Here is a 72089-nt window from a genome sequence, read left to right as displayed (position 1 = left end):
AAACTAAATTCAGTGGAATTATCCATCTTTGCCTGTCCACCTTGCACAGGCTGAATTCAGAATCCCTCACTTGAGGGAATTCTTGCCTTACTTTTTCAATGAATTATGTCTCTGACCATGAGGCTCAACTATTTTTTTTTATTGTTGTCACAGCTGCATAGAAAGACAAGAAAAAACAAGAGATACAAACGTGTAGGAAAGAAAATGCAACATACACATATCACTCATTTATGGTTTTAGGCCTTTCTACAGCACAGATGTCTGCAAGGACATATTTAAAATATGTGCTTGTTACAGCTGAAATATGCATGCTTCAAAAAAATGTGTGTGTAACAAAATGTCACATAAAAAAACACGGAACCAGTGATAACGACATGGTAATAGTAACATTACCTTTCAATGTGCCATGAGTATTATAGGGTGCATGATGGCATGATATCTATTAATTTTTTTATTTTACATTTCCTTTAATGACAATTTAAGACAATTAAAAGTCTTAAATTCTTACGTCTGGACATATAAATTATGTCCCGTCCATCTGCAATCAGGCCAACTCGAATCTTTACATGGCGGACTCTTGTTGGCTTGCTCACCTCGGAACATCCTCAACCTAAAACACACAAAAGACATCATACAAATGTTTTTTTGTTTTACATTGGTTTAGACTCCATGCATTCCAAATGTTATTAGCATGTATCTGTATAACTTGAAGATCACTTGAGGAAAGTGACATGCCCCTATTGACCAGGCTAAATTACTAAAAAGCATGAAAGCATGAAGCATGAATTAGTCCTGTTAATTAAGTAAAGTACAAGTACCTCAAAATTGTACTTAAGTAGGCCTACAGTGCAGTACATTGTCTGACTTATATTAATAAGCACACAAACATTGGTTCTGCCACATATTCTTTAATGTTCATTTCATACATATACAACTGGACATTAAAAACCATTAAAACCCAACTGAACTCTGGAAGCTTTCAGAATGATACACATTAGTTCCTTGAAGAACCTCTAGGTTACGCCAAGAACCTAAGGGCTGCTCCAAAAACTCAGACATTCCTCAATGCTCTTAGAGGTACCTGCATGAACTTTTGGGATTCCTCAGTATGAAAACTGGGTCCTCAGAGAACCCATTTCAATTCAGGTTCCTAGAGGATCTTTAGGCTACTATATTTGGATATCCTATACTGTGAGGAACTTTAATTTATCTCACTGAAATAAACCAAAGGCTTTCTTCTCCCATGTTTTTGAACTGTACAATAAAGTCAGAGAAAATTGGCAACTGAATATTTATATTTCCAACATTAATAACTGTACCATGATAATAATAATAATAATAATAATAATATGATTGAATATTATTATGAATATCAATAGATTATTATTAGATTATTATAATGGACTAATAACCGCCATATTGTATAGAATGAACGCAATAGGCACGTTCTATTCCTCAGTGCTTCTGTATTGAGAAACTGGTGCATACAACTTCCTTTTGCCAGTAATGGCATAGACAAGGACACCCCCCACCACCAGACACAAACAGACAAATGAGGCTCCATAATGTTGTCATCCACACCTGGTCTGTGGGTTCCCTCTATCATATAACATGGTCCTGGAGACCAATGGACAACTGCATGGCCATACATTAGATTTTTTGAAAGGCAGGGTGGGATATTTGAGGTGCTGAGAGTGCTGTCTGTTGAAGAATGCTATATAAAATATAATGCATGCCAGATAACCTACATTGATTGATTTTTATTTTTTTATTTTTTGTGGACTGTGTAGTCTTTTATGTTTAAAGTGTTAGGCCTTAACTAGGACAAGTGAGATTCCTTACATTGTCATAAAAAATATTGGGATTGCCCTATTTATTACAGATATAATATTGTTAAGCCTTTGTCATTTTTCAAGAAAAATAAGCTTGTGTGGGCTACAATGTTCATTCCCATTAGATTAATGAGTATAGAAACTGGTCGATAGATGGTGCTATTCAAGTTTGTGAACTTCAGACAGGTCATAGGCCAAAGGTGGGGTCACGATGTTGTCATACTCTTGACAACTGCGCATGTGTAAGCAAAAGTGAGCACCTCCCCGGAGTGGAGCAGTTAAACGAAAGCTAAGAAAAGAAAAAGAAGCAAGGGGAGCAGATGTTTTAAATTAACTTCCTCGCATTTCCATCTTTTTCAAAAACATTCAAACGAGCAATGAGAATAACAACATTGCAGAGGCTCCTGAGCCCACCGTGGGAGGTGGTGAGGAGGAACTGCCAGTAAGCAGCAGCACTTCCAATACTGTACCACCGGGGCTACTGTTGGTGGGTGAGGAGGAGCAGACCGGTGATTCTAAAGAACAGGGCCAATGCTGTCTGCTAGCACAGAGATTGATTGATGATTGATTAATGTGGACTCCTGCGGACTGTTTGGCCACAGGCAATCTTTACGTTGAGATGTGCGGAGTGTTATTAGTTTCCAGGGAGACAGACACGAAGTTGGGTGTCACAGTGTTTAACATCTACGTTAACTCTAGCTAAATATGTCACAACTTAATATTTTTGAAGTTGAGTTTGGTTTTGATTCCATCTTAAACAATAACATCACGTTAGTGGACAAAAAAAACATGTAACGTTAGTCAATACATGCCTAGTTGCAAATAAAAACCCACTTCTTCAAATAAAAATTACATTTTAAATCACAACGTGATAGCTAGTTAGCTAACTAAGTTCTTTTTTTAGTTAAAAGGGATACAAAAGTGCCCAGCAGATGCTCTTTATTTGGGATATTTGATATCATTCCTCTTTTCAACTCAGCTGTAACTTAAAATTCAATAGCCTAGTTATAGGCTATATTTTTTTGTATGTAGGTAAAATATGGAAGTGGCTGGTAGATTTCAGACACAAAACAGTAATTTTCTAGTGAGTGGCTGGGAAATTTGAACATTTAAATAGTTAAATGCTAGTGGCTGGTAACGTTAGATGTTCCCATTTTAAGAAGTTTTTTTCCCACCCTGAACCCTAACATGACCTTACAGTACCGTTTTGCTTTGACCTGCCAGTGCCCAAAGTTAACAAAAAAGCGTAATGTCACACAGCCAACGTGGAGTTCAGAGAATAAATAATAATACTAAATGTATCTGAATTGAGTTACATAAACTTAGCTTACATCTATTTCCTTGATCTTGATCTTCTTTGATTTAAGCATGCACTGCAGCCACTATCATACAAATAAATCTTTAGATAACAATTCCTGGTTTTCATTATAGATGTAGATGTTTTTCGTTGTGTATCTTGACTTGCAATTACGAAGAATTAAGACTTGACTTTTGACGTGTCTCAAGTCATTTGAGACCTGACTTTGACTTGCACCAAAAGACTCAAAACAGCTCTGTAATTTACACTACATTTTTTTAATTTGTCCTTTCTGACTTGTTGGAATTCCACCCTGGGACATTGCCCAGTAAGTAAGAAATTTCCTGTGCCTTTACAAACATGGTTTATCTGTGTTGTAATGATGATGGAGTGGACCATTGAATGGATTGAAGTTCTTTTGCTTTCAGGATGTAATTGTTACTGTTGACCATCCTAAATGTGAGACTTAACTCTAATGTTCTCTCTCATAAGTATAGATAGGTGCAGTAGAGAGTAGCTACAAACCAGAGGCCCACACCTTGCTCGTGCAATGTTAAGAATTCATCTGTGATAACAGAAAAGAAAATGAAGGTCTGCATGTTACATTTGCATTCACTTTACATTATGTTTGTAATGTATGGAAATAATAATCTTTTAGATTTTCTCTGAAATTGAGCACATCTGTAAAGTTCAAGAGGTTGCTGGAAGGCTTTGGAAAAGCAGCAGACAAAATTGTTGCAGAGGCCAGAAGGAGGAGCCTGGGCGAGGAGATTCTAGTCTCCAGAGGGCACTCAGCCAGGAATGTGAGGAGACACACAAAGGTATTTATAACTTTATTTGAGGTTCTTCAAATAAATTTTGCCATCATTGCTATGAAAACTGATCCAATTTTTTATTTTTTTCCCCCCTTTAGCACTCACAGTCGGTGCTGCAATACTCCTGCTCCCCTGCCTCTTCGACAAAAATCCAGACAAGCTTTATGTAATTGACAATTACATAGATAGCCAAAAAATGGCAAGTATTTCTCTACCATTAAATCAGAGTAAGCAATGCATTTCAAAAGGATAATTAGTGTTGTTTAGAGTTTTCCCCACTATGGGGCATTCTACCAGAAAGGTACATTTCTATTTCAAAAAATCTTTGGGGGGGGAAAAAAGATCTTATTCTTGAATCTGAACGTTAAGTCATATGGAGAACATGTCAAACTATGAGAAACACATCTCATGCCATCTCAGCATGTTTTTATGATTGAATAAAATACATTTTTATATGAATTTCATCCCTAAAATGTCAGGCCCTGTCACAGACAAATTTGTATATGTTAGAATGGTTTCCTAATGAATTTCTTTACATACAAAATACAAACAGCATTTTCTCATTGATCACATGTAATTCTTATAAGAAATATAAGCAACTTTTCAGTCAACTATAGTGGATGGTAAGCACAGAATACCCGCCAGGCACTAAACATATAGTTGTAAAAAAACTACCTTTACATAGGAGAATTTTACAAAAACATAGTGGTGGATATACATCCCCACCTTCATCTACACAGTTAAAGAGATTAATTCATAATTTCCTGTGTGACAGGACTGACCGTGGTGTGACAGGACTGACGGTGCTGTGACAGGACTGATTTTATGGATTTTGTTGATGCAGAAAAAGTTACGTTTTGCATTCTTTATTTAAATTTTGGTAAGCATTCTAATTTTTAATTATTATTATGATTTTAATGTAAATGTAGTATTAGACTAATATGGTAAAGTTCAGCCAAGGACATATAATAAGGACCTAATTCATTAAAATATGACTGACAACTGATATAGTCCAAACAGCTTTTTAATTCAATAAACTAATTTCATAATATTTCAATACAAAAATATATTTCATTTAACAATTCATTTAATAATTAATTAAAATTTAATTTAACAATAACAATTAACATTAGAATCGCACAAACGCAGACAGGGGTGAAAACAATAACCCTGTCTTGCACTACGTGTTTGCAGGATCTCATGTTGACGGGTGGTTACAGGCTGAGGAGGAGAGGGAAGAGACCCTAGATATTTTCTGTTGCTCTCTCCATAATTTGCGCCTCTGTCTTTGGTCTTGCTCATTCAACTCGTGAATAATTTTCCTCCTTCCCTTTTTCTGCCTCCATCTCTCCCTTTCTTTCTGAAGATGTTTCTCCTTTCTCTCAGGGTCTGCATTTCGTCCTTTGTCTCTCAGCTGCACTAACTGGAGCCATCTATCTGCAATCTGTATGTATTGAAATAATTACATACATCATCATTACTCCAAGCTAATAAAATTACAATTATATCTATATATGTATTAAAATACCATTAATATACAAAGTGCAACCTCAAAAGCAGTGCTACATAGGCCTAGGTAAAAGAGGGACCAAATTAAAAAAATTTGTCTATGAGCATAAAAAGCTTTAAATTTACAGTGTAGTGTCAAATAATGTTTTACAATGGCATACATTAAATACATATTATATGCAATAAAAGTAATAAAAAATAACAATGCCATCAATTGGAAGGCCGTGTCACAGGGCTGTCAGGCCCTGTCGCACAGGGAATGTGACCCTTTAGCTTGTCCTCCTCCTCCTCAAAAAAAAAAACAACATACAAAAACAAGCTTAAAATCATCCAAGTTCAATGACAGAACTCACCCTTGATCAGTGTCAGCTTCAACATGGTCAATTGATGTCACTTCATCTGAGTCATAACCTTAAAGATGTATTGCACACATTTTATGTAGTGTTTCATGTAAACGTGACAGGACTGATCGAAAAACGTGGTTTGGTTTAGAACCATTAAAAACTTCACAAATAGGAAGGACAACGTTTCATTTGCGTTTCTTCAAATGCTATATTCAGTGACTGCATATCTTATTTTGAGGTTCTTTCAGTGAGATAAGTCCATTTATCGAAATAGGTTAAGGTGTAATTCAGTCCAAAATTTCTCTACTAGAAATATTACCAACTTATTGTAATTTGTCAAACTGGGGAACCAAGAAAGCAGGAATAGGACCTAAATGCAGACACACAGGCAGAGGTACAGTTTTAATCATTTAATTATGAACAAGGCAGGCAGTGGTCGTAACCAGGGAACAGTCCAACAAAAGCAAGTCCAAAGGAGCAAACAATAACAATGGGAACACAGGAAACAAAGGCCAGGACGCTTGACTCAAGACAAAGATGAACTGACAAAGAAACAAGGGAAGCACAGACTATATACACACAGGTGAGGGCAGAATAACTAGACCACTAAAAGCAAAAAAGCAAACAAAGACAGGAAGTAAAACTATGAAAGGCACAATGGTTTGATTTCACTTTCACTTGGGGCAACATGTGATCATTTTGTACTTAAGTTAATTTTCAACATTACATAATGACAAGGTCTAATTTCTTCAAAAAGCTTTTATAAATGGTTTTCTACAATAGAACCATTTAAAACTTCACGAATATGAAGAAAACAACGTTTCATTTTCATTTATTCATTTCATTTTCATTTTCATTTATACTGGTGGCAGGACAGAAGCTGCACTGGTGGTACAATGAGCTGAAAACCTCAGGCGGACAGCCTGAGGGCAGGACAGATGGAGGTTGACAACAAAGGCGAAACCCCTCTGGAGGTCATACTGGAGGCCGGCAGCGAAGATAGAAGGGAGAAATTTGAGGGTGACTAAGGGGTTTATGGGTGTAATAGAATTTGACACTTTGACTAAAATATGGTTTCACAAAGAAGCCCTGAAGCCCTGTGATTATGTTGTTCTGGGTTATGGAGGCACTAGATGTTCCTAACCTAAGATAGAAGTGTAACAGAAGTCTCTGTTCTTTTTACACTGATAACTTGGGAGATGGAGACAGTCTCTTTGTTTGTCTCATCTTTCAATGATGTAACCTGTAAACCATCACCCACTGTTCTGGTATAAGATGCAAAGTTAAGTATTGTGTTGGCTGTGCCCATGTATACATGCTGCCACATTGATACTCTGTTGACAGATTTGTTTGTAATAAATCCAAATATTCATGTAACGAGAACTGAGGCTCAACAAGTTATTCCTTTATTCAATTGAGGACCATCTCTTCAGTACAAGTTTTTCTTCAATAAATTGGCATCATGAACAAGGATTCCAACACAGACGGACACTGGGTAAGTAAAAGACAATTTTCTTTTCCTTTTCTTACCATGTGTGCCTCTTGACGGAATTGTAAAGGAACTGTGTATTTTCTGCATTGGGCTAAAAGGCATCTAAGATCAGAATAAGGTCTCTTTAGGCCAAAATAAGGTTAGGGGTCAGTGTGGGGATGAAAAGTCCTGGCTGATCTCTCTGAGAGCGTTGCTTGGAACGAATGTGTCCTACAAACCTCTTGGTGGATGCCAGAAAAGTCTATGAGCAGAATATACAAAAATGAACAAAAAAACAACAACAACTGTGCTGAAATTGAACATACCAGTTTTGTGGATAGCTTGTAATTATTTTGCTGACTATTTAGACACTGACAGTTTGTGCTCAGAGGGAATAATTATTCCACACTTCTAGTGCGCATAAGCACAGAACCCAGTCTAACAGAAAGAATGGGGGGCAAAAGAAGGTGTGGTTAAGAGAATAGAGGCAAGGACCCCATAGTAGGCCATAATATAAGATCCACATCCCAAATTCCAAATTAAACTCACGAAGCCTCGAGTTACATTGAATATTTCGAGATGTTGCATTGTTTTGTCTTATGTTGTATTTCCAATCTGCGTACAAATAACATGGTTTACACTTTCAAATTGCGTGCAGATGATACGCCAAAGGCCAATTTTTCGTGCATATGATGCTTTTAACCCATAGAATTTGGTCGTTATGCGTTAACACGTCGGATAGATTTTCTACGTCTTAAGACGTCATGGTTTGGCTCCTTAACCCACAAATACCTATCACAGCCAACGGGTTGTCCATTCTTGTCTAATAGGGGTGTTAGAAAAGAAGTCAGAGGCACAGCAATTTTGTTCCCAGCAGAATAGTTCGTGGAGAACACAAACCAAAATTTTAGGCTAAGCATGACACATTGAGTTCCTGCAGTTGAGTGCATGATGATGCACTGTTTATCCCATTCAATTTCAACTTCTATATGAGTTACAATAATTTCCAAATCTGTACTTGTAATGTTACCAGTCCTACCACTAGGTGTCACTATGCACATTCACATTTGTGCCATCAGTGAATAAAGATGAGTTACCAGCAAGTATGAGCACCCATGTATAATGCAGTATGCTTTATCTTTAACATGGAATTCCACTTTATATTGATGATCCTGTAATGTATTGCTATGTACTTATCAGTGGGCTACATATGCATCACAGTATTTCTTCAGAGGAAAAGAAATTTAGATTTTTTTAGAGATTCTAACATCCCCTATTTCCTGGGGCTCATAGATGTTACAGATTAAATAAATTATCAGAATCAGTATCAGCTTTATTCCGAAGTAGGTTTGCACATACAAGGAATTTGCTTAGGTATTTTTGTCCAAAACAGAAATATAAAGCAAGTACTACAGGTTAAGAATCATAAATTTAAAATATAGAATTGACAATAAGATATTAAAGAATATATATATATATATATATATATAAGGAAAATAATAAAGAATATGTACATATTTATTATTTAAATTACAGTTTGTGCAGGGATGTGCAATGTGCAAAATATTTACAAGGGAATGTGCAAAGGTTTACAGTATGAGTAAACTGTACACTGTACATGACAGGCAGAGCACGGCTGTTATGCAGGGATTTTGTCTGAAATACTCAGCTCAATGTATACAGAAGAAATTAATTAGTAGTGGATGGCAATCCTGAGTGTTAAAGAGTGGACATGGAGGTTGTTAAGGTGGCTCACTTCCTTATCTCACTTTCTCAGCACAAGTTTCAGTCCAGCGACTGATATGGAGGGGTGAAATTTGTCAGTGGCTAGTAGAGGGGAGGATCACATATTGAAAGACAACATTTATGGCACATTAGAATATGAACATTAGAAGTAGAAGTAATGACTCTGACCCAACATTTAGGTTCTTACTTTATCAGGGATTCTCAGTTATGCAAGAGCTGTGAAAGTGAACATTTAATTCACAATTCTTCAAATGTGATTCCATTCCACACACACACACACACACACACAGTAGCTATGTTTACAATCATTTTTTATGCAGCCTAGGCCTACATTTGTTTCAAAAGTTTGCACCGAATGGCCAAATGAGTTTTGGGACATGTATAGTTTTGCTCATATTTAAAAGAAGGGGATGCTCAAAACAGGAGCAAAAAAGATTAGTTAGGAAGTGTTCAGTTTCTGCTGTTAGTGGCACCCACCACATAAGACGTTTTGATCTATAGGTCCTGAAAAACTGCTGTATGGCCACTGCATGTATACTGTTAAAACCACAAGATCCTTGAAAAACTTTTGGAGGTTCTTCTTTTTTAAACTGTGGAGGAACCTTCAAGAAAAGGTTCTTAGAAGAATCTGTTCTTAGGGTTACCTGAGGAACCTTTTGAAGCTCTGTGAGAAACCTTTTAGAAGTTCTGCTGTAGTAATGAAAATAATAATAATATTACATGCTAATAAATGATAATGATGAAACAGCAGCTGTCTTTATGCAAGGTTTTATTTACATATATTAGACTTTTGAAAAGTTCAACCATAATGATTTTGAGGGTTGAGCATTTATAATTTGCAAAAATAAATAAATACAAAATATTACACAGGAATAAATACAATAAACATTATATAATGTCTGTAAGAGCCAAGTATGTTGTTGAAATAACCAGAATGTAATTATTTCCTTTGTGTACCTTGGTGTCACTGTGCTACTATCAAGGACTCAGGTTTAAAGGTAGGAAGTCACTGTTGTCGTCGTCAGTGAGCAGCTGTAACGAAAGAGTTTCCCCACGGAGATCAATGAAGTATTTCTGATTCTGATCCGATTCAGATAGGTGAGTACCACAACAAACTCACTGTGATGGTTGTAACGTACGGAGCCCCCTAAAGGTCAGGTTTTGTGGACTACTATTGCATTCCCTTGCAATATGTTTTGTGTTCCCTCGCAATAAATTTTATGTTACCTTGCAATACTTTTCTTCTTCCATTCCTTCAGAGCCATGTCTATTTCCACTCAGCTGTTCCCAGCGCAAAGCAACAGTATATCAGCTCATTGAACTTTACTTTTAACTGGGTATTAAGTATGCTGATATGGACAGTTTTACTAAAAAGCATGCATGGTTATGTGAACGTAAAATTAAACAAATTCTTGGATTAAGAGGTCTCTCCAGAAGAAAGCAGTAATCTGCAGGATGCCGTTGGTTTAACGGTGCCAAGTTAAAAGGAGTTAGTTAGCATGCAAAGACTGTCTGTGTGGAGCATAACATAAACTAACATCAACTTAGCGGTGGCTGAGAACTACAGTTTCAATAATAACCTCATGTTAACCATGGAGAAGATCACAACAATGAAACCTCAATGAAAACACATCAGTAACGTCACATGTACAAAAGTTAAACAGTCCTTTGTTTATGTAACCCTTTTGCCAACCAGCTCATTATTAACAAGGAATAACTACATTATATAGACTCCTTTAACTTCCAAATTAAACACTGGCAAAAGAGACATCCCGATGTATAAAACCTTTGTCTAGGGTAAAAGTATGATTCTAGCTTCAAAATAAATGAAAGGATTCTCAGGTATAATAATTTATAATTAGTCAATAAACAGGTACCTCTAAATGTAATTGCCTTGTGGTTATTTTCCTTTTACAGTGTTGATTTTACAGTGTACAAATACGAGACTCACACAGTGGATACGTTTTATGCTTTTGTATTTAAAAAGGTTCAGTTTTAAATCAAATGTATTCATTATAAGAAATTCCCCCGACATAAGTTATTTACCACAAGTCATTCCCACCATGAGTGCACTCGATTTTGAGTCAGCAAGCTTGCGTTTCGTTGGCGCGCGTTAGAGCTCAAATCCTTTGGAAAGTTTGGAATAATCCTACCAGTCTGCAGTTCACCGTTACGTCCAAAAAAATGGAAGGATGTACAACGTTAGATGGGCACACGGAATCCGCTCTCCTGGCTGTCGTCCTCAACGCAGGTGAGTGCAGGTGTTCGTCCGGTGACCACGCCGTCTCTCTCTCCCGACTGGTTCCGAGGTAAATTAGCAAAGACACGGTGCTAGCAACTTTAGCTTAGCTCTTCCAGCTCATTCTTCAGAATTTAGACTCGCCCCAGGCTGCACGAGTCGTCTGCGAGTCCTCCGCAGTCCTCCGAAACAAGGGGAAGCTTTCCAAGCGTGCTGAAGCGCGGCTTTTAAACACCTTTTCTAGGTTTTGCGAGCTCATGTAATGTGTGGCCACTGTCACTGCTGCTCAGTCCTTCGCGCTTTTCGTGTGTACTTTTTTCTCTCTCTCTACACTCTAGTGTTGCGTCATTACGTACACTCCAGCTAATCAAATAATAACAAAACAAACATTACTGGGTTTCTTTCCTATTGAATTCTTCGTCTATTTATAAACTTTTAATACTATGCAAATGCATATTTTAACTGTATAATAAACAATGAAATTATTTATCACAAATGAAATTACAATGCCTCAATGCAATTATAATAATGAAATGGTATACATTCTCGTAAATAAAAAACACAAAATACCCTGATATACTAAATAATCAGGTTATTACATTTAGCTATATGCACCGTTACTCTATACTCTGCCCAGTTGTTACATTACCCGTCAGTGAGAGGGAAAGAGAGGTGGCTTTGGTGCTGCTGTTAGCTGGCGGTCAGTCTGTTGTAGTCGAGCCAAGCTGGGAAGAATGGTGGTTCCGTTGTCTTTTGCTGTGCAGTGTCCGCTTGTAGAGATCGGAGGAAGCTGGTCGCTCCGCCTGTGGTTTTCCTTACAGAGTTAACAGCTTGGCGTTTACTTGCTTTGTGCTCCTGTTAGCATGTGAAGTTAGTTGGTAGGCTTTGTGTGTGCCAGTTGTTCGCGCTAAACTTTGTTGCAGAGATCTAATAGGCCTTCGCAGTAGTGATGGGATTTATGGCTCTTTGAGGGGATCCGGATCTTCGCGATCCGTTCCTTTCAAAGAGCCGTTCAAAACAACGGCGCTTTTGGCTCTTTTTAAATATTTAGTCAGTTTTAAGAAGCCAGCTTGGGGGCATCTCAGTTTATCCTGGAAATAATCACTGGGAGGAATGATGAGGTGAGATTTGTAGTCAAATAATTAAAACTCGGATATCACACACCAATATCTTTGCCTGGAGTTTGAATTATTCTGAAATATTGATTATTACCTCATTTGTCATGTGTGGACTATATTCCATAGGGTTGCACAAATCCCTCTGCTTAGACAGTGACATCACTATTTTGGATTTACCTTTAGTACAAAGTGTGTGTGTGTGTGTGTGTGTAAAGCTACGTTGACTTATGTTATTCATACAATACCTACTCACAAATAAACATCAAAAACAAAGCCGGCTGCAATGAATTTCTGTGCAAAACAGCTTTTACTACAAACACTTCCACACAAGAACATTGTTATCACACAAGAACATTTTGATAGAAAACAAAAAATATTTAAAGTAGATAAAATTAGAATAAATAAAATGGAAATGTCTACATACTACATACTATTACTACTGTAAACTTTGTTTTGTAAACTTTTTAAAAGAACAAGTTTTAAATGAACACAAAATGCAATGTAAATAAATACAAAGCAGTTCCTTACTTTATGGCTTTTTCTGCCTCTCTTTTTTGTCCTTGGGCAAATTTGCATTAAGGAAGACAAGAGCTCTGACCTTTTTGGGCTTAAGGCGACTTCTCCTCTCTGAGATTATCTGTCCAGTTTTCGAGAATATTCTCTCAGAGGGAACTGATGTCGCCACAACACAAAGCTTCTTGGCCATCAGCTTGCTAAGCCTGGGGTAAACAGGGGCTCGACTCTCCACCACTTGAGGGGATCCTCATGTGTTGGAAGAAGAGGCTCCTCCAGGTAGGCTCGCACCTCCATGACAGCATCAGCGGTTGGATTCCTGGCTTCCACTGTTCCAGCTACCTGCTCATAGGCGTGGGAGATATAACAATGGGAGATACCATTTTTATGTGATTAGTGTAGATTAAATTATATTCAACTTTTGTCATTACACAGTGTAAGAGAACAGAGTAATGAAATGCAGTTTAGCATTTAATTAGAAGTGACAATAGTAGATTTGCAGCTATTGGAAGTTTTAGACTGAGATATCAAATATCTAAAAAAATGTGACTTATTGTTGCCACCCTTACTTACTCATGGAAATAGCTCCAAACTATTGATCCAGCACCACTGCCTGCTCCTTCCAGTCCTTCCACAGCTGGTTGCTGTTGGATGGGTTTGCCACTGCTAATTCTTGCTGCTGCAGTTGACAGCCTTTGAAACGTCTCATCTGCTGTTCTGCCATCAGGGAAGGCCATCCTCTTAAAACGCGGGTCAAGTGCAGCAGCCTCTGCTAGTATGTGGTTGGCATGAATCCTGTGGAATCGCGATGACATACTTGCACACAGACTGTCGATCACACCTTGCGCTACCGCTGTTGTAGTTTTTCGCCGGAAATCAGCTGTGGCTCTTTGAAGTCCCCTGGCCAGCACTATGACCTTCGAGGCTGTCAAGTAGCTGGTGAAAAAAAGAAAAAAAACTTTAATGTTACAATTTTAAAGCTGAAACAATGATAAATATTACAATGTATTAAACAGATATCTATTGTGGTATCAAATATCCATAATTTTTTATCAGGAAATTGGCATGCAGGATACAGAAATCTACTGACAATGATATATACTCCAGTGTATTACACAGATTTCTAATATATATAAAATATACATAATTTACTATTATGTACTATGCATGCATGCTAACGAAATATACTGCTGTGCAACTGAGCAACATACCTTTCTGCACTCAGTTCCACAGTGACTTCCTCAAATGGTTGCAAGATTGTGCACATTTCTTGCACTGTGGTCCATTCCTCCTGGGACAGGTGGCGGACAGGTGCATTGGTGACGGCCAGGGTGGAGATATAATCTCCATCCTAGCATTTTTAATGGCAATAAAGCTTTTCAACATGTAGTAGGTGGAATTCCACCTTGTAGGACAATCCTGTTTTGGTCGGAGCTCCTCCATCTTCATTTGTAGTTGAGTCTCCTTCAGTTTTTGTGCCCCCACGGTGCTTCAGTGAAAGTATTCCACTGCCTCTTTCACCTTATCAATGATGGGCTTTGAAGCTTGCAGGGCATCTCTTACCACCAGGTTAATAGTATGGGCCAGGCATGGTAGGTGCATCCATCCAATGGTTTGTATAGCCTTAGTAACATTTGCCGCATTATCAGTTAGGCAGCACACTACTTTCTTGTCCACCCCCCACTCTGCTGCAACACTAAGCAGCTGTTGTGCAATGTTGTCTGCTGTGTGCCGCTCACTGAATTCAAAACAGTCCAGGAGACAGGAGGCCACACGGAAATCCTCGATAAAATGGCAGGTTACAGACATATATGATGCTGTCGTTCTTGAAGTCCAACAGTCTGTGGTTAAACAGACAGCTGGTACTTTTGACACCCTTCTCTTCAAAGATGCTGTCTCCCTGTCATACATATCCGTGACCTTCTGGGCTAGTGCCTTCCTACTTGGAGGAATGTAGGAGGGGTTGAGCGCCTGTGAATATTTTTTGAATCCTGTGTCCTCCACTATTGAGAAAGGCTGGAAGTCAGTGGCTATCATCTTTGCCAGCTCTTCGTCTATCTTCTCCTGTCTTAATGGGGTCAAGACAGGAGGTAAATATTGACTGATGGATGTCTGCTTTCTTTTTGGTCGTGCCTGGCCAGGCAATGTGGGTCCAGTGGGGTCAGAGGCTGCTGTGGCTGCAGCTGCACTTGATGTGAAGGCAGAGGAGGCAATGGACACATCAGTGTCACTGTTGTTGTCTGAGTCTGGCTCTGCTCTCAAACCTGTGACCTGCAGTGTTGGGTGTTGAGTCTTCAAATGCCTGTGTAAATTATTTGTTGACCCAGACTTAAATGAAATGACTTTTTGACAAATGCTGCATTTAGCTTTACTGTTTTCTTTGCGAGAAAAGTGCACCCAAATGCTGCTCCTTTTCCTCTGGCTCATTTTCAGATGTGTCACGTGTGTGTCTTCTTCCTTTCGAAGTCCGAACGACCCGCTATTACTGACGTTGGCACTGAGACAGAGAGGCAATCGCACGTGGTTTTTTTAGTTTTTATTTTTTATTTTTTAACTGGAGTAAGCATGTGACGGCAGCATGCACACGTCATGGCTCCGCTCCTACCCAATGACAGAGGAACGCAGGGTTTTTTTCCACTGGAGTACTCACGTGAAGGATGCGTGCACAACTAATAACTAATATCATCACGCTATAAAGGGTTGGCCTGCGCTGGGTGCGCCCCTCCCCCTATAACTGTTCTGTCTCGCGGAGGAGCTCATTTGTGTGCATCTGTGTGAAACACGCATAGGAAAAAAGAACGACAGAAATAACGGCTCCCCTCCAGCCGCGACTCGGCTCCCATCGTTCATGTTTATGAGCCGTTCAAAAGAATCGGTTCGTTCACGAACGTCACAACTCTACTTCGCAGCACTTTGGTAAATCAGGAGACTTTGGTTCTGCTGCGCATTTTTGCTCCGAGCAGAGAGAGGAGAGATTTCAGATGGGTGCGGGGAACAGCCACAGCCATTTAAAAGTTTTTCCTTGCCACTGTCGCTAAGTGCTTGCTCATGGTGGAATTTGTTGGGTCTCTGTAAATAATATTATAAAGAGTAAGGTCTAGACCTGCTCTATAGGAAAAGTGCAATGAGATAATTTTAAATAAAATTTAATTGAATTGAACCGAATAGTCACAGTACCAATTCTCCCTTGGAAGACATGCACATGATCTGCTCACATTAGGTTGAAGCCTTATGTCTGTCTGCTTCTCTAAACATCAGGCCTTGACATTGTCCACAATTGTTGCCCGTATTTCATTTGACACATTTGACACACATCTAGTTCTTCTTTGATGGCCATGTCTAGTTCTCCCACCTCTCATTTCAACACCCCTACTCCTGTGTCTTCTACTGTCTCTGCTTCGATTTTTTAATTTGGGTGATCAACCTGGTGTGCCTCTTTATGTGAGACTTAGAGTTATTATTTGAATGAGCCTACACAGCTCCAGCACATTTATCTTCATTTGGAAAAAGATTGAGACTACTGTGACTGTCAGTCAGGCTGCACTTGTGTTAAATGTTCTGCAAATTGTGCTCTTTATGGGATAGCTGTGTGAAAAGTGAAGAGAACTGTGTGAAGAGAACTATAAATCATAAAAAGTTAGGTGGATGCATTCGATGGATGCTGTTATCACTGTATTGGTTAACATAGAGCTTTGATTTTCTTGGATGGTATTAGAGCCTCTCCTGGACTGCTGCACTACTTCACATTGTCCAATATGACACTCTAACGAAGCTGTGCAATTGTTGCAACTACGTAAATATTCCCACCCCTACATCACATCTGCATAGTTTATAAATGTCCAAAAAAAGTGGGTACACGTCATTGAACAGACCAATACAAGGATTAACCAAATAGGTACATATTTTGTTGTAATTGTTTTAAATTATTTTATGAGTTGGATTTGATTTACTTTTTATTCTTTGTTGTAACTTTTTGTAACTTTCTTTTTGTATGCTGTTATACAAATAAAGTTATTATTATTATTATTTTTATCATATCATACAAATGATATCATAAAATGTCCCCGGTACTTAACTCAGACCCTGCTCATAATTAATGCGGAATTGCAGCAATAGTTTGAAAAAAATACTCTTTCCATATGTCTGTATTGACTTTTGTCTGCTGACATGTGCAAGGCTGGACACTGCTGCATTGGTTTGTTATTAGAATCAGTGTGAAAGTCATGGGACAGGCACGGGATTATTCCAAGAGATACTGCCCATCACGCTGAGTAAAGGCCTAACAAGTCCAGATTCCTAACAAAACCTTATATTCTAAAGTGGGCTAGGATGCTAGAAAGCAGTAATTATAACATGAAGGTTAACAGTAAACTGATATCTCAATGAAAACTTGTGTTGACCACTTTTCCTATGCACTTTGAATTTGTGACATCGCTGACAGGCTGGGTTTGCTATTTGTGAAATAGAAATATTTATCTGAGGATTTGGAGCAACAAACACTGTCAACATCAGCTCACTGCAAAGTAAGAGATTGCACTGGCCTCTATTTTTCTGTAAATTGTGCCAACTTCTTTTACTGGAAGGTACCACTGGGGAGTCTGTCCACATAGACTACGTCTTTTTCCTAACATAGTGGTCTAGAGAAACCAATACAGTGAAAGAAGACGTAGAAGAAGAAGGAAAGAAGGGCAATGACACATTCTGTTGTTGTTGTGTTGATGGCTTTGTACTCCATCATATTATATTCGAAATTAAACAATGACAATGACTTTAATTTTTGTAGGTGTTTTGGGGTACATTTTGGGCCCTTAAAGACCCCGTAGAGATCACGAAGGCTTATGAAATTAGAAATGGATGGAAGTTTGTCACCAAATTTTGTGAAAACTGAAGATTTGAAACCAGATTTTACAGGCTATGCATTAGTGCATTGATATAATAACTAAGTATATTTACTGAAGTACTGTACTTAAGGTGAATTCTGAGTACTTGAGCATTTATATGTAAATGGTAAATTGCCTCTATTTGTATAGTGCCTTTCTAGTCTCCTGACCACTCAAAGTGCTTCACACTACATATCACATTCACCCCATTCACACACTGATGACAGGTGCCAACTGCTCATCAGAACAAATAAACTAACTCAGTCACCCACACCGATGGGAGTGTGTGACTGAGAGTTCAGTGTCTTGCCCAGGTACACTTTGACATGTGGGCTGGGGGAAGCCAGGATTCAACTGCTGACCGCTCAACCACCAAGCCACAGCTGCCCACCTTTTTTTTTTTTTGCAATATTTTTAATGATGTCTCCAGTACTAATGAACAGAATTCTGATTTTGGACCCCAAAAAATAAAGAGGTAAAAGAAAGGGAGACAATATAAAATAAATTTCAGCAAAGAGCTTCAAGAGCTTTAGTTAACGAAAGAGTGCAGACATGTCAAGGAGCGAGTGGACAGACGCAGAATTACGTAAATGATGGATTATCAAAACTAGTTCGCTATTAAATTGCTATCTGCCAACTAACTGAATAATCAAATTATCAGCTCTGTGAAATATGATGACAAAATTAAACTTTAAAAAACATTAAAATGTTGCTTATGTCACGGACACGCCAGGCTCCATGATCATCCAATCACAGAGCACTCCCTCACCAGAGTACTAACCACACACCTGCTCCCCATCAGCACTTCATCACCACCAGTATAAAGGCACCCTACTCACCTCCGCCATTTTCCTGGTCTCGTTAATACTAAGGACTTGTCCCATTGATGAAAAACGCTTTTTGGATTACTTCCTGTTCCTACACCAGTGTGCACTTCCACTCCAGTGTTCCTTCGACCCATCAGGAGTTTTCCTGTCTCCAGAGTGTGTTGCTCCGGTTCCCAATCTCCAACCCCATTCTACAAGGACGGTATCAGTATTCCACTCGACTGCTCCATCGCCCCTCACTTGCCGGCATACTGTTTACTCATTGCTGTGTTCAATAAAACTACATCTGTCTCCACCTCGGTGTCTCCTGCCCTTCTGTCTGTAACAGCTTACATGTTAATTTATCAGTAATGCTGATCCAATAACATTTGCAAGGGGGGAATTGAGGACTTAAACTTTTGAGATTTTAAACAAAAATGATTTATTTTAATAAATACTGTACTTGTAAACATGTAAACAAACTTAAAACATTGAATGCAAGACTTTAATTTGCAATGGAGTATTTTCTCAATGTAGTATTTCTACTTTTACTTAAGTGCAGGATCTGAATACTTCCTCCGCCACTGGATGTAATCTATGACAGCTGTATGAGTCTTGAAAAAAATAATTTATTTGTCAGCTAACCAGGGTTCATATATAATGTGTAATACAACCAGCCAGTTAGATTTAGTTCTTCAGTTTAACCCCAGAAGCATCTTTTTTTTTTTAAGTCTCTTTATTTTTTGAATCATCCAATAAAAAGTTGAAAAATAATTTAACATGACTAAATGTGCTTTATTTTCTCATTGTTCTTTAGCAGTGTGATAGGCAAGAATGTCCTGTATGAGAGCAGACAGCAGCTGGTCCCATGTCTTATCCAGACATGCAGTTCATCCAGAAGATCAGCCAAAACTGTGAGTTCTTACTGTGTCCACGCACACACTGCAGAAAACAACCTGTTAAAGACCAGATCACTAGTAAATGCCTCTACACATGAATTAATCCCCCCCAAAGAGCTGCATGTTTTCTGAAGTGGTTCCTTTTCTCTGCATCTGGTCAGATCAAAAGTCTCCTCTAACAGCTGGGGACGAGACAGGAAACTTCAGTGCTCCAGGAGAGGCTGTAAGTACTGGCTTGGGTCTTTGCCTCCTTTTTCCTAAAATCAATAATCAGCTCCTTGGTTTTGCTGACATTGAGCAGTAGGTTGTTCTCTGTGCACCACTCTGCAAGATTGTTGATTTCTTCCTGATATGAAGTCTCATCGTTGTTTGCAATCCGGCCAATGATGGTGGTGTCATCTGCAAACTTCATAACAGATTTGTCTCCATGTCAGGGGCTGCAATCATGGGTGTACAGCATGAACAGGAGGGGGCTGAGCACACAGCCCTGGGGGGAGTGGAGGAGGTGTGACCGCCAATTCGGACTGTATGGGATCTGTTTGTAAGGAAGTCCAATATCCAATTGTTGTTCTCAAGGTGTGTGAAGAGTGGAGGGCAGTGGAGATTGCATCCTCCGTGGATCTGTTGGTTCTGAAAGCAAACTGGTGAGGGTCCAGGCCGGATGGGATGTTGTTCTTTATGTGCTGTAGAACCAGTTTCTCAAAACATTACATCAAAATAGGGGTGAGAGCCACAGGGCGGTAGTCATTTAGACTAGACACTGCAGACTTTTTAGTTACAGGGACAATGCTGTCTTGAAGCAGATGGGAACAATCTCCTGTGACAGTGATATGTTAAAAATGTCAGTAATAACATCAACTAGCTGAATGGCACATGTTCTTGTACACGGCCAGGGATGTTATTGGACCCAGCAGCTTTAATCATATTCACTCTCAGCAGGATTCTTCTCACATCCGCTGTGGATACTGACAATGGCCCAGTCTTCTGGAGGTGGAGTAGACTTTACAGCTGACTCTTTGTTGGAGAGATCAAAACGAGCATAACATGTGTTGAGCTCATTGGGTAATGTTGCCTCACACATAATGGGGGTGCTCCTGCTTTTGTAGCCTGTGATGTTTTTGATCACCTGCCACATATCTTTGGTGTTGTTGGTGTTGAGGTTTTTCTCCAGTCTCTCCTGATATCTCAGCTTTGCCTCCTTGATGCCAGCTTTCAGTCTTGCTCTAGTGGTGTTGTATGCTTCCTTGTCTCCTGACCGAAAAGCAGGTTTTTTAAGTAGAGTCCTTACCTCTCCATTCATCCAGGCTTTCTGGTTGGGGAAGGTAAATAGTTCTCTTTGATTAAAATCACCAGCTACAATAAAAACACCATCCAGTTGTTTTGTCACGTCACTGCTGATGACCTCCTGAAGTGTGTTTTATGAATTCGCATCTGGAGGATGTAAACAGCAACAACAAAAACACTGGTGAATTCTCTGGGCAGGGCTCTCTTTCCTCTCTTCCTGTTTCGGTCACATTGCTTGTGGTGCCGTTTGACCATGTGGTCTGGTTGTCAGGACGGGAGATGCGGTGAACAGTGATCGTCTCAAGGTCCACTGCACTTAATCCAATCCCTGCACTTCCTTTTCCAATGTTGATGAGTATATTACTGTCACTACTACGTGCTTCAGTAATGAAGGCGAGAAAATAACAAATTAAAACAAAAATGTAGCAAAGTTTGAGGGAGCTACTTATTATAAAGAGTACGGTCTAGATCGAGATAACTTCTGTTATGAATTGGTGCTATATAAATAAAATTGAATTGAATACTTTCCACTGCATCTAAATGTGCAGCCGTTGCCATGGTTTTATGTACTGTTGGCAACTATGCCTCCTTATCCGAAACTCTGTCTTGTGGTGTGTCCCAAGGTTCAGTCCTTGGTCCTTTTCTGTTTGCCTTTGCTTCCCCTTGGACAGATAATAAGACACTTTAATAGTATCTCCTTTCGCTGCAGCGTAGCAGATGATATTCAGCTATACATCTTATTTAAGCCTCAAAATATAGCTAAATTGTCAGTTTTAAATAACTGCCTAAACGCTATAAAAAACTGGATGGCAGATAATTTCCCACAGCTAAATGCCGACAAAACAGAAGTCCTTGTTCCTGCTCCACCCAGTCTTGCCCCTAAGATAATGGATGATTCTTGGGTTTCTTACCTGTTCTGTTAAATCCTCCATAAGAACTCTAGGTGTCACTCTGGACCAGGCTCTGACTCTGGACAAACATGTCAAGTGTTTGATTAATTCCTGTTTTTTCCAGCTGAGACACAAAACTCCTATTGTGTCTCAAGCTGAGATGGAAATTCATGCTTTTATCTTGTTCCATCTTGACTATTGTAACTCCCTCTTCACCTGCCTCAGCAAAATATCCCTGGAAGTGGTCCAAAATGCTGCTGCTAAGCTTTTGACCAGGTCCTTCAAAAGGTCTCATGTAACACTGATTTTGATTTCTCTACACTAGCTCCCCATCAATTTCAGAATCCAATTCAAGGTTATTGTGATCAGTTATAGAACCGCTCAGAAGATCATTGGTACCTATTGGTCAACCTACTGATCATCAGTGATATCAGTCAGGTAGGGTGCCTGCACAGAGCCCAAAGGAAACTGAAAGAGACTACCCACCCCAGCCACAGCCAATTTACCCTGCTGCCATCTGGAAAGAGATACAGAAGTATTCGCTGTCAGACCAGACTACAAAGCAGCTTCTTCCCTCAGGCTGTGAGACTACTTAATTCATCATCTGCACTCCACCATGTAAAATAACTTTTATTTCTGACTTACTTATTATATATTCACTAACCCCTCTATATAATTTTTGTACATAACTAAAATGATCACTAAATCTATCTACACTGTTAAAACATCAAGGTCCTTGAACTTTGGAGGTTCTTCAATTTGAAACTGTGGAGGAGCCTCTTAAGGTGCTTTGAGGAACCTTCAAGAAAAGGTTCTTAGAAGAACCCATTCTTGAAGAACCTTTTGAAGCTCTGTGAGGAATCTTTAGAAGTTCTGCTTTAGTAATTAAAATAATAACATTAATAATATTATAAAATAATAAATGATGCCAACGAAACAGCAGCTGTCTTTAAGCAAGGTTTTATTTACATATATTAGACTTTTGAAAATTTCAACAATAATGATTTTGAGGGTTGAGCATTTATAATTTGCAAAAATAAATAAATAGAAAACTTAATAAACAAAATATTACACAGGAATAAATACAATAAACATTATATAATGTTAATAACAATTCAATACACAGGACTTGACTCAGAGCTAGAGAGTACGTGTGCTTGTGTGTGCGGGCTCATATATGAGGCTCACTTTTTTGTACTTGTTCCCATAAAAATATGTGCATGTACTCTAAATGACAGTATAATGCCTCAAAATAAAAGTGCCAGCACTCAGAACTCTGCAAGGCAACCTGAAAATGGTCAAACTGAAAGCTGAAGGCTTAGTTCCCAAAAAGTTGATGTTTTGAAGTTTTGCCATTTTACCACTTTGTTCAATTAGTTTTTTCTGCATTTGGTGAATGAAAACATTCAACAAAGGGCTTTGATAGACCTCTAAGGTTTTTGTCCTGTCAGTTCGTACTGTAGGAAACACCACCAGAATGACGTTTGGAGCTGGAGTCAAAGCTGACTGTGGAGTCCACTCGTCCAAACTATCTTAAATCAAATAATCTACATGCTTAGATGTATTTTGTATAGCTGGGTTAGGAATAGGGTTAAAGGCACAGTTTGATATTGTGGTAAATATAGCTATTCGCTTTCTTTTCAGGGGTTAGATGCGAAGATCAATGTCACTCATATTTGTAAGCTAAATACAGAGCCAGCAGGCTGATAAAGTAAAACAAAACAAAAACATGATTGCTCTGATGGCCTAGGTGTTTTATAACTGTGTACAGAGCCAGGTTAGCTGTTTCCTGCTGATTCGGATCTTTATGTTAAAGGGACAGTTCACCCCAAAATCAAAAATACATATTTTTCCTCTTACCTGTAGTGCTATTTATCCATCTAGATTGTTTTGGTGTGAGTTGCCAAGTTCTGGAGATATCGGCCCTAGAGATGTCTTTCTTTTTTGAATATAATGCAACTATATGGCGCTCAGCATGAAAAACTCAACAGTAATGTCTCTTTCCAGAAATCATGACCTGGTTACTCAAGATAATCCACAGATTTGTTGTGAGCAGTTTCATGTGGAAACTATTTTCTTTCTCCCGATAGTTCCTCCATGAAACTGCTCACAATGAAGAAGAAGATAATCTGTATGTGCTAAATAAACATTTCATTGGACAATACTGGGATGTTAAAACCCGTAAAGACTAATACTTGCTGAGTATCAGTGTGAACTTACTGCAGCATGTGTGCCTTTCACTTTATACAAACTCTCAGTTCCATTGTTACGATGCAGCACAATTTGACAGCCCTCAAATATGTCTTCGCTATTTGGCAATAAATGTATAACTTCATGTGACACAGATTGTAATCATCAGAAAAAAAAGAAATGACAGTTTAGTATTTTTAGTATTTTTCCCATGACACCAATGAAGGTAAGGAGTAAAGAAACTCCAGTACAGCTAATATGGACAACAGAACTTTGGGTAACACTTTATATTAAGGTACATATATTCACCATTAACTAGTTGTCAGAATGTCAGAATCGAGCAATGGAGAATTTTTATGTATTTTTCTTATCACTTTCATCAAAATCAGAAGTATACATACACTAAGTTTATTGTGTCTTTAAACAAAAAGAAAGATGATCCAGATGATTCCATTCTGATCTTAAGAAGCTTCTGATAGGTTAATTGATTCCATTTGAGTTAATTGGTGGCACACCTGTGGATGCATATAAAGACACACCTTAAACACAGAGCCTCTTTCTTTGACATCATGGGAAAATCAAGATAAATCAACCAAGACATCAGGAAAAGAATTGTGGACCTCCACAAGTGTGGCTCATCCTTAGGTGCAATTTCCAGATGCATGAAGGTCCCACGTTAATCCGTTCAGACAATAATACGCAAGTATAAAAAACATGGGAATGTACAACCATCATACCACTCAGGGAGGAGACGGATTCTGAGTCCCAGAGAGGAATGTTTTTTGGTGCCAAATGTGCGAATCAACCCCAGGACAAGAGCAAAAGACCATGTGAAGATGCTGGCTGAAACTGGTAAGACAGTGTCATTATCCACAGTAAAACGAATCCTGTACCACCATGAGCTGAAAGGTTACTCTGGGAGGAGAAAGCCATTACTTCAAAACCACCATAAAAAAAAGCCAGACTACAGTTTGCAACTGCAAAATCTTAATTTCTGGAAACATGTCCTGTGGTCTAACGAAACAAAAATTTAACTGTTAGGCCATAATGAAATGGTATATTTGGAGGAAAAAGGGCGAAGCTTTGAAGCCTCAGAACACCATCCCAACTGTGAAGTATGGGGGTGGTAGTATAATGTTGTGGGGCTGCTTTGCTGCAGAAGGGACTGGTGCACTTCACAAAATAGATGGCATCATGAGAAAAGAAAATTATGTGGATATATTGAAGCAACATCTGAAGACATCAGCCAGGAAGTTAAAGCTTGGGCGCAAATGGGTCTTCCAAATGGACAATGCATACCTCCAAATTAGTTACAAAGTGGCTTAAGGACAACAAAGTCAAGGTATTGGAGTGGCCATCACAAAGCCCTGATCTCAATCCCATAGAAGATTTGTGGGCGGCACTGAAAAGTTGAGTGCGAGCAAGAAGGCCTACAAACCTGACCCAGTTACACCAATTCTGTCAAGAGGAGTGGACCAAAATTCCAGCAAACTATTGTAGAAAGCTTGTGGAAGGATACCCAAAATGTTTGGCCCAAGTGAAACAGTTTCGGGGCAATTCTACCAAATACTAAGATTCTATTCCCAGGATAACAAAGTCACCACAAGAAGAAATATTTCCTTTATTAATGGACCGCTTCAGAGATTTTCAAACACATGTATTAAAATATTTTTTCAAGTTTCTTCAAGACTAAGAACAAATATACTGCCTAAACGTGATGTATACATTTCAGCTGACAGAGCTTTTTGGTGTATAAAGGATCACGCAGATTTTCTATTGCTCAGAGACAGGGTCCATTTAGCACCCTAAATACCACATCATAAAATCTTGCTCTTTTGTGGCTAAACTAGCATTTTCAATATTTCATTCACACTTCTAGTACAACATAATTTAACAGAATTTTAACTGAAGAAAGTAGCTAACTAGCATTTTCATACTTCATCAACAAGGGAAGGAGTTGGCCTCTGGATTTCATGTCCTCTATAATAGTCTTTTTCTCAGGGATAATGTGGGTGTCACATTTCTTAGCAAAGCACAGCAGGGTCTCATTTGCAGGATCAAACTTCAGGCCCTTGTAGTTATTGGCCTAGTAGTTGTAGGATATAGTCATGCGTTATAAGGTACAAATAAGTACTTTATGACTAATAAAGAGCCAATATGCTGCTAATATGCATGCTATTAAGCAAATAGTTATTGGTAAATATGTGTACCTTAATATAAAGTGTTAGCCAAATTTGTTTTGCAGTAGTTTAACAGTGGGCTTTGTGAAGTTAATCCATCCTAGCTGACTTATCCCATCTTCTTCTCAGACAAACTGATGACTCCCAGTACCTCCTATATTTTCCCATACCATGTTAAATTGTTGTTCTCTAGCAATACCTTAATGTCTATATCCGAAAAAGGTTCTAAAGTATTTTTGTTGCTTCACTTACATATATCATGATTGTGTTTTCACAATACACCTGACATTTCTAAAAGCTGACAATGACAACATTGCTGGTGCCACTTTACTAAAAAAAAATATATTATATTTAGTTTAAATATTGTTTAATTTTTTTCTCTTAAAAATTATCCACTTTGCTTGTTTCTCTTTATTCGTGCTGGAGTGTGAAAGTTGCTCCATTATATCTAAGAGGGAATTTGTGTCACTATGTACCAGCCAACAGTGGACCTCTGTCCTTCCATACAATACAAGTGTGGACCTTTTTCTGTAATGCGAATCGACTAATACAATGAATTCCTATAAATATAAACTGAGGACAAAAGTACATTGTAAAATTAAGTCCTGTGCTTGTAAAATTTGGTCAAGAGAATTTTGTAGACTGAAGCATTTCAAAGGTCTAGTAAAAGTCTAATGTTAGTGATTAAAATGAAGAGAAATTATCTTAATACTTACATTTTATTTGTAACTTTATCCTGGTTGTTTCTTTTTTACTTTCTTTCTGTATTTTTGAAAATAATCATTCTGCTGCCTTCTGGGTAGCCCTTCATTTTAATACAGTCTGTAGCATGAAACTAGTTAGAAAAGTTGAGCCTTCCTGTTTAATTACAAAAAAACATAACATATCATGTTTCAAGAGACTATTGAGATTATCTTTTTCTCATAAGTATTAGTAATTTTGCTTGTTTCTTGTATTCATCCTTGCTGGAGTGTGAATACTCCATGCTATCCAAGAGAGAACTTGTCTCATTATGTACCAGCCAACAGTGGACCTTTTTTCTGTAATGCGAATCACCAAATAAAATGCATTCCTATAAGTGTAGACTGAGCACACAAGAATCATGAAAAATTGACTGACATCCAGTGCTTGTGAAAAATGGTCATACTTTTGGGAATGAACAATTTTAAAGGTCTAGTCAAAGTCTGATGTCAAATTAGTTTTTAGTGATTAATTAAAACTGAAATGACGACCATTTTATTTCTAATTCTATTCTGGGTGTTTTTCTATTTTTCTTCCATTTTTTAGATTCTAAACTATTACTCTCCTGCCTTCTGGGTAGCCCTTTATTTTAATAGTGTTGAGCTTGAACCTTAAGACATCCTAAAGCTCAGCCTTTATATTTTGTTACCAAAACATCATAACAAATCATGTGTCAAGAGAATTTCTTCACTCAATAGCCTGTTTAATAGCCCCTCTACAGTCTGAAAGACTGCAAGCCATTCACACTGTGGAGTGAAAACAACGTGTATGAGTCAGTCGTTAAAATCCCTGCTCCACGTGTGTATGTAGGTGCACTGCTGAGTATGGACTTTAACACTCACATACCTGCTGGTCCCCTCTTGGCTAAAGTTTAAAAAAAATCACAAATAGTGTTGGTGGTCTAGATGAGTGTGTAACGACGTCAAGGTCCACTGTTGGATAGTGTGCACACACACAGCTTGCACACAAAACTTCTCAAGATGGCACATGACAGTTATGAGTTTATCTGACACAAAATTAATGTGTGGAGACAGGTTTCAACTGGGAGACGTGGAATGTGGGATGGATCCTCATGTGAGAGGGGAGCTTGAGCTGGACAGCAGAAGGTTTAATGACAGACTTGATGATATAATGATATATAATGAGGGGAGTTTAGGCAGAGCCACAAAGTGTACCATTTTAGAGAATCACAGGGGTGAAGTGAACTGTGCCTTAAGTTCCTTGAAGGCCGCCTCTGCCTCCGGGGTCCACACAAAAGGAACTGCTGGGGAAGTGAGTCTTGTCAGGGGTGCAGCCACCTTACTGTAGTCACGAATGAAGCGGTGATAGAAGTTGGCAAAACCCAGGAACTGCTGGAGCTGCTTAACTGAACTAGGTGTGGGCCACTGTGCCTTCCTGGATCTTCTCTGGACCAGTCTTCACCTGCGCCCTGTTCGATGATGTAACCCAGGAAGGAAACAGAGCTGACGTGAAACTCACATTTCTCTGCCTTTACAAAAAAGAGTCTTTGGAGAACCTGGGGTTCGTATGGAATGCTCGCTTGTTTAGCCAAGTTGATGTTCAGGAAATTCTCATTCGCACCGGAGTCCACAAAAGCAAGCAGGGTAAGAGACGGCTGGTCCCAGCAGAGCATAGCATCAAGCTGCATGCAAAGTTGGGGACTGGCAGTGGAAGAGATTTGGTTCACCAGAATCCCTGCAGTTACTGCCGAGCCTCCTCTTTTGGACAGCAAGGACAGGTGAGGAGGAAGTGGCCAGTCTGGCCACGCTAAATGCACTCTTTCACTTGGAGTTAGGCGGGCTCGCCCCAGCTGCATGGGTTCTTATTCAGAAGAGGGGAGAAGGCTAGGTGTGGAGGTGGAACAGCAAGCAGCGGAGCGAGGGCCTGGTCTAACAGATACTGTAATGGGGGAGGTGAGTCTAGGTAGCTACTGACTAGTTCTTCCCCTGCGCTGCTCATGCACATGGTTGTCAAGTCTTATGGCAAGGGAAATTAATGCATCTAGGCTGGCTGTATCATTACAACCCGCTAACTTATCCTCAATGTGCTCACTAAGCCCATTTAGAAAAAACCCTAACAGCTGTAGCCCAATTGAAAGCATTGCCTTTTAATAATCCCATCACATATGCTACTCTGGATCCCTCAGTGCTATAAGTGAGTGGCTGCTGGTCAAATACTAAGGCTCTACATGTGCCTAAATCACCTGAATAATGTTCCGGTGAAGGGATGCGTGGCTCTCTGTTGAAGGGCTGGTGGAGAAGCTGGGGCACGAGGTCTGGGTTGGATGAGGAGGGAGGGATGCTGAAATGGAGAGATGATCGACCTGAGTTCCAATCCGGTGAACGCTAGTGGAAAGAGTTTTGAGTGTGTCCATAACTTCCCGCAGAGCTTGGTCATGCTGGCTCACGAGGACGCCTTGACTGGCGATAGCATGGTGGAGATTGTCAGTGGTGGGGGAGGGGAGGGGTAGGGGGAGTCTGAGCCGATGAGTCCATATTGAGGCCAGATTGTTCCTGCTTGACAACTGCTACTACAGTTGTAGTTATTGGCTCTGTTACTGATGCTGACATTATTCTTCCTATAGCTGTCATTCCTGTTATTATTAATTTATTAATGTTAACACTTCAATTACTATTCTACTATATAAAAAAAAATTCTACGTGGTCTTTGCATTGTGCCTCTCTAACCCTATCCCCTTCCCCCAAACCCCTCCTCTCTCTGTCTTTCTCTCTCTCTCATAGCCTAACACGGCAGCGGCGGATAGCTGCCCACCATTGAGACTGGTTCTGTCCAAGGTTTCTGCCTCTTTAAAGGAAGTTTTTTCTTGCCATTGTCGCCAAATGCTTGCTCATGGTGGGATTTGTTGGGTCTCTGTAATTAATATTATAAAGAGTACGGTCTAGATCTGCTCTATAGGAAAAGCCCAATGAGATAACTTCTGTTATGAATTGGCGCTATATAAGTAAAATTTAACTGAATTGTTCTGTTACGTTACAAACAGGGCTGGACTCACATGCAGGACTCAGACAAGGAGGTTGAATGTAATAAAATAATTTCTTGAATAAAGGGAAGAAGGGTGAGGGAGTTAGTTGGGGTTTGGGATCCGGAGTAGGCAGAATGGCAGTGGAGGTAATGGTGGTGGAGATGGCGTGGCAGAGAGGAGCGTGCCTGGCAGGCAGGCAGAAGCAAACGGAGAGCAGGCAGGTGAGCAGTGATCCTGAGGCACAAAGAAACACACATTAGTGGATGCATGCAAACACAGAGCAAACAGAGTTTCAGCATGAGCAAGAGTTGGCCGACTGGTAACTACCACGAGGGTTGAAACAACAATCTGGTGATGAGAAGTCAGGATAGATACTGCAGAGGATGCGCTGATTGGAGGCAGAGAGAGAGAGAGACAGACAGGGGAGAGACAGGAGACACACGGCAGGGGAATAATGGCTGGAAACACTTAGAGAATGCAGACAAACTGTCATGGCCGTAACAACATAGAATTCTGTAGACATAGCCTACCGCAAAACAAGATTTGTCTGAGTTATGTGATAGACAATTCATTTGTATGAAAATTTCTTTTAACATTAGCACACATTTTACTGAAAAACAAATCACAGCAGCTATGAATATCTAGAATGGTATCTAAAACTGCCATTAATGTTTTTAAGAAATTATTTGAATATATCTTTTCACATATATATGTAAAACAGGTCTTGTAGTAAAACAAAGGGGCCCCATATAGATAATTATGCTGCCTCTGGCTTGGTAGGTTAATGTGATAGATAACTAATTTGAATGAAAATAACAGTAGCACACATTTACTGAAAAAATCATAGCAGCTACCATAATAATCATTCAAATCATCTGCATTGTTTCACATTGTTTTTCTCTACAGTGATTGTTGCCAGAGATACACAGCGTTGATAATGACAGATTAATCTGTACTCTTTGAGAGTTTCTCAAATTTCAACTAGTATCTGTTGGATTCTAGTAGCAAGTCAGTAAGTTATATATCTACTTGTTTAAAACACCACCCCTTTTTTATTGATAGGTCATCCTCAGTCACACCTTGTAAAGGTAATTAAATACAACCACTAAAATCCCTTCAAAATCCCATGAGTCACTGTATGTCACATATCAGAGGTGATGACATGAAGATTCAAATGTTAAAACAGGAAAAGGAAAATGTTAAAACATTTTCCTTTTGTGGTTTAAGGCTATACTCCTACAACACTTATACAGATCTTAGGTCACCTCTGTAAGACTTAAGCTTAATGTAAATCTGAGCTATACTTAGAAAACTCACTGTAGTTGTATTTTTAAAATAGTTCACTATCTAAGCAATAAAAATGTATTGTCAAACCAGGGTGTCATTCTGTTGAATAGTCAGGATACCCTAGTCATGCACTAAAAAAGACAAATTAAATAATAATGGTGTCATTCTGTTGAACTGTCATTTTAATTAACACATACAAACACACAACCCCCATTTTTTTATACCATCACTCCTCCGCCTGACGTATACACACATGATCTGTTTGACTTTATACACAATTCACATCACATGACACATGGGCTACCTGTGCACATGATGTGCACTGTACGTGTGTGTGATGTGTGTCTCATGCATGCATATACATGCACTAAAATAGGTAACTCACTATTACTACTAATGACATGTACCATAGTGTATTATATTTTGATTTGTTTAGTACTTCTATTCCTGTGTGCATTGACATGATAGTGAGCAGCTGTAACAAAAGAGTTTGCCTCGGGGATCAATAAAGTATTTCTGATTCTGATTCTGACATATCACATAACACTGTGTCTGGTGATAGAGTTGTATGAAAGGACAATGGTGCTTATGCATGTTTCTGTATCTGGCTCTTTAGCTGTTAAATTCTTCTAAGGCCCCAGGAACAGCAGTGGGCTGTAAGGCGATTTTGGGGCACAGTTGAAATTGCACATCACATGACGTCCACTGGCCCAAACAATTTAATTCAATTTTATTTATACTTCATAAAAGAAGTTATCTCATTGCGCTTTTCCTATAGAGCAGGTCTAGACCGTACTTTTTATAATATTTATTACAGAGACCCAACAAATCCCACCACGAGCAAGCATTTGGCAACAGTGGCAAAGAAAAAACTTCCTTTTAACAGGCAGAAACCTTGGACAGAACCAGACTCAATGGTGGACGGCCATCTGCCACTGCCGTATTAGGTTTTAAGAAATGTTCAATTTCAATGCCATATACCAGAACATTGGTATTGGTTAAAACAGTGAGTGGCTTCATGTACACTCTGACAAAAGCCAATCGAATCTAATAATGAGATAAACACAGTACTAAGGCTATCATTTTCAACATCCACATGAATATTGAAATCACCTACAATAATTACTTTATCTGTTTTAAGGACTAAACTTGATAAAAACTCTGAGAATTCAGATAAAAATTCAGAGTAAGGACCAGGAGCGCGATACACTCTAATAAATAGAATTGGCTGTCGTGTTTTCCAGGTTGGGTGTGAAAGACTAAGAACAAGGCTTTTCGAGTGAGTTATAATTTAGTTTAGGTTTAGTGTTGATTAATAGGCTTGAGTTGAAGATGGCTGCAACTCCACCTCCTCGGCTGATGCCTCGAGTAATGTGAGTATTAATATGACTGGGTGGGTAACTGCTCTGGAAGCGCAGAGAAGCGTGTAGGAACAACTCTGCCTCCTGGTCTCAACTCTGAGTTGTTATGGTTTAGATCCACTAATAAAATCAGTCAGATTTCTGGATATGAGAGCTACTCCATCCAAAGTGGGATGAATGCTGTCTCTCCTAATCAGACCAGGTCTTCCCCAAAAAGTCCGCCAATTATCTACAAAGCCCACATTCTTTTTCTGTATTCTTACTGTAGTTTTAAATAGGATTCAACCTCACTAGTAAAACACAAACACCGGTGACTGGAAATGAGACAATACGCTTACCACTTACCGCAGCACGTCAGCACTCTCATCAGCAAACTTGTCAGCAACAGAATGTTTTTAAAAATCAACAGTCATTACAGGAGAAACGGCTGTAAAACAGTGAATACATTTTATGACCGTCACAAACACTGATGTTACTCTTTGTATTATCAGAGTTTGATCCATTAGGTCCAATAAAAAATTTTAAGTATTGAAGAGCTGTATAGTGTGTAGGGAGCTAGCAGGGCCCAAAAATGCAGACGTTTGACAAACCTTTTTGGCATATGCGCCCAGCAAGCAACTTTCATGGAATTTATTGAATGAATCGGGCACCATCTTGGAACACTTGGAAATTCATGGATGCTCCCACTATATTCACCAGCACAGTTCAACACACACTGATAGCTGTCATTTGTGAGATGGAACCTGAGACCTTCTGGCACCAGAGTGGATCCCTGCAAATGCTACCCTGCCAGTGTTCTATCCAGGGGCAGCTAAAAATAAGAGCACACTGGCAAATAACACCAAAGCTTGTCTTCTGAATGAGATTAATTATTGCTGTTTTTCTCTCAGGAGTGTATTTTGGGGAAGGTGGTGTGTAACACATCTGCTTCCCAAAAGCAACGACCAAATAGCCTTATGCTGCATTCCAGTCACAGTTGGAGATCAGAATTTCCCTGTTGAAATTTCCAACTTCCCATCTCCAAGTGTATTTCCTAATGTTCTCACAGTTTTGTGGCATTTTTTACGTTTTCCCGAATAACTTTTGTGCAGAGAAGATGACTTTAAGAGAAAAGTATTCAGTAAACAAAAAACAGTTTGTTTCCCGTCCAGCAAGTTAAACTCTTCCTAGGGAAATTAAAGCTCACATGAAAAGCGTCTTCTTGTGGTTACCATGGAGAGAGACGTGATGTGCCTCCTTTAGTAAACGGGTTACTGTGGCAATGGGCAGTGTGGAGCGTCTTTATAGAGTTGGTGTCGTCATAGCTGTGTGCCGAGATTTCATGCGCTATCTTGCGCGTCTCACCCAATAGGAGTCCGTTGTTTAGATTCAACTGAGATCTCACGTTGGGTTCAAACAAGATTTCGTCTCACTTTCACATTCAGGTGTGAATTAACGGTTGTGTCGGCTTGGCGCCTATTGTCTGTTCTTTGTTTCTCAGTCAAGCCTCTTAGTGAAGGCTTTGGCCTTTCCAGGTAGGCCTGTCTTCTAACCATCACACGTGGTAAGGCTAGGCGGGGGCCAAAAACAGGTTTTATGATATGATAGTATGTATTATTTTAATTAAATACAGGCATATATACTTTAGGTTGCCTTTTAGTTGATGGGCTACTATTTATAATGTGCACTTCCATGGTGCTGCTATGGTTGTGTGACATCAGACAACTGTTTCTTCACAAGTCGGGGTAGATGGATTTGCCCCGAGTTCACAAGTAAGAACTCCGACTTTGAGTGGTGTTCCATTGTACTTTTTCTGGTAGGACGTCAGAAATATTATTCCCTGCATACACACCAATTGGCAGTCTGCTTAGCCAAACATACAATGTAACGTATGCACACACACTTTCCTACTTGTGCACATAATCACACATACACACACAGACTGTCAGGGTGGAAATACTCTAAAGATAGCCGGTGTTAGGTGTCTGGTGATATGTATGGAGATAAATCCTTTCATATGAGCCTTATGCATGTTGTCAAACATGAATGCAGACACGCCCCCAGACACACTCAAATACAACAATTCTATCATGTTCTCTCATCCAAAAATAGTTCCAAAACGCATTTGATGCCCCTCAGTCCTATTGCTTTCCTTTCATTAACCCCTCATCTGAACAAACAGGGCCCGACCCAGTGAGAATGTCTCTGCTCCTTATGTCTGACATGATGTGAAATACACCCGGGATCTGTCCTTCTCTGCTGCCCCAGATATATCACCAACACTTACTTTTTCCCCATCCAGCAAATATTCAAAGTCACCTTGAAAGGCACACAGAGAGAGGGCTACTGCTATTCTGGTCCACAAAGATCACTCACTCTCATAACCCTCCATACTGTAGCTCTGATTAATGAGGAGAAATTAGTTCACTTGCTCACTGACTCTCTTACTCAAATTCCCTCACACAAGCTGCTTCTCACTTTGCCACATATCTTGCTTACTATTAATTTATTTTAGTGATTTTTCTCACATTCACTACTTCATATTTAGAATCAGGAGGACACCAAGACCTGCTATCATTTTTAGATCATATTTTATTGCTGTATCAAGCCACACAGATACAGACATAAATGAGACATTTTGACGGTCAAAATAAAAGCTTTGTTATTTTGATTATCATTGATATAGCCCCACAAACATTTTTTCTGGCCTTACCTTCGTTTGAAGTCATAGATTGGAAGATCTAGATCTAGATCTAGAAGAGTTTCCGCAATCATGCCGGCTTTCCTATAAATACCCACCTAACCCTCTCCTACTCTTTCGCTCTAGTATTCTGCGCCCCTCCCTCCTACTCTACTTCTATCTGCTATGGCGGATTCCCCACATAAGCTTCCGTGTCAAGCTTTATTTTTTCTATTAAGACCTTTTCCGGTCGTATCTCAGCTAACTCAGTCCTCTTCACACAGTCAGATGTCAGCTATTCGATTGACGTATTGAATAAGTGTTGTAGTGTTTTTCTGGGTGCCCCATAGGCTCTGAGAGACCCTGGATGACTTTGTGTGAAATGTGCTGGTAGTTTTATTCACTGCTGTAGACATGGAGCCTCCGGACTTCGAAGCCAGCAATTTCACGGTGGAGCCAGCGGCGGGAGTGTACCCGTTATGTGAGGAATGGAGAGACGGCTCGGAGGGCTCCGTGTTTCACCTCGCCAATATCTTCCTCTTCCTCGGGTTCATGGGCGGCAGCGGCTTTTATGGACTCCTCTACCTGTTCACCTTCCTGACTCTGGGCTTCTTCTGCTCCACACTCTGGGCATGGTCGGAGTCCTGCACAACGGAATATTTCTTATGGAGTTTCGCGCTCTTTGGGGTGTGTTTGGGACAAGTCTTGCATGTTGCCTACAGGCTGAGGAGCGTTTCCTTTGAGAAAGAATTCCAGGAGCTTTACAACTGCTTGTTTAAAAAACTAGGGGTGTCACGCACACATTTTGGGAAGATAGTGGCCTGTTGTGACGGAGACATCCACACCATAGACAAGGACCACTGCTTCGCCATAGAGGGAAAAACTGCTATTGACAAGCTGTCGGTGCTCCTGTCTGGCAGGTGACTACATCAACCCTGAAAGTGTCTTACGCCAAAGTGCATACAGATCTGAATTGTTTTGCTTAAGGCCAAAAGGTAAAACAAAGATTGAACAAAACTTAACACAGTATGACTTTGGCCAGATCCTGTAAATTCGCAATTTATATTTGAAATTCCAGCTTAAGCATTGAGAGTCCCAATTGACCAAGGCGCCAAATTTGTGAAATATGGCGTGTAACAAAATAAACACATTCAAAACTTAAGTTTTATTTAAATAACTGCTTTGTCAAACTGTTTGAGGTTTCATCCCAGATAGCAAAAGTTGTTAATTCAACACTGAGTTATGGTCAGAAAGGTTGGAATGTGGTTGATGTTGATACATCTACTTTAAACATTTAATCAATATTGTGTCAAAATGCCTACTGCCAACTTTCCAGCTGAAATATTTCAAATTAAACAAGGACTGGGGAACAGCCATTTTAGGGGGGTGTAGGACACTTTTGTTTTAAATAAAGCACTTACTTCACGTCTTCAACTTGTTTGGTTTTAGATGACAAAGACAACTAAATAATATAAATGTAATGAAGAAAACAATGTCGTTTTTGGAGGAAAATGGCATAGAGGAGGGAGATCCAAGCCCTCCCCTACAAAAAATGCTATATTCAACTGCCCAAGTTTTCATCATTTCTCACCAGCCTGTGCAGAAGCAGGTAAGTTTTAATCTTTTAACTAAGGAAAATGCTATGTCAACTCATAGCTACATTATTGTCTTGGCAAATTGGCCCATTGATTGTAATAGTTGTAATATTTTAAGGTGATCTGGTGGGGAGCTCAGTAAAAAAGGAAACCCCAAATGGAAGTTTGCAGAATTTTCAAGTTCTTTAGAAATGGCCTGCTATTTTTTTATAGCAAACATTTGAACCAGTGCCATTATCTTGCTGTCTTTACAGGTTGTCTAATGTTAATGGTAAGTAAATTAACTATTGTAAAATTATGCCAGCTAGCATTAAGCTAATGTTAGTCATTTGCATGTGTGATGTTAAAATAGGGTCTCATTTTCAGTCTCATTGACCCCAGCAAATACCAGGCTTCTGCTTAAATATAGCCTCTTTTATGCTGATCAAATAGGTGAAAACAGATGTTTGCTAGGTTAATAACAAACTTTTTTTAAAACTTGAACTTACTGAAATTAGCTGTACTATTAAATGTCACCTTTGCTGGTGATCAAACTAGTAAGATTATATACATCCATTTTTATACTTTTATCCTTACTGTATATGCTAAACTAAGGGATGCAAATGGACGATTGTTTATTAAAAGAACGTAAAAGATTTATCAGGTTAGTTTGACTTCAAATCCTTCAGAGAAACAGAATTCTTCAAAAACATTTTAAAGTCATCTTTTCAGTTAAAGGGAAACTTTCTGTGGGTTCCTTTTCAGGATTCCTGTTAAAAGTATTTCAAGCTGTGTGCTGACACCTCCTTTGAGACCAGTGGGCGCTTCCTACATAACTTGCAACCGGCTTAGGTACTGTAAGTGAAATGAATTTTAGGTCAAAATAAATGTTTCGCAATATTGTATTGTGGAGAGCTGCTTGAAATATCCTTTTTTGCCAGCAATGCAAAGTCTTTTGTCAAAGTCTGGGCTGCATACTTAGTCACTTACTAATTTACTGCTTAGTACTGGCTGCACTCAGGAGATACTTGGGGGGAAAGCACTATTCTGTCAGAGTTACTGTGTCGAAATTAGCTGTATAGTCATTTCTGAGGCCATGGTATTTTTTAATGGGATTGTATTACACTGTAAGTTGTTATTTTGTCCACAAACATATACTGTACATTAAAATTCAGTCAAATACAACAACAACTGCAATGTAAGTGCATTAAATATTGGACAGATGGTGTAGTCCCTCATTCGCCCAGGAGTGTTCCATCGTAGAAAAGGTTTCAGTCGTAGTCATCTAGGCACTATTTTCAGAATCAAGACGTTTGGCTCCCATCCGGAAGTCATTCTCAGACCATTTTCACAATTGAGAATGACTTCCGGATGGGAGCCGAAACGTCTTTATTCTGAAAACAGTGTCCAGATGACTACGACTGAAACCTTTTCTACATATTGGACAGATGTTACTTTCTGTCCATCCCCTTAGCTACATAATGATACGTAAATGATTAGGTAATTATATTTGGTTTTGTTTAATCTGGTTTGTTGGAAGAAGAACATCTGACCACCTGAATAGTGACTGTATTCAGTAATGTGAATGATAACCTGTGTGTTGACCATCAAAACATTGAACAGTGTTCAACAGTGATTTCTTGTTTTGAATAGTGACTAAACGGTCCTGGCCTTTTTTTCCTGGCCTACATTTTTAAAATGTAAAAAAAAGTTCTATAAGATTTCATTCACTGTTTAAAAGACATACTTACTGTCATTGATTTTTTTTTTGAAATGTGTTTTGTGAAATGAGTTAGCTAATTTTCTTTTTTTTTTAAAGCAAAGGTTTTCTTGAAATTCATTTACATGTTGAGAACAATATCATGTTTTACAAGTGTATAAATAAATAAAATCTCATGAAAAGGTCTGGTTTCTTGTAGTTAATTAGTGCAACATTATTTCAATATATCAAAATCAACCAAAATTCAATCCCAGGCACCTTTTTAGATAATAGGTGACTCAGTGTTGATTCACTAACATTGTTTCAATATATAATCAGCTAAAATGTAGCTGCAGACTGACTTTTAGGTGATGGTTGAATCAATATTGATTCAGTGTCAGTTATGGTTGAGAATCAGACGTTTATTCAACATCAGTTATAACAAGCAATTTCAGTTTGATTTCAATAGATTCAATACTTCTGCCTGACAACATTTAAATGTTTCAGTCTTACTTTGCTATCTGGGATGTTTTGGCAAACCACCCAAATACCCTAATACACAGTTATTAATTAGTTATTGCACAAGACACTGAGGTATGAAAAAAGTATGCCCTATCATAGTGTACCTTTTAGTATAGACTACATTTGTAAATGATGCAACAGCTGCTAAATTAATATGGGGAGTGCAAATTTGGGTTTCTATAATTCAACTATGCAAGTTTAGATAATCACCAGAGTACCTTTTTTTGCCAGCCTGATGTGATGTGAAGTAGAGCCAAGGCTTCAGTGTCATCATGTTTAACACCCCCATGATCTATGTTTTTGGAGTTAAACATAGCTAAAATATTCATGTATATTCATATTCGGTTCATGTCTATCAAGTACATTTACATATGGAAGCAACAGACACACATAGCAGTAGCTGTGGTCTGCCTCTGTCACTTGATTCGTCACATATTCAGAAACATATTACTGGCGATCTCAAATCTACTGTGGTGAAGATGATTGTATAAGTGAGCACTCTCACAGCCACTCATGAAAAAAAGAAATAATCTGCTGTCAGGTGAACACATGGGAACCAGTTAGTTTGAAAACCAGTGGGACATAACACCGGCGAGAGTAGAGGGGACCTTCGTGTAACAACAAAGCCAGGTGAGCAGCAACATGAAAAAACATGTTGAAAAAACCACATCCAAACAACTACTCTGGTTATTTAATTGGCTTCAAATGAGGCGTAATGTTCACACAATTTCTCTGGACTGCCCCTCAATATTACAACATTAGTCCAACATCGAGTACAATACGCTACAAGACGGTAGCCACATTAGCTCTGCAACATGCTAACGCCAAGTTCAACAGGCTAACCTGTAAAATAAACAGTAAAGCAACATAAAAATGGCAAAACTTGCAGCTTCAAAGTTTGAAGTGGTTATCAATCCATCCTTTAGTTTTGAAATGAAGCCTGCTTTGTAACTTACAGCTGTCAAAGCTAAAGCAATCCGAAGTAAAATGGTTAACTTAGCGTCTAGGCCTACACCAGTCAATTTTGTCAGGACTTGTGAACAGTCCACAAATTAACAGGTCCTGGAAACAGTTGCGTTATTCGGAAATTGGCAAAACCTTTTTGATGACTGTGGACTCGTTGTCTGTGGGTTTGTGTCGTTACTTTTGATGATGTGTTGCCTCTAGATGTCCAACATGTAACAAGTGTGACTACACCTACTGTAGTCACACTTGTTTGCATAAAATCTATGCTGTAAGGGTTGAAACTTTCTAGCCTGCTGCACTTTAAGCCACACCCCAGACACTGTCACAGCAGGTGTTTTCCCTCAGCTGTTAAAGGCAGGACACCTGCTGTGATACAGTATCACTGATTAGCATTTTAGCAGCAGTAGTGTCCTTTGTGATTTACTGTTGACTTGCCCTTAATGTTTTAGTTTCAGTTTCAAATAATATTAACTAATCCACTTTACAATGGGAAATTGTAAAGTGGATTAGTTAATATTATCAACTCTCCATCCATTCTCCTACAGAATTCGTGTGACAGTTAATGGAGAGTTTCTGCATTACATCTACCCTTTCCAGTTTCTGGATTCACCTGAGTGGGACTCTCTCAGACCATCAGAGGAGGGTGTATTCCAGGTTAATTTTAACTCACGTGCATGTGCAAAAACATTTAATTAACATTAATAACTCATGAATGTCAATGCACTTAACCCTGCAAGAAAAGCTCACGCTTTTCTGTCTGTAATTTTATGTCCATAAATCTTTATGACTACAACAAGCATGTCTTATTCAACTTCATGTACAGTTAAAGTATAAGGCTCACTCACCACATTCTATGTTATTCTTGTTGTCAACAAATTCTATGAAAAGACCCAAACCAACAATGAACTGATCCTCTGCACAATTAGGCTATTGTGTGTGTATCCACAGTGATATTGCTAGGTACGCATCCTGTGTCTTTGACGCATTAAAATCCGAAAGGACGCAGTAAACTCACTATTGACGCATCCAGGGGACGCACATATCTTAAAATTTGGCAAATTCATGTAAACTTACTGCTGGCTCAGACAAACCAGCCCCTCCTCCCTCAACCAGCAGTAACTTACCTGCAGGCAGTGAATCACAGTAGCAGCAGAGGGAGGAGGACAGAGGACTGATACTGACTGACGTGTGAGTTCTTCATTCATTCTAAACTTCACACAGTATTTTGATTTCAGGAATATGGTTTATTTTATTTACATTTTAGGTTTGTTTTCAGTGAAATATTGAGTTTATATAATGACTTTGCTGTTGCTGCTCTAGAAACATTTAGTTGTTTATATTAAAAATAAAGAAATTAATATTATATAATTATAATATATTAAAATATTAAATTCTAATCCTTTTCTGAATTTATTCTTTTTTTTAAAGAATATATTTTTTTAAAAGCAAGTATTTAGTAATGAAATAGAACCGATAAGAGTATAGATAAGAGTAGTAGTCTCAATAAAATCTGAAAAAAACTACGATTTGTCTAAAAACACATTTTATTGGGGATCCACTCAATTTTCCTGGGACCCACTCATGTTGGTCCCAGGGACTCACTACATTGAAAACCTATCAACATCACTGTATCCAAAGCCTGATATGTCTTGTTTCTTTGTGCTATAGACCTTCATAGACCACTTTCAGGGTCCTGGTATTGTGAATGGTGGGTCACTGAAATGGCTCACTGGGGCACTTAATGGAATAGAGCCATTGTTAATGTTATTAGTTTAACCGGTGCTTTACCTGCTATGACAATTAAATTGTATTTATATAGCACCAATTCATAACAGAAGGTAGGTCATTGCACTTGTCCTATAGACCCAACAACTCCCACCATGAGCAAGCACTTGGCAACAGTGGCAAGGAAAAACTTCCTTTTAAGAGCAGAACCAGACTCAGGGTGGGCAGCCATCTGCCGCTGCCGGTTGGGTTGAGAGAGAGAGCAGGAGGTAAGAGAGTATACAGTAGCACAATGCAATTTCCACAGAATTTTGAAATAATAATAATGTAATGGTAGTGGTAATATTAATAATATATAATAATAATTGTTGTAGCTGTTGTCGAGCAGGAACAGAAGGTGCCTTGCAATCATAGATCCAGACTCTGCAGCTCCAGAGGCAGAAATACCTGCTGAAAGAGACAGAAGGAGAGAGGAGAGAGACGAGAAAGCACAAAATTACAGGGAAGAGAAGATGTCGAGTTAGTAACATGCACCCAAATGTCTATGTCCAAAAACTATTAAAAACATATAAATGAGCTACACTGTTGCACTGGATGACATGTTTCTTTCATTACCATGCCCCCACCCCCTCAAAACCTCTCTCTCTTTCTCTCTCTCAAAATCCTCTCTCTCTCAAAACCTCTCTCTCAAAACCTATCATGGGTCTGGTTCTGTCCAAGGTCCAAGGCCTCTTAAAAGGAAGTTTTTCCTTGCCACTGTCACCAAGTGCTTTCTCATGGTGGGAATTGTTTGGTCTCTGTAAATAATATTATAAAGAGTATGGTCTAGACCTGCTCTATAGGAAAAGTGCAATGAGATAACTTCTGTTATGAATTGACACTATATAAATAAAATTGAATTGAACACACCCAGTCATTTATTTTGACTGAATCTCACATACACTGTCCTGCTACCCGAAATACTCACTAGAGCACCAAATGTGAATTAATCTGCCGCTGAAAATAGTCCTCCACAAATGTACTATTTCCTCCTGTTTGAGTAATGTTTGCTAAAAACTACAGTGGAATTACTGAAGCTGAAGCAGACTAAAACATCGTTGGTTTGGATCTTCTTATGGGTTTTGATGACAAAAAGAAAAATACAAGAACACCTGCTTTATCCTTTAGGTGCAGTATCATTTATTGTTTCTGTTTCATTCTCCATAGGTGACCCTGCATGCTGACAACCCTTGCCGATACGCGGCATGGAGGAGGAAGAAACTCTATCTGCTTTTTGCTAAGCATCGCTACATAGCCAAGATCTTTGCTCTGGTTGTGCGCAATGACATTGCAGAGAAGCTGTATTCCCTTAACGACAAGGCTTTCAACAGGTCCGGGCACCGCTATGATCTCCGCTTACCAACTTACTGTCACATGCCAGGGACCGAATTAGAAAAGGCAGATGTCTTCCTGCAAGTGCCGATGCAGGGTGGAAGGACTGCCTGACGCACTCACACACACACACACACACACACACACACACACACACACACACACACACACACACTGCTTAAACACTTGACTGACTGTGTGTTGGAATAAGTGTCAGTTAGGTCAGGCAAAGTGCGATATTATCTGTACCATGTAGGGTAAGTGAATGTCAAGTGATGTTATCTTAAATTTGCCAGCATCATCAGATCTCAAATTGCAAATTAGGTAGGTGGAGCTGGCAGACATACATGGTGTATCAGGTCAAGAGGATATTCTACAGGGACTGCTACAACGTGTAAGACCAGGGTAGATAGACAGCCTATGACATCCTTTGACTATTTTATGATAGCCTTGCGAAAGATGCCAATGTTACTGTTAGAAATTAGCATTTTGACGTGCAGTTTCAGATAGCAGAAAGAGGTGGAGTTAGGCGACCTTTCAACACGTTGGGCAGATTATTTTCTAAAGAATGTGAACACAATGTGCAGATGTATTTCATACTGGCTGAGAACAAAATCTAGCTGAAAAACTGTAAGTCTACAGAACTGCTTAGTCTGCCCTTCAGGACCAATGTTTGTTTTAAAGGAAGAGTTCAACATTTTGGGAACACTTACAGAACAAACAGAAATGTAAAAATGGCAATTTGTGATTTTAGGGGAGTTAGGGCTGAAATGATTTCCACTCAGTATTTCTGTGCAGTGTTGCTGGGCTATAACAAGGATTGCCAGAAACGGTCTGTGAGCACAGTAGGTCTCTGTACAGGCACAGTGATACAAGACTGGCAAACTTTAAGATGCTCTCCACAGCTAGCCCGCAGCAACAGTGCTGAGCTATGAGGAGATTTTGGTGTTGTGGCCACATTCACTATTGCAAGGCACGTGACGCACACTGGCAAAAAATATTTTTGCCCATACATGCAATAATTTGTCTGAAAAAACACCTCAAAGTGCAGTGTCAGTAAATTATTTTCATATCATTCATGTGTGGGAAGCCAACAGGAAGTCAGACAGAGGAGGAACATGCATGCTCTCAACTGGTTCAGCCGGAGAGGGACTTTAAAGGGACACTTCACCCCAAAATCAAAAAGACATACTTTTCCTCTTACCTGTAGTGCTATTTATCCATCTAGATTGTTTTGGTGTGAATTGCAGAGTTTTGGAGGTATCGGCTGTAGAGATGTCTGCCTTTTTTGAATATAATAGAACTAGATGATACTCGGCTTGTTGTGCTGTCCCTTAAATGCTCATGCTCTATGGCCCCAAGTGCACGGAAGCCTGAAAAACATTTTTGGCATATGGACTCTGTGAGCAACTTTTATCAAACTGAAAGGGATAGCATCTTGGAATGCGGTATCCAGTTCTCATAATACGTTGGTATTATGGTGCACAGTCACTGTAACCGGCAATTGTTTGCCAAGAAATATCTCACTAAGAAAGAAAGAGAATATGCATATTTTCTAAAATGTTAAACTTTTTTTTAAGCTGGTAGTTTGGTGAATAATTTGGTGTCTCATTATTATGGCTATACCCAACTACAAATCTTCCAAGTCAAATCTAATATAAATAAAATTGACTGTCTGCTGATAGACCAGCTGCTCTTGACTATGTATTAAAGCTTGTGTACCTGTAGTTAAATCCTATCTAGCTGATGGTTTCTACCTGTGTTTGGCTTGACAGATCTTCTAGCATTTAATTGTCACTTCAGTACAATTAAACACAGTACAATGTGTTAAACCTGCCATTTGCCTATAATGTGATTTTGACATGAGAATTTCTTTAATTGATATTTACAGATCTGCACTCAACGTCTCAATTTTCCCATGGTTTTCTTTCATTGATCTTTCTGTAAAGCTCAAACATGATAGTAGGATTTTCCATCATTACTGAAACTTACTACCCGGTACTGGATACTAACATACTGTCTGAGCACTCTCTAGGCAATTTTAACCAAGAGAAAAAACAACTCTGACAACTGATAGTGTAGTTAATTTGACTGTATAGTTTCAATTATATACTGAAGCAGAACATAAGAAACTCATTCAGCAGATCTTCACTGCTTCACAGACAGGCGTCTTGACTGTGCTGTTAAACTATGGTTAAACTGAACCTAAAGGCAAACAGCTTTACTTTTCAACTTTATATTTTGAGCAGCTAATCCCTGGTTTAATTAAAAACTATTTACTTGGATGTATATGTACATTATGAATGAAGAAAGTGAAATAAACGGGAGGCTGATTAGATCAGTACATATTGTGAATGTAACATTGTTGAAATGTAAAACCTGGATGTAAATAGGCTAAATTGTGTCTATATTGTACTGTAAAAATAAATTATGCTTTATTTTACTGTGTAGATTTTTGTTATTTGGAGTGTCAGTACCATAACCACGTTTTCACCCCCCTAACAACAATGTAAATAATATAATACAGGCTGCCATAGAATATAATATACAATAAATTGAACATGAACGTTCATTCTTGACAGCAGTTGAACACAATAATCTTAACTCAGTGTTCATTAACCTTTTTTTCCCCTTTTTTGGGTGCTTTCAACTGGATGGAGTTTGCTCAGTTGTCATGGAGATGGCTTAAAATATGAATATTTATATTAAATATATAAACAAAACAACACAATACGTACAAAATAATCAAATCTTATTTTTGTTAAATTTAGCTAAAGAAGTGGAACTATATTATGAAGAATCTTAAAGTATTTGAAAGGAAGCAGCCAATGTCTTTACAAATTCACTGGGAAAAAAAGAACTTCAAAAAAAGCCTTTACTGATAGTGGCAGATCATTAAATTGACAGATTTGCCAGTGGAGTTTGTGAGACTATTTCCCCAAGCCAGATAACGTGATCTGTCTCCCCCTGTCGGAGCTCTAAATCACTGCAGGGCACTGCTCTCGACTTCTTGCCCATTTTAGTCTCTCCCTGTCAGCTGTGTGGAATGTGCGACGCATATTGTACAGCCCCCCATCTGAGGGTCCAGCCTGCAGTCACCAGCAGTGTCTCAAGTCTTTAATATAAATCATTCGTCCTTCTTTGCTGTACAGACTCGCATTCCACCGGTTGCCGCTGAATCGGTAAGTAATGAGGCGTTTTCCTCTCGGTACTTTGACGAGCAGTTAGAAAGTTGTAGCTGTGAGAAATTCCTCTGAGAGGAGGCTGCATGCGTATCCCCACATCTATTTTTACATGTGAGCCCTCCCAGTGCTGGAGCACATCAGTCTGAGACAGAAAAAACACAGCAGCTGATACTGTTACAGTGGGATAATATTATGTTGTTTATAGTTATATATACAAAATTTGAACATTATTCTGTGAGGACATGTACTTCAATGAATATTTGAGTAGAACAGATACAGCCAAATATTTATATTCGAGCTTTCCTGCAGGCCAATTGTGACATTAGAGATGTACACAGAGCAGTTCATGCAATGTCACAGTACATCCTGTGTACTGTGACCTTGCATGAAGTGTATAAATAAAAAATAAAGAGAACCAACAAAATTAATAAATAGAGTACAGTAAAGTTGAGTTCATGTCCAGAATAGATAGTGGTTGTCCAGTGGTTGAAACTTGAGATGTACTCAACAAAAAATGCTGGTGCTCTTGAAGAAAAGGGGTTTGTTGCAAATGTCAATTTTCCATAGAAAGAGATATTTATAGTTAGTAGCTATCTTTGGCCACAAGTTGATTTTTGCATGTTTTTCCAAAACACAGTAATTGTATTTGGCAGGGAGATTCCTTAAAGCTGCACTCATCAATATATTTTATATGAAATTTTTCCATGTCTCATGGTTTGGAAAAAAGTTTGAAAAAAAAGCTACAAGGGGCAACAGGCATCTCGGTTTTATGTGTATGTAAGTCAAAAACAAAAACAAAAAAATTAGCTTTTTTATGTAACAATATTCTCACAAACTCTGCAGTTACCCTCAGCTCTACAGAGGTTTTTAGCCTCTTTTAGCTCATTGTTTTTGGTTTTCTAGCCCACAAACTCTGCTCTATCCGTAACCAGTGAAAAAGCACTGAAAACAGCAGACAGACAAATACCACATTCATGTCATATCATTCAAACTGTGAATTAGTGTAAAAAAAAATTGTGGTAAAAACCATTCACGTCAGACTCATAGTTGTGTCATATGAGCCGGAGATATTGGAAATTTCTGACAACTATGATGTTTCCCACTTGGCAAAAAGAAAGTGTCATCACACCTGTGGCAAGGTGCAATGATTGCTGGCAGTTACATCTAAATAAAAGCCAATATTAACTCTAATTCAATCCATTTAGCAAATTACAATCAAGCTATACACTGTTTGTTTGTATCTGGTTTTAGTTCTACAAAACCTCTATAAATATGTAACACAATAAAGATTTTGGCAAAAGATTTTGGTTATTTATATGGCGTGACTGCAAGGCTAGTGGGTAACCATTGTGGAGTAATTCTTGAATACTCCCAAGCTGGGATAATGGGAGAATTTCGTGTTTTTTCTGTTCTGCTGACATTTCATGAATGCAGCAAAAATTAGCTGGTGAACATTGTGGACCAATTTGCCATGAAACAGCCATTCTTGGTGAAGACCAAACCAGAGCTAAAAGGGAAGTGAATATTGGACTTATATTCATCAGGTGGACACAAACACAACTCCAAATGAATGAAAAAGTTGCTCCTGCTGCTGGATGTGTAAATAGGCAACTGTTTGCTAACAAGTTTGACATAATAACTTTATAAGGTGATAATATGTCTAATGTTGTGTCTTCAGCTTGTTTTTCTGTCCCCAAGTGGCCAAAAAAATCAACGAATGCTGCTTTAAGTCAAATAAAATAGGAAACATACCATGTAAGAATAACTTTGGGCTCAAATAAGATCATAAGTGATAAGAATATACATAGACATTTCCTTTCAAACATGTTTTCTAACAGAACAACAATGTAGCCTAATAAATCAAACAAACTAAAATGGTATTTTCAAAAATGAGCGGAAATACACTGTGACCAGCATGTTACCTATAAACCCTAAGCAATTCATCATCCTCCACTCACGCTTTCTCCAACCTTGCAATAGTCTTCAAGGTGACCGTGCTGTAGGATGTCTTCTACCCCAGAACTGCCCGCCCTTCTCTTCAACACGCTGCCCTCCTTCTCCTCGGCCACCCCAAGAGTCCTGGCTGTGGAACCCAATGCCACCTTGTGCCAGGAGTGGGAGCAGGCCCACCATCTCCTCTTCCATCTGGGGAACCTGTCCCTGTTACTCGGTCTGGTAATCCCCACCACCCTGGGCCTGCACATGATCCTGCTGCGCCTCCTTCTGATGACAGGTCTGTGCACAGCGCCCCCTGCTGACAGAATTCCTGTGGTGATAATACTGTAGCTGAGAATATTAGAGAAAACTACATTTATCACAACCTCAACAAATCTTTACTCTAATCAAAAGTGCCCTGTGCGTCTGCATCTGTAAATTATTACAACAAGCTTATTGAGTATTTCGTTTAGTTTTGTTAATAATGGGAAGCTTTTTTAAAAGTTGTCAAAGAGCGAGGCCTTAAAAGGCTCTGACAATGGTAGATAAAGGAAAGAGAGAATGGCAGATGGAAAAAGCACTTCCAACATGTTTATCTTCTGCTTGGAGGGAGAGTGGAGACAGGAAGTAGTATTTATGGGTAATGTGGTTGTAATTTTGACAGTTCATTTATTTATATTACACTTTGGCACAAGTTAGTCTCAGAGGGTTTTACAGAGAAAAGAAAGAGATAGAGGAAAGAAGAAGAGTAAACTAACAGAGCTACAGTAGGTAATCTTGAAAGGTGACTTTAAAAACATCTTGGGTGTTTTATTATGGAACGCTTGATGGGTCAAATAAATAAATAAATAAATAAATTAATATATCAATAAATACATACATGAGTTTAATAAGCTGAAGTATTTTTAGACCCAGTATGTTTAACTTTTACAACATTTAAGCCAACATATAATATAATTATACAAGTGCAAGTCCATTTCGTGCATTTTAGTGACATATCTCGTGCCATTGGTCTGATAACAATCTGAAACTTTTGAATTTATCTCTTTTGTTCAAACTAAATTTGGATTTGTTTTCCTGTCAGTGTACTGGTATTACCTTTTTAATATGTATTCTTTATTCTGAAACATAACATCTTGATGATTTCTCAATAATTTACACATTTTCATCTAAAGTCACAGTTAGATTAACATTTTTCTTTTGTTGCTTCGAAGAAAAAAAAGTCACTCACATCTGAAAATGACTTCAGTTTGTTCACCAAAAGTTGTACATAAGATGCACTTTTGCAGGGTTAAACTTAAGGACTAGTTGCTATGGTAACAGCTCCAGATAAACTTTAAGACAGCTTTGATAAACTGAAAAATCCAGACTTGTGTCAAATCATCAACAATTATATGTACAAAGAACAGGAGTGGACCACTATGGAAATAAGTTATTTTAAATTGTAGTGTTTTTATGCATCACATCTTGTCTGTGAGACATGCTATTTTTATTTGATTTAATTTTATGTCTTTGAATATCAATAATCCTGGCTGGCTTTTTTCTATTTTTTGTTTTTGTTTTTAGTTTTGTGCTCTAAATTAGGACAAGCAAGCAGTGATAATCCACAGTACATAAATTAACTTCAGAATCAGAATCAGAAATACTTTATTGATCCCCAAAGGGAAACTTTGTTACAGCAACTCGCCTTTACGTCAGTGTACACAGGAGAAAGTACTAGCAAAAAAATATAATACAATACACTAAAAAAACTATAAAAACAGGTCAGAAAATAAATTAAGTACCAAGTGGGTATAAGTATAAAATAAAATAAGTGTGAAGTACAAAGTGGGTTTACCGGTATAATAATGCAATGTAATAATATAAGTAATAAGTAGTAACTTCTTGATATTACAACCACAGTAGCTATACATACAAGGTACAAGGTAATTTATTTATCATTACATTACATGATGTTGTTTTTCAGAAATACTTTATTGATCCCAGAGGGGAAACTCTTTGCAAATAATAATTTTAGAAATGGATATTAAACTAGACTGAATTATTCAACTTTGAAGTGTTAATATTCAGTGTCTAGACATATCTTCTAAATCCACTTTGTTCTTGTGTCTTTAACCCTGACAGGATGTGGTCTCTTCATTGTGTGGGCGACTCTGTACAGGTGCAACCTGGATGTGATGGTTTGGAATGTGGTATTTCTGGTGGTCAACTTCATGCACTTGTTCTTCCTCCTGTACAAGCGTAGGCCGGTGAGTTTTACATCAGCATGCCCTCATTCACATTCTGATAGCTGCGTTACATTGAGGCGATTTGAGTATTTCACCAAATTGAAATACTGACCACAGGTGTTGGGGGAACAGTGTGTTTATTTATGCTCAGGTTCAGTGTTGAGTTTTCATTGCTGTCTTGTGCAGGAAGCAACATATCCGCCAGGGTTTGGTCCTGCTTTATGGTAATGAGATGCAGATATAATCAATGGGTGTCACCGAGGGATTTAGTGTCAGTAAGGGGCCCCAGTGAGCTGATAGAATAAGAACAGGACTTTTCATTATGAGACAGGAGACCTGTCTTCCTCAGTCACTGCTCCTTTACCAATTCACCAACTTTTTGAATGTGTTTTCATATAGACCACAGCAGCATTACTGAAGATGGCTTTTCGTGTTAGATTTTCTTTAAAAAGATGAATTAAGGCTGTGGCTCTGCTCTGTCAGATTAAGATCGACAGGGAGCTGCGGTCGGTCTACAAGCGGATGTTCGAGCCCCTCCATGTACAGGAGGCTTTGTTTCGGAGGCTCACAGGACAGTTCTGCACAATCCAGACACTGAAGAAAGGCCAGGCCTACGCTGCAGAGGACAAGACCTCTGTGGACGAACGCCTAAGCATTCTCCTCAAAGGAAAGTATGTGCTGTATGTGTGTGTCTGGGTGCAGCTGTTGTTCTGTGTCGTCCATAATTCTTATGATGGATATGTCTCAGTGATTAATCATTGTTCAGTGAATTGGAAGTTTTCACACATGGAAGTGTGCATAAAATATTTTCTTTTTTATTACTGTTATTAATATTATGATTTGGTGCTGAAATGACTAGTCAATTAATCAATAAGACAATCTACAGAATATTAATTGTCAACAGGTTTTATAATTGATTAATCATTTAATCAGTTATCAATCAAAAATACCAAACATTCTGTTGTTCTCCAATGCGAGGATTTACTTATTCACTACATATTTCCTTTTGTCTGTTTTATATCATTTTAAATTGAATATCCATGTCAGTATGGGTTTTGGATTACTTGAACAAAACAAACAATTTGAAATCCTCACCTTGGCCTTCCGGAAATTGCAGTGGATATCTTTGACTATTTCCTGACATTTAATAGACTAAGTTGGAGTCCTATTGTTGAATTTTATGGTTCAAAGGAAGTTTTTGTGTTCCATGGTCTAAATGCTGCTTCACAAGCTTCACCACCCTACTGTTGGGATTTACAATGGTTAAAGAGGCACCAAATTGTGTAGGTGCAATCAATTAATTATGGCTATCAGAATTATCAAAGAAAATCATAATTAATACTTTTAGTTAATAAAGTTCCTTGGGGCACCACTCTCCTTAAAGAAGAGAAATGATAGCCAATCAATTGACTGAGTCTCATAAAATACACTAACTATCAATATGGTACTCTGATTAATAAATAAATAACTATAACCAAAATTACCATTAATAGCTAGTAGGTTGAAGGATTTGGAGTTAAACATAGGAGAGGTTGGCAAATGATTCAGTCTTGTGCAACATTAAAGAAACCAGCATAATTATACACAAGCATTTATTAAAAGATAAAAAAAGCAACACACAATTTGAAGTCTAACTCTAAATGCACTAAACAACAGAACAAAGGGTGTGTGTGTGGGTGATCTAAAATGGCTGCTTGGTTTCAAAATGGCGTCTAAGGCCATATAACGTTAAACAAAAGGAACTAACTCAAAATGGCGACTGAGCCATGTTTGATAAAGAGGGTGGCTATGTTAAAAGTCAAATTGGAGGGTATGTGTGTGATCGGTGTAGGATAATAGTGCCCAGTTAACTGAATAGATGAAGGATTAATAAGGTGTATGATAAAAAAACAAAAACAAAAAAACAAACACAACAGGTGAAATAGTACATAATATTAAGTGATGAAATAAACCTGATGTTATTGGCAATAGTGAAGCGACATATGTGATCGGATTTTAAAAATGACAGCAAGACTAAATAGGAATTAATCACAGCAAAACCATGGTTTAGCCTACTGTTTGAAGCGCCGGCAAAGATGAGGCGTTTCCGCTGGCTTTCCGGCATGGTGTGCAGGGTTGAATCCTCTGTGCAGAGGAAGTTGCAGACTCCGTGATTTAGGAGCCCAGCTGGTTTTCATGGCCGACGGTAATAGTCAGGGCCAAGTCGCTGCTGGCACAGTTCTCTGGGAGATGCAGGATTCAAAGTTTCTTCGGTTCTAACCTTTTGTGGTGTTAGAACACAGATGTTGTCCAGGCCTCTTTCAAAAAGGCTTTGCTTTCAAAGTTGACTGGCTTCCAGTGACTCTGGGCAGCTTCTGTCGAGTCTGTGATGTTAATGGCTTGTCGAATAACATATCTCTGGCTACACTAACTTCTTCAGCTAGGCTTGAGTAACTTTCAAAAGGAAATAACGTTGCAAAAATCGCAAGGCTCAGTTACAAAAATATAGTCAAAAGAAACAACCCTTCAGTTTAATACTGAGGCATTAAAAAACCTGCCTGGAAAAAGGTTAATTTGTAAAGGGACTTAAGGCGAGGAAAAGAAAAGTTAAAGAAATACATATTAAGAAACTAAGGTAAAATAAAATAACCGGTGAGCTCAAAGGTGAGGACCAACCTGGGCTGAAATGTCGGTGCAGCAGATTTTGTCAGCTGAAGGAGGAGGAGTTTTGGGTGTAGAGGAAGGCTTTTGCGCCGAAAACTGCTTTGTTTGAAGCTTTTAACATGGCTCTTCATGTTTTTCCTGACTCTACTGAATTTAATAAAAGTTTTACGGGCAAAATATCACATACTCAAACATCATGACCATACAATCATGATTCGAGACACAAAAATTGTTTAACCAGCACTTATTTAAGCAGATTACAGTCAGTTATCTGAGACTTTGTTAACTTTAACATTTTTAACACTACTAATAAGTGGTATAAGGTTAAACAATATAGTTTGCTTAATACAGTATAACAGCTACAATATTATATAGATTCATAATGGCAATGGTTGCAGAGACTTCTGTCTGTTGGTCAGTAGGTGGAAATGCTGTCACCTGGTAAACAAGAGGTTAACTCTGAATTAATAACTTGCTCATTTCATGTCCTATAAACATAAAAGTTGGGTTACACATCAAGGAAACGTGCTGATTAATGTTAGCTGGATTACTGATTGGTTTTATAGCAAATTCACATTTATTCAGACTTTGGTTACAAAGCAAGGATATCACAGTGTTACTTCCCTTAGGAATGTACTTTCAACTTTTATGATAGGTGTCTGGTAAACCTTATCTCAGACCACATCAGAGGGTGAGAAAAGAAAGAGTGTGTTTTTTTTGCATGTGTGATGTGTGTGCATGTGTGTGTGAGACAGATCAGGGAGGAGAAGATGTTGTTAGCATATTAGCATGACAAGACATGTCATTCCTCCGGGGATGGAAAGTTCTGGCAAGTATCCAAATTGACACCTTTACTATTTGAGAGGGGGAGAAGTCTGTTTGCAGATCCATAGGTCTGACTAGACTTTATTTACTCCCCCCATGGAATTCCACCGAGTCGTAAACAGTGCTGGTGTGTGTTTGTGAATGTGGGGAGACATTCACCCCCCGGTTCTCACTACAGTTAGCATGCAAAGACTCTGTGTGAAGTATAACTTTAACTAACATCAACTTAGCATGTGGCTACCAAATCGTAACAGGGGAATCACAACAATAAAACTCAATAAACCAAATCAATACATATACATTCACAAAAGTAACAGTCCTGTGCTTAGCCAAGTACACTGTTATGCTATGTGAAGCTATGTAATGTCCAGTTACGTTACCAGTCCATGGAGGGAAAGAAAGTCGCTTTGAAGTAGGCAAACTCCTTGTTAGCCGGCGGTCCGTCTGTTGTAGACGGGCTAAGCTGGAAAGAATTGTGGTTCCGGGAAAAGTCCTTGCTGTGCAGTATCTGTGCAGATCGGAGGAAGCCGGTCGCTCGGTCTGTTGTTCTCCTTACAGTTAGCTCGGCACTAACTTCCTTAGTTGCTTGTTAAAAGACAGACTTTATGTAGTAGCTGTTCACACTAACTAAACTTGTTGCAGGGATCTTAGGCAGGCATAACGCAGACCTCCCCGAGGTCAAGGTGTAGAGTGAGGAGAAAAGAGAAAGAACAAAATATATCAGCGTTGACATCAGCCTTCAAACAGTCATTTGGGTTATGTATGTATATATATCCTAATACCTAATAGCAGTGAAAAATCCATCATTTCAGTAATTCTTTTGAATAATTTTGAAAGTGAATTTGTGACTTTTGGCGTAAATTTGAGATTGAATTTGGAACCTTTTAAATTGTTTTGGGAGACCATTAGAGAACTTAAGGCTTAAAATCACTTAAAAGAAATTGTTTTGTTTTTAAGATTAATCAGAGTTTTGACTTTGACGTTTCTGTGTGACAGGATAAAGGTATCCTACCGAGGCCATTTCCTCCACAACATCTATACCAATTCATTCATTGACTCTCCAGAATTCAGGTCCACTGAGATGCACAGAGGAGAGAAGTTCCAGGTAATAAGAAAATCAGATAGATAAAAGAAACAAAAACCCTTTTGTGCCATCATTGATTAATTGTCTGAAGTATTCATAATCTCTAAGTTTAAATACATTTAAAAAATAAACAAATAAAGACCTGTCTTGTCATCTCCACTTACCCTTAATGACTGCAGTGGTGAAATTAATAATGGGTCTGTTTCATGGTTAGATCATACAATCCTAATTTATTGAAAAACAAATGTTGTGTTTGATTGACAGGTGACCATCATAGCAGAGGAGAACTGTAAGTTCCTGTGTTGGTCTCGAGAGAGGCTCACCTACTTCCTGGAGTCAGATACTTTCCTCAATGAGGTGTTCAGGTACCTCATTGGCAAAGACATCACCAACAAACTGTACTCTCTGAATGACCCCACACTCAGTGACAAGGTAGGTCCAGCTCTCCTGTCAGATTATGATGAAAGTACAAACACTGGAAGTATTAACACATCAAGATCATACTGTAAAACAGCTACAACAATACTAGATGCAGATGATGATGATGATGATGATGATGGATGTGTCTCAGGCGGTGAAGAAGATGGACCGTCAGCCCAGCCTGTGCTCTCAACTGTCTATGATGCAGATGAGGAACAGCATGGCGAGCACCAGCGACACTGATGATGTCCTTAACCAGATCCTACGAGGAGGATCTGCTGGATCATCGCTCCGTAGGTCACATTATTACCCAACAAGATGTTTTAATGTGTTTCTGTATAGAGGTATGTGGACCCAAAAGCAGATGACGAGGAAGCAGTCTCAGGGCCGGTAGCCGGATGACTACCGTGTTTATTGTGGAATGGAATGCAGGCAAGAACAGGCAGAGGTGAGCAGACAGGTAATGAGCAGACAAAAGGCAGATAAGTACCGGCTAGCACCCATCCTGGCTGGGCGGAGGGGGTCCGGAGGAGGGATCTCGGGTGGGCGGAGGGGATCCAGAGGAGGGATTCAAGGGCCAGGTGGGAGATTTGGGGCAGACGGCTGGAATCCAGCGGCGGAGGCGAGGACAGGGTGCGGCTGCCATCCAGCGGCGGAGGCGAGGACAGGGTGCGGCTGCCATCCAGCGGCAACAGGGAGTGATGGCTGCTGCCATGCAGCGGCGACAGGGAGTGATGGCTGCTGCCATCCAGCGGCGACAGGGAGTGATGGCTGCCGCCATCCAGCGGCGACAGGGAGTGATGGCTGCCGCCATCCAGCGGCGACAGGGAGTGATGGCTGCTGCCATCCAGCAGAGACCGGGAGCGGTGGAGAGTGACCGGAATCTGTAGGCGACGTGGTGCCGGCTGTTGAGTGCTGGGTAGCGAGTCGGGAGACCTGCTGGGTTAGCTGTGCGATTTGGGAAACCATGGCCTTTCTGCTGTCTGTCAGAGTCTGGAGTAATTGTTCGTGCTGGCCTAGCAGAACCTCTCTGTTAGCCAGTGCTGTTAGGGTGCTACCTCCGGGTCTTTACCTGCTGGGTCCATGTTTGGTTGGATCATTCTGTCGTCGGGGGTGCTGTAGGGAGGTATGTGGACCCAAAAGCAGATGACGAGGAAGCGGTCTCAGGGTGAAGTAGCCGGATGACTACCGTGTTTATTGTGGGATGGAATGAAAGCGAAATAGGCAGAGGTGAGCAGACAGGTAATGAGCAGACAAAAGGCAGATAAGTACTGGCTAGCAGAGGTGAAAGCATGGGAGTGAGTCCAAGGAGGGAACACAGTTCAAAGGGGAGCAGGCAAAATCCAAAAAAATCCAAAATCCAAGAATCCAATATCCAAACAAGGTCCACAGGAGAACAAAGACTCCAATATACACTCACAGGTAGATACACTTAGCAGGACCAACACCATGTGTACAACGATGATCCAACACTGAACAAAGAAAAGACCAAGACTAAATACCCTACGGGAGGTGAGATAACGAGACACAGGTGCCAACAATCAAGGGAGGACCAACAATCAAAACTGGAGGGAAAACACAGACAGGAAGTAAAAACACAAGACATACAAGGGAAGAAGAATACAACCAAAATAAAACAGGAAGTGATAACACCTAAACTACCACAGTTTCCAGGTTACTGTAACCATGAGTGCCTTACAGCAGGGGACCAGTTTACGGGGGAGATTCAATTCAGTTTATTTATACAGCGTCACTTCATAACAGAAGTTACCTCATTGCACTTGTCCTATAGAGCAGGTCTAGACTGTACTAACATTATTTACAGAGACCCAACAATTCCCACCATGAGCAAGCACTTGGTAACAGTGACAAGGAAAAACTTCCTTTTAAGAGGCTGAAACCTTGAGCAGAACTAGACTCAGGGTGGGTGGCTTTCTGCCACTGCTGGTTGGGTGTTGGGAGAGAGAGAGAGAGAGAGCGAGAGAGAGCGAGAGAGAGAGTGAGAGTGTGGGAGGTAAGAGAGCATACAGTAGCACAATGCAAATTCCACATAGGATTTTAAAATAATAATAATGTAATGGTAGTAGTAATATTAATTGTAATAAAATATTAATTGTAATAAAATATTAATAGTAATAATAATGATAATAATAGTAATAAGACTAATAATAATAATTGTAGTAGTGGTTGTCGAGCAGGAACAGAAGGTGCCTGCAATCATAGATCCAGACTCTGCAGCTCTGGAGGCAGAAATAACTGCTGAAAGCGCCATAAGGAGAGAGGAGAGAGACAAGAAAGCACAAAACTACAGGAGAGAGAAGACGTAGAGTTAGTAACATGCATTAATGGGATAAAAATGCATACAGATGGGGAGAGTAGGAGAGAGGTGCATCATGGGAATTCTCCCAGCAGTCTAGGCCTATAGCAGCATAGGTTAGGTAGCATCAGCTCCAACGTGCATGTTGCCTGTTGCTGTTGCTCCGTCTCGTCGTCTTACTTTTTCCAACTTTTAGCTGACCGTGAACAGCTGACCATGCTGAAACGCCCAGCATGGAAGCATGGCGCCCAGGACAACCGATGTCCCCACTGAGATCTGGGGATGTCCCCCCTCCCCCCGGGTAGGCCAGACCACAACCTGGTTCACCTCAAACCCTGCTATGTGTCTCTGGTTAAAAGGCAGCCTGCGACCACAAGGACAGTGAGGAGATGGTCAGAGGAGGCCTATGAGACACTGCAGGAATGCTTTGTGGTGACAAACTGGGATGCATTCTGTGAGCCTCATGGAGAGGACATTTAAGGGCTCACTGAGTGCATCACTGGCTACATTAACTTCTGTGTGGACTGCAATGTCCCAACTAACTATGGGCTGTGGGTAACAAAGGACATCAATAACATCCTGAATGCTAAGACGAGGGCCTTTACTGATGGTAATAGGGAGGAGGTGAGGGCAATCCAGGCTGACCTGAAGGTGAAGATCAGGGAGGCCAAGGAGAAGTACAGGAGGAAGCTGGAGTGGAAACTCCAGCAGAACAACATGAGAGAGGTCTGGAGCGGCATGAAGAGCATCACTGGCTTCAGACCAACTGGCAGCAGAGGAGTTGAAGGAAGCTTGGACAGGGCCCCGGGGTTCTAAAAGCCTGTGCCTTCTGAGTCTTCAAAGGGTCCCTATTCTGTGGAAGACATCTTGCCTCGTTCCTGTGCCAAAGACGCCGTGTCCCAGTGGCTCCAAGGACTCCAGACCGGTGGCACTGACCTCCCACATAATGAAGACCCTGGAGAGACTGGTGCTGGAACAGCTGCAGCCCATGGTCAGACCCCTCCTGGACCCTCTTCAGTTCACCTACCAGCCCCGGCTGGGAGTTGAGGATGCCATCATCTTCCTGCTGAACCGCATCTACACCCACCTGGACAAGCCGGCAAGCACGGTGAGGATCATGTTTTTTGACTTCTCCAGTGCTTTCAACACCAGTGGTGAGATGTATCAGCGGTGGTGATGAGTCTGAGTACAGGGCTGTGGTGGGGGACTTTGTCTCATGGTGTGAGTAGAACCATCTGCAGCTCAATGCGACAAAGTCTAAGGAGCTGGTTGTAGACCTACGAAGGGCCAAGGCACCAGGGACCCACGGTTTCCATCCAGGGGGGCAGTGTGGACATTGTAGAGGATTACAAGTACCTGGGAGTACACATGGACAATAAACTGGACTGGGCTAAGAAAACTCAAGCTCTGTACAGGAAGGGCTGGAGCCGCCTCTATTTTCTGAGGAGGCTCTGTCCGTGTGTCCTGCTTTTTGGTGCCAAGCTTGTTCGCATAACAGAACAATCTGGCCAACATGGACCCAGCAGGCGCTCTCCCGGAGGAAGTTCCATTCCACCAGGCGATAACAAGCCAAGGGATTCTTCTGGGACAGCACGAGCAGATAATCCGTACTCTCGCTGACAGCAATCAGGCCATGTTGACCCAACTCATGCAGTTGACGCAGCAGGTGTCCAGACTCACCATCCAACTCTCCGCTACAGCCTCGACTCTGTCAGCGTCGCACGCGCCACCAGCGGAGTCTCCGGTGACGCCCCCCACTCCTCCGTCCGATCCCCTTCCTTTCTCCGGTGACGTCACAAAATGTTGGGGTTTCCTGCTGCAGTGCTCTTTGGTGTTCAGCCAGCGCCCTGTCACTTTCGTCTCCGATCAATCCAAGATAAATTACATAGTGGGTCTGTTACGGGACAAGGCATTAACCTGGGCGGAGGCAACTCATACCCGTCAACCCCTCTCTTCGTTGTCATTTGTGGAGTTTCTGGAGAGGATGAGAAGGGTTTTTAACCATCCTGATGACGGCGGAAATGCGGGTAAGCGGTTGCTGCGGATCCGGCAGAGGAACCGCAGTGTGGCGGATTACGCGGTGGAATTCCACATCCTAGCCGCAGATTCAGGATGGAATGAGAAGGCGCTCATCAGCACGTTCATTGCTGGTCTTAATGACACTCTTAAAGATGAGCTGGCTGCCTGTGAGGAGCCCACGGAGCTGGACGCGTTGGTGACACTTTGCATCCGGATGGACAATCGCATGCGTGAACGGTCTCGGGAGCGCTCTAACATGCCTTCGTCCTCTTCCTTCTCGCCATGTGGCTACCACCATCCATCCCCGTTCCAGCGTGCCTAGCCCAGTTCCAGCTCTTGAGCCCTTGTCAACCTCAATTGACGCAGAGGGAGAACCGATGCAACTAGGCCGGACCCACCTGATGCCAGCAGAGCGCCGTCGCCGACTTACTGCAGGTGAGTGCCTTTACTGCGGTGACAAGGGGCACTTCCGGGACAAGTGCCTCCGGAGGCCAAAAGAGTAGGCTCACCGGTCGCAGTGGGGGTTCTGGTGAGCCACGACAACCCCTGTAATTCAGGTCCACCCAGACTACAGGTCCCCGCCACTCTCTACGTCCAAGGTGGGTCTCTTCCCTTACGAGCTCTAATATACTCCGGTGCCGAGGGTAACTTCTTGGACATCGGGTTGGCTAGAGAGGCCGGTCTCCTCACAGAACTGCTGAAAAGCCCATGTAACGCTGAGGCCCTGGATGGCAAGATTCTGGCTCGCGTTACACACCGTACAGTTCCGATATCCCTGGTGCTCTCGGGAAACCATAGAGAAAGGATCCAATTCCAGCTCATCTCATCCCCCAACACACCATTGGTTCTGGGTTTCCCCTGGTTGCATCTCCATAATCCACATATTGACTGGGCCAAGGGGAGAATAGGTAGTTGGAGTCCAGTCTGTCATGCAACTTGCTTGCAATCTGCTCGATCACCACCAGAGAGCAGCCCCACTTCGCCCAGAGTGGATCTGCCGGACTTGTCTCTAGTTCCTCCCGAGTACCACGACCTTGGCAAAGTCTTTAGCAAGGATCTAGCTTTGTCCTTACCACCGCATCGTCCATTAGACTGCGCCATCGACCTTCTTCCCGGGGCTTCACTGCCAGCTACCCGTCTGTATAATCTGTCACGACCAGAGAGGGAGGCCATGGAGAAATACATCGAGGATTCACTTCGTGCGGGTCTTATTCGGGCATCCTCCTCGGCAGCAGGGGCAGGATTCTTCTTCGTGACAAAGAAGGACGGGACGCTACGCCCCTGCATCGATTATCGAGGGCTAAACCAAATAACCATCAAAAATAAGTACACGCTGCCATTAATCAACTCTGCGTTCGAGCTTCTTCAGGGGCCCAAGGTGTTCTCCAAACTGGACCTCTGGAACGCTTATCACCTGGTGCGCATCAGGGAGGGGGATGAGTGGAAGACAGCGTTCAACACCCCTCTGGGTCACTTCGAGTATTTAGTGATGCCGTTCGGGCTCACTGACGCCCCGGCGGTCTTCCAGGCTCTGGTGATTTGTGCTGCGGGATTTCCTAAATCATTTCATCTTTGTCTACCTGGATGACATACTCAAATTCTCACCAGATCAGTCCAGCCACGTCCTCCACGTCCAACAAGTCCTGTAACGACTTCTGGAGAATAGGCTATTCGTCAAGGCGGAGAAATGTGAATTTCATGTGCAGTCAGTAGGTTTCCTTGGGTACATTCTAGAGAGCGGGCAGATGAGGACCGACCCAGCCAAGACCCAAGCAGTGGCAGAGTGGCCTGTAGCTACCACCCGTTACAGTGGTTCTTGGGATTTGCCAACTTCTACTGGCTTTTTATCCGAGACCATAGCCGGGTAGCAGCGCCATTGACCAGACTGACCTCTTCGAAGATCCCGTTCGCATGGACCCCGGAGGCAGATGTCGCCTGGAACCAATTAAATGTCCTCTTCACGTCAGCCCCTATCCTCATCCAACCTGATCCCTCCCGACAGTTCACGGTAGAGATGGACGCCTCGGACGTAGGCATCAGAGCAATTCTCTCGCAACGCTTCCCCGCTGACCAGAAACTGCATCCATGCGCTTTCTTTTCTCGACGACTTTCTCCAGCCGAACGGAATTATGACGTCGGGAACAGAGAGCTCCTCACCGTCAAGCTAGCCCTGGAGGAGTGGCGACATTGGTTAGAGGGTGCGGAGCAGCCATTCATTGTATGGACAGATCATAGGAATCTGGAGTACATTCAGATTGCTAAAAGGTTAAATTCTCGCCAAGCATGTTGGGCCCTTTGGCCGCTTCAAGTTTACCCTTACCTACCATCCAGGATCAAAAAACACCAAGCCAGACGCCCTCTCCCGGCAACATTGCACCCTTGAGAGCTCCTCTGTACCAGAAACCATTCTCCCGTCAACCTGCGTGGTGGCCGCCATCACTTGGGAGATAGAGTCCATCGTTAAAGCAGCTCAGCGCGATCAACCTGATCCCGGGAACGGGCCTCCTAATCGCCTATTCGTCCCGGACTCAGCCCGTTCCCAGGTACTTCAGTGGGGCCACAACTCACGCTTCGCCGGTCATCCTGGAACCACTCGCACTCTCTCCCTGTTAAGGAGATACTTCTGGTGGACTACTATGGAGGCGGACACCCGGGCCTTCGTCGCAGCTTGTTGCATCTGTGCCCGAGGAAAGGCTTCCCATAAACCACCAGCAGGATTGCTCCGTCCTTTTCCCATTCCCGGTCGTCCATGGTCACACATCATCCTGGATTTCGTCACCGGTCTTCCTCATTCCCATGGCAATACTACCATCCTCACCATTGTGGACCGTTTTTCTAAGGCAGCTCACTTCATAGCTCTCTCCAAACTTCCTTCAGCTCAGGAGACGGCCGACCTCCTGGTACTTCATGTCTTCCGTCATGGCATACCTCTGGACATGGTATCCGACCGAGGGCCCCAATTCATATCTCAAGTGTGGAAGGCTTTCTGCCAGGCGCTGGGGGCTACCGCCAGTCTCTCCTCGGGGTTCCATCCTCAATCCAATGGTCAGACCGAGAGGGCCAACCACCTTGAGGCCATCTTGCGCTGCGTGGTTGCCACTAACCCGTCGACCTGGAGCTCCCATCTCGCCTGGATAGAATACGCTCACAACTCTCTAACCAGTTCTGCCTCTGGTCTCTCTCCTTTCGAGGCGTCTCACGTCTAGGTTATCAGCCCCCCCTGTTCCTGTCCCAGGAGAGGAAGTTGGCGGTTCCATCCATTCAACATCATCTTCGCCGCTGCCACAAAATTTGGAGAGAGACCCAAGCTGCACTGTGTCGGTCGGGGGAACAGAATCGACGGATCGCTGACCGACGAAGGACCCCAACACCCGCATATGAGCCAGGTCAGAGGGTTTGGTTATCTTCCAAAAATATTCCTTTACGCACGGAGTCCAAGAAACTGTCAGTCATCTGTGCCCTCCAGCCGTTCCCCCGCCACCCGCCGGGTCATTGAGGATCATCCTGCGTACACAGTGCGGCGGTTGTTGGATGTTCGCCGGCAAGATAGGGGGCTCCAGTATCTGGTGGACTGGGAGGGTTATGGCCCCGAGGAGCAGTCCTGGGTTCCCCGCTCCCATATCCTGGATCCACAACTTATTCGGGAGTTCCACCAGGCTCTCCCAGAAGGGTCCGGGAGGGTCGCCAGGAGGCGCCCGTTAGACGGGGGGTACTGTCATAGTTAGCCACTATGCCCCCTGATCCTTTTGTGCTCTTCTGTATCTGCCTTCCCCTGTGTTTCCTGGCGGTCCCCTGTCCGTCTTGTTTGTGTAAGTGTGTGTGTGTATGTGTCTGTGTTCTGGGCTGGCTTCCAGATCTCCCGGCTGCTTTTGATTACCGGTACACCTGATCATCATCTTCATCAACCACCACCGTTTATCTACCAGGCTCATCCACACTACCAGCGCCAGATCGTCTTCGTACCCAGTACGCGCTATACATAACGGCTCACGTAAGAAACCTTTTGAAGCTTACCTGTTCTTACTTGATGGTAACCTTGTTTGTCTCCGTCCTAGATCTCTGCTCTGCCGGTGATCACTGCTTCCGTTTGTCTCTGGTTCTCAGAGATTTCCATTCAGTGCCAGCAGCCACCACTTCCTTGTTCCACGACCATCGGACTCTGGTCCCAGTCTCACCGTGTCTTCGCCCGATCAGCCCAACCTTCAACCACGCCAGCCAGCTCAGAACCCGCTTCCCTGGTCTCCACTCAAAGCACCATCATCCAGCCCCCGACCCAGTCCGGTCGAGCTCACAGGACGACAACGCACTTCGCCAGACACGCCGCTGTCTCCTGATCCATCTGCACAATAAAACTGTTCAGAACTTGATCTGCTCTGTCCGTGTGTCCTGCCAAGCTTGTTCGCATAACAACTGTATGCTCTCTCTCTCTTTCTCTCTCTCTCTCTCAACCCAAACCAGCAGTGGCAGATGACCATCCACCCTCGAGGTTTCTCCCTCTTAAATGGAAGTTTTTCCTTGATACTGTTGCCAAGTGCTTGCTCATGGTGGGAATTATTGGGTCTCTGTAAATAATATTCTAAGGCAAATGCAATGAGATAACTTCTGTTATGAATTGGCACTATATAAATAAAATTGAATAAAATTGAAAATCCACTTCTTCCTTCAACAACCCACATTTTTGAACCAAAAATTCATATTCTATAAAAAAGATTGAAAGCATCATGTGCATTAGGAGGAGGTTAAACCAGATATTTGTATCTGTCTGGATACAGACTAATGTATGGATCACAGATATGTTATTCCATCTCTCCACTCTGTGATCCCATGGGAGATGCTAAGATGCGAAACCATAAAATGACTCTTTTGATTGTTCTGTAACTGGTTGAATGACCTGCCAAAATAGTTCTTGGTTAAATCATGTTTCCCTAAATGGTTTCTAATCACTATGCTATTTGCGTAGCCATAGTGATGTTTGAGACAATGTGATTCTTGCGCATACAACTTTAAATTAAAGTCACTAGAGTCAGAAAACAGAAGTTCCACAGCATGTGTCCCTTCGAAACAAAGGCAAAACAAACTCTGCCTCTTTGACGCTTCCTCTCTGACAAAAAGAGTTGACTGACAAAATTGCCTCAGGTGGGTCCTCAGAACTTGAACTTAATGATTAATTTAATGATCGAGTTATTAATGAATTTGGTTTATTTAATTTCCTTCAAATGAAGGTGGTGCCCATAACGAGTGTAATGATTTAAGTAGTAGTGTCGCTACACTAAACCTGTAGTGGAGTGTTGGTCTTCAAAAAGCTTTTAGTCAAAAAGAGCAGCTCTATTTATAATCTGCAGAAGAGTTCTTAGAGTTGCAATGCAGCAACTGTTAATGGTAATGAAAACCACTAACTTTTTCTGGTTTCACAGCGTCTTTTCATCGACTCATCCTGTGCTGGGGCCTGGGGATGTATGGACGCACATTTGATAATAGCCTCTTGTAGTGTGAATTGTTTGCTATATGGATGAAGGTTTGTGTGCTCTGTGACATGTGACCTCTGTTGGTTGAGCTAGGATGATGCATTTTTTCATCCCTAAGTGCATATGAGCAAAAAGAAATGACACCAATTTATATATTAACAACACCTAACTGATTCAGTTGTAATATTTTTGTATTTCTAGAAAAATCACCTGGCACCAAGACCTCCTCAAAGATGAAGCCCATAGAAGAAGGCATGGAGGATGACGTTTTCGAAGAATCTGCTCCCTCCAAGTCTCATCGTATTCCCAGCACTTCCACTAAGGAAGTGTAGCCAGCAGGAGAAGCAACACAAGATCAAATGCATATCATGTAGGTCTGTTTAGCAACCTAACAATTAGAACCTGATCAATACACAGGCATGGCCAATATTATCAGCCATGTAATTTTCACAGATATATGGATATCTGTGTTTGCTGAGTAAGAACAAATGTCAGTAGAGAAATGTCAAAGATATGTTTGTGGTCATTTAGAAACAGTGTCTCCATTATATTATTTTCAGATTGAAGAATTTGCATTAATTGATTTATTTGGCCACTTGCAGCAGAATTGGCTATAACACACATAAGTGACATATTATCACCTTACAAAGTTGTTATGGTGAACAAACAATTGCTCATCCAGCAGACACAAAGCAACATTATCATCATCATCTGTGTTCACCAGATGATTGTTTGGTCTCCACCAACTCCTGAGAAAAATATCTGGCTCTTTAGCTGCTAACTGCTCCATTATGTTTCCAGCTAGTCTCTATCTGTGTCTGTCTGCTGTTTGGTGTTGAGCAGGCAGTGGGCTTTTAGAGGTTTTCATTGAAACCAGCAGCCTGCTAGAAACAAGGCTGATGAGAATGGTGAGAGTGAACCAAAACAGTAAAGGTGTGGGACGGAAAACCAAATCAAGACACTAGAAAGCTCCATAGAGCTGAGGGGATCTGCAGGGTTGGAATCATTCCCTGTGGGTTCATCATCATGACATCGTTCACATTACATTTAGTTATTTGATTTATTGTTAATATAAAAATGTTGATTAGTGCAGATTCAAATACTCAAATATAGGTATCAAAATCTGTCTCAAAAATGTTGTATTGTTCGGGCTCTAACAACTATTCTGGACAGATACTTTCAGAATGATATAGATACTTTAATTAGTTTCAGGAAAACATAACTGGTTAGTTTCTCTCTGTGAGACAAAAATACATTTTTATTATATTTTTGAATATATATACACACAAGCATTTCCTGTTTTAGCCACAAACTCATAAGTGTCACACCTTTCACAACAAAATCATTCTTAATGAGGATTTTCTTTGGAGAAATAATTGTATTTAACAATGTATTCTTTTAAAATGTTTGAAACACTAACCAGTGGACTCTGTGTGTTTCATAAACATTTTGAGTGAAATGTCTTGTCCTAATACTGTTTGCTGTTTGATGTATGTTTAAGCTTTGGATTCTGATTATTATTCTTATATTCTTATATATAAATTATTATTCTGATTTCACTGTTGTACTCCATTAAATAAATGTGATCATTCATCTCACTCTGTTTTTTTCTTTTCCATATTAGTATAACCTTTGATCTTGAACTGAATCGTCAAAGTCAGGGTAAGGGTGTGATGTATTTGTAGAAGTGGAGTGCCCCCCTATGGCCATAATGTGCAATCCATGCTTGGTTCATTACAGTAAAGTCATTACAGTTTTTTACAATTGCTAAATCACATTTTTTACAATTGCTAAATCACATTTCTCTATACAAGTTCCACACAGTTCTCTTTACCAACACCTTGTTCAGCACAACAGTTCATCTCACATCCAAAATGCACTAATGCAACCAAACCACTACATACACATCTTGGGATCAACTCTTGTACCCGAACACTTGGCTGCCAATAGTAACACTTTGTTACTCATTATACATTGACCATAAAAATCACTAACAACAGGTAGCATTGCAATTACAATTACAATTAGTGTCACTATTGTCTTTATAAAAGTTTCTTTTTTTATGTAGCATAACCATGATTCCATTACACAATAATAAGGTCACTTCTCTATTGCATGGATTATGCTACCTTACAGTATATATCACAGAAATTAATCAGAAATGTTGCAATATGCTTCAATGGTCTTGTTTTTTTTGTTGCCATTTTTGCTTTGAGTATTTCCAAGTGCACAAAATGAAACAAACGTAAAACAGCCATAGAAATACAACAATGCTAGTCAACCCTACCTTCTGCATTTCTCATCCACATCACACCTTATGTCCTCTCTTGCATAATACCTGGGAAAGAATTGTTTTTCCTGATCGATCCCTGGCAATCTTCTGCAGATATGTCCAGAGATCCAGCATTCATTGTGTCCAAGAGGGACATCTGATAAACTTTCCACCTCCAAGAAGAAAATATTTCCAATTGCAAGAAAAAGTGACACCATTTTGGAATGGGCTGTAAACTTGCTTCACAGAGACGTGGCTGTGGAGACGTGGCTGTGATTGATACCGGACTCTGCGACACAGCTGCCTGCTTCAAGACCTCCACCTCATGCCCATCCCCAAAACACCAATGACAACAGGACTTAAAGACTACAGACCCATCGCTCTGACCTCTGGTAATGAAGTCTTTTGAGCGCCTTGTGTTGTCTCACCTCAAAACCATCACTGACCCACTCCTGGTCCCCCTGCAGTTCACCTACAGAGCCAACAGGTCTGTAGATGATGCAGTAAACACGGCCTTCCACTTCATCCTCCAGCACCTGGACTCCTCAGGAATCTATGCCAGGATCCTGTTTGTGGATTTTAGCTCCACCTTAACACCATTACCACGGCTCTGCTGGAGAACAAGCTCTCCCAGCTGAGTGTGCCTGACTCCACCTGCAGGTGGATCACAGACTTCCTGTCTGACAGGAGGCAACACGTGAAGCTGGGAAAACATGTCTGTGACTCCCGGACCATCAGCACTGGTTCCCTTTCCCCTCTGCTCTTCTCCCTGTACACTAACAGCTGCACCCCCAGTCATCAGTCTGTCAAGCTCCTGAAGGTCGCAGATGACACCACCCTAATTGGGCTCATCTCTGGTCGGGATGAGTCCGCTGACCTCATGTGGAAGCTGAACATCAGCTCCATCACCAAGAAAGCACAGTAGAGGATGTACTTCCTGCGGCACAAACTGTACAGCTCTTTCATTCTAAAAACAGATATATTGTACATACTTTTTATAATATTTTTTCATATTTTTATTGTCAGTTTTTGCTATTTATATTCATTGACTTTTGTAGTACTTGGCTTTTTTGTTTATGTATTTTTTTTGTATTTTCTGTACTTCTTTGGTCACCATTTGTTGCTTCAAAACCTGTAAATATATGGCCTTGATTATGTTGTATTGATTTATCTATGACTATTATCTATGACTTTATTCATCAATTTGTCAGTTTGTAAATAAAATTCCCCAAAAAATGACAAATGCAATTATCAGAAGCTGGAGGTGATACCTTCCATTAGCCAAGATATCAGCCATTAAGAGATCCCTTCTTAATGTGCTTCCAATGCATGCGTTGAGGTAAAATGTGAACTGGGAGAGTGTAGAGGCGATTTAGAAGGTTTTTCTGGTGGAGATATGCAGAGTTGAGTGAAGACAGCATACTCCTGTAATTCTAGGACAGGTCTGTAATTCAAAAGGGACATGCTGACGTGCTGCAGTAAGCCTATTGTCTCATTTCCGGTGTTTGTGTGTTAGTGGTTATTTTTGCTGGTCTAGCTCCATCCATCCATCCATTTTTCTACCGCTTGGTCCCCGTTAGGGGGTCGCGGGTGACTGGAGCCTATCCCAGTGACTTCGGGCCTTAGGCAGGGCACACCCTGGACAGTGGCCAACTCGTCGCAGGGCGAACACAGACACAGACAAGGACAGACAACCATTCACTCACACATTCATTCAATACGGGCAATTTAGAGTTATCAATTAACCTACACATGCATGTCTTTGGACGGTGGGAGGAAGCCGGAGAACCTGGAGAGAACCCACGGTAACACGGGGAGGACATGCAGACTCCACCCAGAGAGATTGTGTGATGTTGGTCCGGTCCGGGAATCGAACCCACGAACCCACGATCTCCTTATTGGGAGGCAGGAGCTGTAGCCGCTCTGCCACCGTGCACCCCCTGGTCTAGCTCATCCCAGTTAATTTTGTTCGATAATAGTTTGATAGCAGCTAGTGATAGCTTCTCTCTCTCCCTCTCCTGCTCTCTCTTGCTCTGTGTGTCAAATGTTTAGCTATTCATCTGCCTCCTTTAGTGATAATGGCACATATAATAAATGTAGTTTATTTGTAGCGTTGGAGGTGAGACTTAGTGAATTGGAAACGTGGTTCCGCACCATGGGAACTCAATCATTAGCTGCTGCAGTTAGCCAGCCCCAAGCGGCTGGTGTGGACCGACCAGAGGTAGCTCCTGTTAGCTGTCCCCCGTCTGCTCGGGAGCTGGGTGACTGTTCAAAGGAAGCATAGCCCTAACCCCGGTAGCTCCTGAGCAGCCAAGAAACCAGGGAGGCTGGGTGACCATAGCATAGCCCTAAGCAAAAGTCCACGGTTCCCCACCAACCTGTTCACGTTTCTAACAAGTTCTCCCCACTCAGCGACACACCCGCTGAGAATCCAACTCTGATTATTGGCAGCTCCATTTTGAGAAATGTGAAGTTTGCGACACCAGCAACCATAGTCAAAAGTATTCCTGGGGCCAGAGCGGGCGACACTGAATCCTAATAAAACTGCTGGCTAAGTATAAGCGTGAATACAGTAAGGTTGTTATTCACGTTGGCGGTAACGACTCCTGATTACGCCAATTGGAGGTCACTAAAATTACTGTTGAGTCAGTGTGTACATATGCAAACACAATGTTAGACTCCATAGTTTTCTCTGGGCCCCTGCCAAATTTGACTAATGATGACATGTTTAGCTGCATGTCTTCATTCCGCCGCTGGCTGTCGAGGTGATATCCAGGAAATAATGTGGGCTTTGTAGATAAATGGCAGACTTTCTGGGGAAGACCTGGTCTGATTAGGAGAGACGACATTCATCCCACTTTGGATGGAGCACCTCTCATATCTAGAAATCTGGCCATGTTTATTAGTGGACCTAAACCATAACAACCCAGAGTTGAGACCATGCAGAGTTGCAGCCCCACACGCTTTTCTGGGCTTCCAGAGCAGTTACCCTCCTTAGTGATGGTGTCTGCCCCCCCGACCACTTAAATGAATAAAATCAAAAGTTAACACAAGAGGAGTTATACATAAAAACCTAACCATAGCTGAAATAGCACAACCAAATAGGACAATTAAATGTGGACTCGTAAACCTTAGTTCTCTGTTGTCTAAAGCTGTTAGAGCTATTAGTGAACGATTTAATATCAGATTTTCATATTGACTAATTCTGGCTTACTGAAACCTGGCTGGGAATTTCAGTCCTTCCAAAATTAATCATCTTGTTGATAGTGCTGCAGGCTCACTGCGAGTGACACTCGACTCTATTGCCCCTCTAAAAATATGAAGATAATAAAAACTTGAAAGGAAATGGCATTCCACCAATCTGGAAGAATCTTGTTTAGTCTGGCAAGATAGTCTTAAAATATATAGGAAAGCCCTCTATAATGCCAGAGCATCTCACTAATCATCATTAATAGAGGAAAATAAGAACAACTCCAGGTTTCTTTTCAGCACTGTAGCCAGGCTGACAGAGAGTCACAAGTCTGTTGAGCCATGTATTCCTATAGCCTTCAGTAGTAACAAATTCATGAGCTTCTTTAATGATAAAATTTCATTTTTTAGAGCAAAAATTCATCACATCCTGCCCTCAACTGGTACTGATTTGTCTTCAAACACAGGAACCTTAGAAACAGCTGTAAAACCTGATATATATTTTGACTACTTTTCTCTTATTGACCTTCTTCACCTAACTTGAACAATTTCTTCATCTAAGCAATCAGCCTGTCTCTTAGACCCCATCCCAACTAGGCTGCTTAAAGAGCAGTTTTACCCTTAGGACGTCTTTACTAGATATGATCAATCTGTCTTTATTAACAGGCTTTGTACCACAGTTTAAAGTAGCTGTAATTAAACCTCTTCTTAAAAAGCCATCTCCTGAACCAGGGGTTTTAGCCAACTATAGACCTATATCTAACCTCCCCTTTCTCTCTATGACCCTAGAGAAAGCATTCGCCAATCGTTTGTGTGACTTTCTACAGAATAACAGTTTATTTGACTATTTTCAGTCAGGATTTAGAGTGTATCATAGCACAGAGACAGCACTGGTGAAAATTACAAATTACCTTCTAATTGCATTGGACAATGGACTTAAGGACATAAAAACCTGGATGACCTGCAATTTTCTGATGTTAAACTCTGACAAAACTAAAGTTTTGTACTTGGCCCCAAACCTCCGAGATACATTAGTTAAAGATATAGTTACTCTAGATGGCATTGACCTGGTCTCCCGCAAGGAATCTCTGAGTTATTTTTAATCAGGATTTGTCCTTTAACTCCCACATAACATCAAAACTTCCATAACTGCCTTATATCACCTATGTAATATTGCAAAAATCAGGCACACCCTGTCTCAAAATGATGCAGAAAAACTAGTACATGCATTTGTCACTTCTAGGCTGTCATTGTTTTATTAATATTACCACTACCATTACATTATTATTTTAAAATCCTATGTGGAATTTGCATTGTGCTACTGTATGCGCTTTCTCTCTCATCCCAACACGGCAATGGCAGATGGCTGCCCACTCTGAGTCTGGTTCTGCTCGAGGTCTCTGCCTCTTAAAATGAAGTTTTTCCTTGCCACTTGCTCTTTGTGGGAATTGTTCGGTCTCTGTAAACAATATTATAAAGAGTATGGTCTAGACCTGCTCTATAGGAAAATTGCAATGAGATAACGTCTGTTATGAATTGGCACTATATAAATAGAATTTAATTGAATTAAAGGGTTGAATGTGGTTTTCTTTAAAAGAGGGTTCAC

The 72089-nt window shown here is 40.6% G+C and overlaps 2 protein-coding genes across 3 annotated transcripts; both read left to right on the top strand.

Annotated features, from left to right (window-relative positions):
* Nucleotides 1–35173: 35173 nt before the first annotated feature.
* popdc3 (popeye domain containing 3) lies at nucleotides 35174–45344 on the top strand. Its single transcript, XM_044207860.1, has 3 exons — nucleotides 35174–35964; nucleotides 40351–40459; nucleotides 42737–45344. The coding sequence occupies exons 1-3, from the start codon at nucleotides 35459–35461 to the stop codon at nucleotides 43013–43015; spliced, it is 894 nt and encodes a 297-aa protein (XP_044063795.1). The 5' UTR covers nucleotides 35174–35458; the 3' UTR covers nucleotides 43016–45344.
* Nucleotides 45345–48090: 2746 nt separating this feature from the next.
* bves (blood vessel epicardial substance) lies at nucleotides 48091–66620 on the top strand. Of its 2 annotated transcripts, none has more exons than XM_044207859.1 (7): nucleotides 48091–48319; nucleotides 50146–50270; nucleotides 50733–50920; nucleotides 54714–54822; nucleotides 55066–55233; nucleotides 55373–55514; nucleotides 65224–66620. In XM_044207859.1, exons 1-7 carry the CDS (start codon nucleotides 48091–48093, stop codon nucleotides 65352–65354), a joined length of 1092 nt encoding a protein of 363 aa, XP_044063794.1. In that variant the 3' UTR covers nucleotides 65355–66620. The 2 variants fall into 2 exon arrangements, with proteins under 2 accessions (XP_044063794.1, XP_044063793.1); XM_044207858.1 differs by lacking the exon at nucleotides 65224–66620 and adding an exon at nucleotides 63613–64101.
* The last annotated feature ends 5469 nt before the right edge of the window (nucleotides 66621–72089 follow it).

This window comes from Siniperca chuatsi, linkage group LG9 (genome assembly GCF_020085105.1).
Source record: "Siniperca chuatsi isolate FFG_IHB_CAS linkage group LG9, ASM2008510v1, whole genome shotgun sequence".
Taxonomy (NCBI): domain Eukaryota; kingdom Metazoa; phylum Chordata; class Actinopteri; order Centrarchiformes; family Sinipercidae; genus Siniperca; species Siniperca chuatsi.
This window is presented reverse-complemented; position numbering and strand designations above follow the sequence as displayed.

Coding starts and splice junctions, on each gene's coding strand:
- popdc3 (XM_044207860.1), top strand. CDS start 35,459: ATGGAGCCTCCGGACTTCGAAGCCAGCAATTTCACGGTGGAGCCAGCG. Junction 35,965..40,350: donor TCGGTGCTCCTGTCTGGCAG/GTGACTACATCA, acceptor ATTCTCCTACAG/AATTCGTGTGACAGTTAATG. Junction 40,460..42,736: donor CAGAGGAGGGTGTATTCCAG/GTTAATTTTAAC, acceptor CATTCTCCATAG/GTGACCCTGCATGCTGACAA.
- bves (XM_044207858.1), top strand. CDS start 48,091: ATGTCTTCTACCCCAGAACTGCCCGCCCTTCTCTTCAACACGCTGCCC. Junction 50,921..54,713: donor AGCATTCTCCTCAAAGGAAA/GTATGTGCTGTA, acceptor TCTGTGTGACAG/GATAAAGGTATCCTACCGAG. Junction 55,234..55,372: donor ACCCCACACTCAGTGACAAG/GTAGGTCCAGCT, acceptor GATGTGTCTCAG/GCGGTGAAGAAGATGGACCG.